This window comes from Megalobrama amblycephala, linkage group LG24, assembly GCF_018812025.1.
Source record: "Megalobrama amblycephala isolate DHTTF-2021 linkage group LG24, ASM1881202v1, whole genome shotgun sequence".
NCBI classification, from domain to species: Eukaryota; Metazoa; Chordata; class Actinopteri; order Cypriniformes; family Xenocyprididae; genus Megalobrama; species Megalobrama amblycephala.
In genome coordinates, this window is record NC_063067.1 from 13384662 (window position 1) to 13453043 (window position 68382).

General features: G+C 39.2%; 4 protein-coding genes across 19 annotated transcripts; 1 reads left to right on the forward strand and 3 right to left on the reverse strand.

Moving 5' to 3' along the window:
* Positions 1 to 10949: 10949 nt before the first annotated feature.
* zgc:154075 (uncharacterized protein LOC556929 homolog) lies at positions 10950 to 16730 on the reverse strand. Of its 9 annotated transcripts, none has more exons than XM_048178394.1 (15): positions 16483 to 16730; positions 16155 to 16222; positions 15917 to 16021; positions 15738 to 15822; positions 15574 to 15647; positions 15374 to 15433; positions 13798 to 13905; positions 13653 to 13709; positions 13436 to 13566; positions 12928 to 12982; positions 12731 to 12823; positions 11994 to 12128; positions 11786 to 11887; positions 11536 to 11697; positions 10950 to 11448 (listed from the first exon to the last, which is right to left on the reverse strand). In XM_048178394.1, the coding sequence occupies exons 2-15, from the start codon at positions 16155 to 16157 to the stop codon at positions 11311 to 11313; spliced, it is 1308 nt and encodes a 435-aa protein (XP_048034351.1). In that variant the 5' UTR covers positions 16158 to 16222; positions 16483 to 16730; the 3' UTR covers positions 10950 to 11310. The 9 variants fall into 9 exon arrangements, with proteins under 9 accessions (XP_048034351.1, XP_048034349.1, XP_048034354.1 ...); XM_048178392.1 differs by having other exon boundaries at positions 15917 to 16036; XM_048178397.1 differs by lacking the exon at positions 16155 to 16222.
* Positions 16731 to 20741: 4011 nt separating this feature from the next.
* On the reverse strand, positions 20742 to 41840 carry ttc34 (tetratricopeptide repeat domain 34). Of its 2 annotated transcripts, none has more exons than XM_048178993.1 (8): positions 41049 to 41840; positions 38652 to 40357; positions 34839 to 35061; positions 34545 to 34737; positions 34034 to 34200; positions 32237 to 32510; positions 31166 to 31380; positions 20742 to 21840 (listed from the first exon to the last, which is right to left on the reverse strand). In XM_048178993.1, the coding sequence occupies exons 2-8, from the start codon at positions 40295 to 40297 to the stop codon at positions 21304 to 21306; spliced, it is 3255 nt and encodes a 1084-aa protein (XP_048034950.1). In that variant the 5' UTR covers positions 40298 to 40357; positions 41049 to 41840; the 3' UTR covers positions 20742 to 21303. The 2 variants fall into 2 exon arrangements, with proteins under 2 accessions (XP_048034950.1, XP_048034951.1); XM_048178994.1 differs by lacking the exon at positions 41049 to 41840 and having other exon boundaries at positions 38652 to 39982; positions 40063 to 40181.
* Positions 41841 to 45286: 3446 nt separating this feature from the next.
* si:ch211-112c15.8 (tumor necrosis factor receptor superfamily member 1A) lies at positions 45287 to 53272 on the reverse strand. 4 transcript variants are annotated; one of them, XM_048178804.1, is made up of 11 exons: positions 53038 to 53272; positions 52362 to 52446; positions 50436 to 50514; positions 50209 to 50316; positions 49980 to 50105; positions 49746 to 49857; positions 48762 to 48814; positions 48479 to 48637; positions 48222 to 48262; positions 48004 to 48079; positions 45287 to 46276 (listed from the first exon to the last, which is right to left on the reverse strand). In XM_048178804.1, exons 2-11 carry the CDS (start codon positions 52398 to 52400, stop codon positions 45957 to 45959), a joined length of 1113 nt encoding a protein of 370 aa, XP_048034761.1. In that variant the 5' UTR covers positions 52401 to 52446; positions 53038 to 53272; the 3' UTR covers positions 45287 to 45956. The 4 variants fall into 4 exon arrangements, with proteins under 4 accessions (XP_048034761.1, XP_048034758.1, XP_048034757.1 ...); XM_048178801.1 differs by having other exon boundaries at positions 47953 to 48079; positions 48222 to 48259; positions 53038 to 53266; XM_048178800.1 differs by having other exon boundaries at positions 47953 to 48079; positions 53038 to 53264.
* Positions 53273 to 56621: 3349 nt separating this feature from the next.
* Positions 56622 to 66195, forward strand: znf362b (zinc finger protein 362b). 4 transcript variants are annotated; one of them, XM_048178225.1, is made up of 9 exons: positions 56622 to 57070; positions 58868 to 58934; positions 59189 to 59462; positions 60593 to 60697; positions 60797 to 61118; positions 61232 to 61456; positions 61542 to 61620; positions 63406 to 63564; positions 63640 to 66195. In XM_048178225.1, the coding sequence occupies exons 2-9, from the start codon at positions 58872 to 58874 to the stop codon at positions 63754 to 63756; spliced, it is 1344 nt and encodes a 447-aa protein (XP_048034182.1). In that variant the 5' UTR covers positions 56622 to 57070; positions 58868 to 58871; the 3' UTR covers positions 63757 to 66195. The 4 variants fall into 4 exon arrangements, with proteins under 4 accessions (XP_048034182.1, XP_048034181.1, XP_048034184.1 ...); XM_048178224.1 differs by having other exon boundaries at positions 56623 to 57070; positions 58855 to 58934; XM_048178227.1 differs by having other exon boundaries at positions 56642 to 57070; positions 59216 to 59462.
* Positions 66196 to 68382: the final 2187 nt, after the last annotated feature.

A 68382-nucleotide genomic window follows, 5' to 3' on the forward strand; every position in this document is an offset into this window, starting at 1 on the left:
ACTTCCACATCATTGCATTCTGTTTTTATTCACAATTTGTACACAACTTTTATGGAATCAGGTTTGTATGAATATGCTAGCCTTAAGGTTATGAATAAGCTGGTGTGTTCCAAAACAATGACAAAATTCACATTTAGGAGATATAAGCATTCAAAACTTATAGTCTCTCACTTCCGCTAAAATGAGGATTTGGGGATTTTCATGACATCACCGCAGACTTCAGTTTCTCATCAAATCTTCTGTCCAATCAAATGCTCTCTAGAATCTGAAATTCTGCCCCCTCCTACACTATGAACAGATGCTGAAGCTACGGCTGAAATCAGTCATTTGTTCACATGTTTACTAGTTCCTATATGGTAAATGGCACATTTACCATATAGTGCACAAAAGTGCACAATATAGGGGATAGGGTATGATTCCACTGACCCGAATGAAGTCTGTTTTCGCGTTAGTGTCACATGAACCACCACAGCATGAGCACAGTATGCTCCGGTCTAGAGACAAAAGAGCACAGAGCGGACCATACGCGCACAGACCACAAATCATTCGAACACATTTGAATTCGGAGAAACGGTTAGAGATTATTGGGTTTTACGAGCTCAACGGCTCTGGCTGAGCTGTGATCTCTAGGTGATTGGCTATTTTGAAAAAAGGGGAGGAGCTTCTAGATATATCCCACCCTGTCTTCCTGTTTCACTGGAAATTGTCAACACAGTGAATAAAACTGTGCATTCCAAGGCACTTCAGGGGGCTTTAATAATGTGGAACAAGTAGGTTTTCCATTTACCTAAGAAGACCTGGTAAACTACTTAACAAACCTGTCTGAGATTGATATCAGTTATTTAAAAAGATATGAGAAATAAAACAAACACTTTCTTTGAAAAACTAAAATCTGAATGTTTATTATACTAAAATCCTACTGACATAATCATTTGAAACAGTGTATTTAATTACGTTAGTTGGCAAAGTTCTTTTCATCTAATATTTATAATTTATTTCAGTGTTATTTCAGTTACTGAAAATGATTTTTAATAGTTTTAGTTAACAGGAACAACTCTGGCTGTAATAAATCTGCAATTGCACAATATAACCTTACAAGCAATTGTGAGCTGTATCCAACATCACAGTCTTGAGATTTAACCAACTTCCTGTTAAAGCCATGAACAATAGGCACCCCGTGGGCCTTCTAACAACCCCAAAATCAGCCTTGAGAAACAGCTTATCTGGAATATTGGGCCTTTCTGGGAATGAACTGTGGGTGTGTGGTCAAAATGAAGTGCTCCCAGGTAGGCGAACACAGTGCAGAGCAATATCTGAAAACCACAAATCGTTTCTACAGGAAGTCTATATTTGAATGCTATCTCCTGATGCAAATTTCCAAATGTATCCACTATTTTAGCCATGCTTATCTGAAGCATATAGCATACATTTGGCGTACACTGAGGAATCGCGTGCCGTAAACTGCAAGACAAATGTTTTACAAGGATGACTGCTTTAGGTGCATGTTTTGTCGATTCACAGAATGCTTCCCTTGACATACACATCTTTTCACCCTCTGTTCTGGATGTTCCGGCTGAGTTCTCCACAACATGAATGATGGCAGCTTGAGAATCCTTTGCATGTTCTCTATAGAGCAATAGAGAAAGGAACAGCCCGCTGACTGATAGCATTTCCTCTGTCCTGATTACGTGCTCCAGATATACTCTTTATCTCTAAGAGCAATAGAGGAAAACAACTGAATGGAAATTACATTATAGCATGGGAGGAGATCTCTGAGCAAAATAAAAATTTTATTGGTGTTTTTTCTATTAATGTTTTAGCTGTTGTAAAAGACATTGTTTTGTAGTCTGTCAAATATACCATCTTTTTTTTTTTTTTTACCCCTTTTACATGATCGACTTGAGTTAGTTTAGGTGGAGGAACCTGACAGGGCTGTTGAGTGGCTTTCTCTCTTGTTGTTTTAATGGGTCATGGTGGCTCAGATCACCCACTGCATTTTTTCTTATGAGTAAGTCTCTTTGTAACCAAGTGCTGCAGTGAGCTTCACTCGAAAGGCGGGGTCATGCAAACACACTGGCTGCCCCTGTCACTCCATAGCACCACTGTACTGCTACATGTTTGTGTATGGACACACTCACACAATGTACAGAATGAAAGGAAGTAAAATAATTCAAGGATGCCGTAAGATGGATGCACAATTTCCAACTCAGAATATGATAATGACTATAGAGCTTTATTGTTTGACTATAGAGCTTTAACCATTCAAGTCATTTTTTTATTTTATTTTTTTGGGAAAGAAATTACTTTTAATCAGCAAGGATGCATTAAAGTACGGAAGAGGCTTAGGGCCAAGCAATAATAAAAAAATAAAACCATCTCGAGATTAAAGTTGTTAAATTTAGAGAAAAAACTCGTTAAATTTCGAGAAAAAAGTCGAGATAAAATGTTGAGAATAAACTCGTTAAATTATGAGAAAAATGCTGTTAAGTTTCGAGAAAAAAGTCGAGATAAAATGCTGAGAATAAAGTCATTAAATTATGAGAAAAAAGTTGTTAAATTACGAGAACAAATTCGTTAAATTATGAGAAAATTGTCTTTAAATTTCGAGAAAAAAGTCGAGATAAAATGTTGAGAATAAACTCGTTAAATTACGAGAAAAAAGTCGTTAAATTTCGAGAACAAATTCGTTAAATTATGAGAAAAATGTTGTTAAATTTCGAGATAAAATGCTGAGAATAAACTCATTAAATTATGAAAAAAAAGTCGTTAAATTACGAGAAAAAAGTCGTTAAATTACGAGAAAAAAGTTGTTAAATTACGAGAACAAATTCGTTAAATTACGAATTTGTTCTCATAATTTAACTACTTTTTTCTTGTAATTTAATGACTTTATTCTCATAATTTAATGAGTTTATTCTCAACATTTTATCTCGACTTTTTTCTCGTAATTTAACGACTTTTTTCTCGTAATTTAACAAGTAATTTAATCTCGAGATGGTTTTATTTTTTTTATTATTGTTTGGCCCTAATCCTCTTCCGTACTCTTCTGTATTTAAAGGATAGTTCACCCAAAAATGAAATTTCTGTCATTAATTACTCACCATGTCGTTCCAAACCTGTAAGACTTTCGTTCATCTTCAGAACACAAATAAAGATCTTTTTGATGAAATCTGAGAGTTTTCTGTTCCTCCACTGACTGCACAACTACCACTTTCAAGTCCCAGAAAGGTAAAGACATCATTAAAGTAATCCATGTGACTCCAGTTGTTTAACATAAATTTTATGAAGCGACGTGAGTGCTTTGTTTGCACTTTAAAAAAACAATTTACCACTTTATTTACAAAATATCTCTGGCGCACGTTCACGCGACAACGTCTGCTCTCACGTCAACACATCACGCATGAGTCGGCATGCTCTCGTGAATGCAGAGATTTGAGAATTGAGGTTAAACCACTGGAGTGGTAGTTGTGTAAATAAACAGAAAGCTCTCAGATTTAATTAAAAAGATCTTCATTTTTGTTCAGAATATGAAAAAAAGTCTCACAGGTTTGGAACGACATGTGGGTGACAGAATTTTCATTTTTGCTGTGAACTAACCCTTTAAGTTGATCAAAAGTGACAGTAAAAACATTTGCAATGTCACAAAAGATTTCTATTTCAAATAAATGCTGTTATTTTGAACTTTCTATTCATCAAAGAATCCAGAAAAATTGCATCCCGGTTTTCACAAAATATTAAGCAGCACAATTGTTTTCAACATTGATAATAATAAATATTTCTTGAGCAGTAAATCAGCATATTAGAATGATTTCTGAAGGATCATGTGACACGGAACACTGGAGAAATGGAAATTCAGCTTTGCATCAAGGAATAAATTACATTATAAAATGGTGAAATTAAAAACTATTTTAAATTATAATAATATTTAACAATATTACACTTTTTACTGTATTCGTTAAAATAAATGCAACCTTGGTGAGCAATTACAAAATTGACTTTTTTTTAACAAAATGTTACCAACCCCAAACTTTTGCACATAGTAAATACATACGTAACATATTAATATATATATAGTTGGTTGTTTAAATAACTTAAAATGCATACATAGTATATGTAGACAATACAATTACTCAGGATCAATGCTGTGAAAGTATTACTCATTGTCATTTCATGCTTGCTGAAAACAGCCCCCTTTCCGGATATGTTGTAAGACAAATGGTACCAAAGTTGGACTATTTAAATAGTCCCAAAGGTTGATTTAGAAATATTTGCATTTCATCATATTCTGGGTATTGAACAAAGGTTGTTGGGATGTGTCAGGCTGCCATATGCAAACACACAAAACTCCAACGACTACAAAAAACGTCTTTCTAACACAGAAAAACATAAAATTAGGCTTTTAAAATGTAATGAAAAGGAAGTTTATATCCACACAGGAGTTTTTTCAATGAATGAACAGGTTTACTTGAGAGGAGGATCAATTTCCTGTCACTGAGTCACTTGAATGTGACCTTGAGCAGCGAGAGCAGCTGCGGGGACAGTAAGTGTGGCACTATCAACCACGACTAGCAGGACCAAAGAGCAAACGGAAGTATAGATGTGTATTTTTATACCAAAGCAGCTGCTCATACAAAAAGTGGTTGTATTATATAGATAACAAAAACATGAGGCAAAATGCTTATCTATTGCCCCTTTCATTAAAGTACTTTAGCTTACAAAAATCACAACGGCCACTCTCAAGAGGAGTCTGGGACAAACACACACACACAAACACTGAGCTCCAGTCACAGGAATACAAGGGCATCCATTCTCAAGTCACGCACACTTTCCCAGGATGCTAAGGGAACTGAGACAAAGGGAGTCATTTAATTGAATAAGTGTGCTAGGAAGTAGCAAATGATTTGAGGACAAAAAACAAATGATTTCATGGTAACAGAAACTATGAAAGGCCATTTAGGCTGGATCGTAGAAAAGAAAGAGGTAATTACTGCTGTTTGCCTGGGATACGGCAATAGAAGGACGGGTCACTCAATTACCCATGGTTCCAGGCAACAGAGAGGCCATGAGGTTTGTTCACTCAGAGGGGAGGCTTCCGCAGTATGTGAAGAAAAGACCAGCACATTAATCTCCTCGAAAAGTGCCTTTTTTCTTTAGGCTGAGCTCCAAAGACTCAGACTCAGAGAGGAATACAAAAGAGGCAGATCTTGAGGAATAAGAAGAGAGAACAAACTTCCTTGGATCATTTATAAGGAATTTGGTTACTTGGGGCATGTGTTTTGACTGCTAAAAAGCACTCGTTTTATATGTAAAACATTGAGATTAATGTTGTGTTTTTAAGGACATTTACATTAGTACCAAGGCAGCAGGTCACCATTTAAAAAATGTGCAAATAAAAGTAAAGTAAATTAAAGTAAAATAAGAGCAACCACACACACAAAAAAAAAAACATAAAAATGACCTGATATATTGTCACCCTTCATGACCAGCAAAACTCAGCTAAGTTCTATCTGACGCTGAAAAAGCAGAAATAATAAGAAACACATACTGTTTGTGTTTATTTTAAGCATTTACAATGCTATTTGAAAATTTGGTGTCTGTAATAATACTTTTAATCAGCAAGGATGAATTAAATTGATCAAGTATAACATGGTACAAAAGATTTTGGTAACACTTGAACTATCACTATTAAAGGGTTAGTTCACCCAAAAATTAACATTCTGTCACCCTCATTTACTCCCCCTCAAGTTGTTCCAAACCTGTATAAAATTCTTTGTTCTGCTGTACACAAAGGAAGATATTTGAAAGAATGTTTGTAACAGATCTCGCCCCCCATTGACTGCCATAGTAGGAAAAAAAATACTATTGTTGTCAATGGGGGGTGAGATCTGTTACAAACATTCTTCCAAATATCTTCCTTTACGCTCAGCAGAACAAAGAATTTTATACAGGTTTGGAACAATTTTTATTTTTGGGTGACCTATCCCTTTAACTAGTTTCTTTTTAAAGGGTTAGTTTGCCCAAAAATGAAAATAATGTCATTAATTACTCACCCTCATGTCGTTCTACACCCATAAGACCTTCGTTCATCTTCGGTACACAAATTAATTTTTTTTGATGAAATCCAATGGCTCAGTGAGGCCTGCACTGCCAGCAATGACACTTCCTCTCTCAAGATCTATAAAGGTACTAAAAACGTATTTAAATCAGTTCATGTGAGTACAGTGGTTCAATATTAATATTATAAAGCGATGAGAATATTTTTTGTGTGAGAAAAAGAAAAAAAAACGACTTTTTAACAATATCTAGTGATGGCTGATTTCAAAACACTGCTTCGGAGCATTCCGAATCTTTTGAGTCGAATCAGTGATTCGGATCACATGCCAAACTGTCAAACTACTGAAATCACGTGACTTTGGCGCTCTGAACCACTGATTCGATTTGTAAAGCTCCGAAGCTTCATGAAGCAGTGTTTTGAAATCGGCCATCACCAGATATGTTAGTCGTTATTTTGTTTTTTTGATGCACACAAAATATTCTCGTTGCTTTATAATATTAACTGATTTAAATATGTTTTTAGTACCTTTATGGATATTGAGAGAGGAAGTACCATTGCTGGCAATGCAGGTTAACTAAGTTAGTTTACCCAAAAATGAAAATAATGTAATTTATTACTCACCCTCATGTCGTTCCACACCCGTAAATCCTTTGTTCATCTTCGGAACAAAAATTAAGATAGTTTTGATGAAATCCAATGGTTCATTGGGGCCTGCATCGCCAGCAATGGTACTTCCTTTAGTCTAACCCTTTAACATGCATATTACTAGGAAACTGGCTATTTATTAGTACTTAAAACACATGTTAACGCATTATTCTGCATGACCATATTCTACATCCCTTAATCCAACCCAATACCTAAACATAATAACTACAGTACCTTCCTAACTGTTAATAAGCAGTAAATTAGGAGTTTATTGATGCAAAAGTCGTCAAAACTTTCAAATTAATTACCCCAAGTTTTACTCACCCTCAAGCCATCCTAGGTGTAGCCTATATGACTTTCTTTTTTCTGATAAACACAATCGGAAAAATATTAATAAATATCCGACGCATCCGAGCTTTATAATGGCAGTAAGCATTACCAAACGAGTATGAGCTGAAGAAAGTGTCTCCATTCACATCAATCCATCATACACATACTCCACACGGCTCCGGGGGGTTAATAAAGGACTTCTGAAGCGAAGCGATGCGTTTGTGTAAAAAAAACATCGAAGAATTGCGAAGAATGTGTAAAACTCTAGCAGTTCAAAAAGCTTACGCTACGACCTACACCTTCCCTATTCAACTTACAGAACAAGTGTAACTGACGCGATGCCAGTTTACACTTTCTTTGTAACTTGAATACGGAAGGCGGTGTATTTTACTTCACAACTTGTTATATGGATTTTTTTCTTTCTTTTTTTTTACACAAATGCATCGTTCCGCTTCAGAAAGCCTTATTAACCCCCCAGAGCCGTATGGAATATGTTTATGATGGATGGATGGCTTGAGGCTGAGTAAAGCTTGGGGTAATTTTCATTTTGATAATGATACAGACAATTCAGCTTTGTCATCACAGGAATAAATGACATTTTAAAATATATTCGAATAGAATACGTCTTTTAAAATGTAATAATACTTCACAATATTACTGTTTCTACTGTATTTTTAATCAAATAAATGTATCCTTGGTGAGCATAAGAGACATTAATTTTATTTATTTATTTTTAATATAACAACAATACTGTGTAGCATATATGTTTTTACCCTTACTGAAGGCCAGAAGAGATTAAAAAGTGAGAGGGAGTGACTAGTCATGTGTGGAAAGGAGTATCCGGTTGTAAATACGGAAGCGGTCTGTCTATTTAGTCCTACAGATTTCCTCTGAGGTCCCAGCCAGGAACTTGTTTTGGAATCCAGGAGGCTGCTGCTGCCTCCACGTTTTTCAGCCAACACTCACCTCACAAGCTACATCCTGTGACTCACCATATCAGAGTCATGTTGAACAGTAACAGTTCCTGGCCTGATTTTTTTCCTGATTCCATCAGCGTGACCTACATACATCAAAAGAATAGATTTTGAGTGTCATTCAGAGACTTTCAGGATGCGACTCAAAGATTTAGGCCATGTTCAATTATGGAGTTCTTTTTTACTTAGACTTCCTGTGGCTTACAGTTTGCCATACTGAACCGTTTTAACTCCCACTAACCAATTATTTAGAAAACACACATTGATTCCCGGAACTGACCATAAGAAAAACAATAATTCTGGATGGATAGTTTGCCGTTTCCACTCTGTTATAAGAGCCATTTGAGTGGATTATTGAGCAACCCAAGTTTTGAATGACTTTTGTGCTCGCTAGAAACCATGAATATGTCCGAACCTGACTGGAGATTTTAATCAACATAAAAATCCAGATGAAAAAAAATAGGTGTGCAACTTTGAATGTGCAATATGCACCTCAATACATCCTAGTGACATCACTAAACCTAGATAACTAACTAAGCATATCACACAGCTCAGTAAGAATGCAATTGTACTTCCAAAGGATAAAAAGCCTGCTTTTGTCTGAGTCAACAGCTGTATTTTATGAGTCACAAGGTTCTCAAGCTGAGCTCATGATGATGCATGCTGGTTTCGGATGGAAATCATTTGTTCTTCGCTTTGGCCTCACTGATGAGATGTCATAGCAAAAAAAAAAAAAAAAAAAAATTCTGAAAAAAAAGAAGAAGAAAAAAAAGATTTTCTGTTGGCTATAATAATCAAATCCATCTGTGCAATGCTCATGTTAGAGGTGGGAGCTAGTCGTCATCTAAATCATTACACAACCAGTGAGCTCACTGTTCACCCTCCCTCACAGTCATAACGAAACTATGCTTGTTGAAAAGTGGCCACTGAGCAAAGTGACGCAATGTGGTATATCCTGTATTTTAGACATTGTGGCAAGGAGAGAGTATTTATTTGACATTTTGTGAGTCAGTCAGGGCAGAGATTTTTAAAATGCACCAAGATTCATCCCCTGGCTCTATATACAAGAGAAAGAAATAATGACTTCAACAGGGCCTTAACCACAAAGCTTAGGACAGAGATTTAATAAGGTTTCATGAGCTCTACTGTATGGACTTCAGTTCTGCCTCAACCATTAATTTCTGTGTAAATCATTCATATATCCATTGAATTGAAATTTACATAAGTCATGTACAACTATTTACATAAGAATGGTTTTACACACACACACCATACTATTCAAAAGTAGTGGGGTCAGTAAGATTATTTAAAGTGTTCACCAAAGGCTGCATTTATTGTAATATTGTGAAATATTATTACAATTTAAAATATTTTAAAATGTAATTTATTCTTGTAATGGCAAAGCTGACTTTTGAGCATCATTACTCCAGTCTTCAGTGTCACATGATCATTCAGAAATCATTCTAATATGCTGATTTGCTGCTCAAGAAACTCAAGAAAATTATTAATTTTAAACACAGTTGTGCTGCTTGAACTTTTTTTGTGGAATCCATGATACATTTTTTTTTATTTCATGATTCTTCAATGAATAGAAAGTTTAAAAGAACAGTATTTATTTGAAAAAGACATTAAATAAACATTATGGTAACATTATAGGTCATCTTTTGATCAATTTAGTACATCATTGGTGAATGTTGACTATGATTAACAAAGTTAAAGTTCTGCTCATGTTTCAAGGCAAATGATTTTTGTAAGAAAACAAAATGTTTTGTAAAACAGTCACTATACAGAGCATATTTAAAGGTGGTATGCGGTGTTCATAAAGACATTCATAAAGGTTTTTTTTTACCTTCATGAATGTCAAATGCATTGCTCTTGTAATCTGTTCAAGTAAGATAACCAACCCACAAAGTCACCAAACTAATAAGGTTGAGAACTGTGTGGACAGACTGCAAGGTTATGACACCCTACAACTCACTGTGACACTCCACCTCTCCTCAGTCTGAAATGCCATTTACATATAGTGACTAATGTAAAAAATGGCTGTTACATAACTATAGACAATTTCACTATCACGTCACCAGCGTTTACATTTCAATGTATTTTAGTGATCATTTGTCATTGTCATTGCTTTAAATATGGCATTTAAATTAAAGGGTTAGTTCACACAAAAATGAAAAATCTGTCATTAATTACATGTCGTTCCACACCCATAAGACTTTCGTTCATCTTCGGAACACAAATTAAGATATTTTTGATCAAATCTGAGAGCTCTCCGACTCCTCCATAATATAATCAACACTTTCAAGGTCCAGAAAGGTACTAAAGACATCGTTAAAACAGTCGATGTGACTGCGCTGGTTCAAATTTAATTTTATGAAGCGATGAGAATGCTTTTTGTGTGCAAAATCAAAACAAAAATAACGACTGTATTGAACAATTTCTTCTCTTCTGTGTCATTCACCTACACTGTTTACGTTCAGCGCTTCCAGGTTCTGTTTCAGAACGCCGACTCCTTATTGGTCGACGCTGTTCACATGACCAGCACGACGCATGCATGTGAAGCTGATGCAGGAGCCGGACAAAAATGAGTCAGCGTTCTGACGAACGAAGGTCTTACGGGTTTGGAGAGACATGAGGGTGAGTAATTAATGACAGAAATTTCATTTTTGGGTGAACTAACCCTTTTAAGAAATATTCTGATTTCATTACATAAAAAATACAGATTTTTAAAAAACTTTATATAAATTCAAAGCATATGCAGACAATCACTTAATTTGACTGTGAGCCTTTTTCATAGTCCACTGCATGACCGCAAATGATTATGCATCTTTTGTACAAACACAAAAGACCATTATCGGAGTAAACCACTGAAAGATAAACAGAATATAAAGATGAAAAATAATAAAACAAAATAAAAATCCATTCAAACTGAACAAAATGGCCAAAATATGATTATTTTTATTGAGGTAATTTATAATTACACGATTAATTTGAATACATGGTCACATAACTTGATCTAGATAAATATTAATATAAAACATTAGGTGTTACACGAATAAATTCAAGTATCTTTAAGTTACATTAAATGCAAGAAACATGATTCAAGATGTACCGTTTTATAAATCTTCTAAATAAAACAGACACGATTACATAAAAAAAAAAATCTACATTTATCACATTTGGACAATTTCTAAAATCACTGAATAAATCACAATGTAAGAATGTAAGTGACATCTAGAATAACAAAGAGAATGTGAACACGTAGTGGAATATAAAACAAGTCCACAATGTGCTCGTATACATTTATCTGCTCTCGCCATCACATGGATTCCCACAGAACATAACTCTGTTTTCCAAACGGGCACGTTCAGCCGCAAACACTAGTTTATGACTTGCCAATGTCTCCTTAGGACCTGACCTAATCAGAGTTGGGTCCTTATTCTATATTAAGAAAGAGAGAAGCATTGTAAGTAATCAAATTACTCAGATTCTACAACAAATACAGAGAAAAATGATCTATCGTCTCACCATCACAGCCGCAATGAAGGAGTCGATAAGGTGATAATCTGCAGACCCATGACCACCTTTACCAAAGTTGCCTGGAACTCTCATGTCTGCGGTGTGCTTTGTGGTCCTATTAGTGAGGAAGTCAAACACTTTGATCTCATGTCCATCATAGGACAGTTCCCCCTTGTGAGAGAATAAACAAATAGGTGTTATGCCCCCTTACAGTCTTCAAAGTGCTGGAATGTTGACATAAATGAGCATGAAGTCATACCTTACTACCATGGATAGATGTTCTGCGTTTACATATTTCCTCTGTAAATGCTACCATGGTGAATGCGGCAGTCAAGCCTCCTTCAAATTCCATGGTTACTACCTGCAATAAATGAATTAAATAATAAAACAATATACTTTGTTAATGACAGGAAACATCGTTACTGATTATCTGACAAGGAAGAATATACTGTATGAGATTCTCCAACCTGATTTGAGCACACATCATTGTCACATTCGTAGACACAGCGGCCATAAGGTCCTGTTGTGAGGGCTTCGGTCACAGATTCAATATCAGGAACTGAGTTTTTGCAAATCACTGAAACTGGCCAGCCAACATCCCCCTGATTTAATAATATGTAATAGATAAAGTATACATTCTTTTTGTATTAAATACATCACATGATTATAATAAACATCAAAAAGTGGAGTAAAGAAAGTTTTGGGGTCTGTATGATATTTTAATATTTTTAAAGTAAGTATTAGATGTTCACCAATTCTGCGTTTATTTCTTCATAAATACAGTTAAAATAATAATATTGTGAAATATTATTAAAATTTAAAAGGTTTTCTATTTTTATATATTTTAAAATGTACTTTATTCCTGTGAGGACAAAGCTGAATTTTCAGCATCATTACTCCAGTCTTCAGTGTCACATGATTGTGTCTTGCTGCTCAAGAAACATTTCTTATTATTATCACAGTTGGAAACAATTAATATTTTTGAAAAATACTGTAATAGATGTTTTTCAGGATTCTTTGATAAATAGAAAGTTCAAAAGAACAACATTTATTTGAAATAGAAATCATTTTTAATGTTATAAAAGTCCTTAAAGTCATTTTTGAGCAATTTAATGTGTCTATGCTGAATAAAAGTTTTAATTTCTTTTAAAAAAAATCTTACTGACCCCAAACTTTGGAATGGTAGTGTACAGAAATACGTTACTCTTTTCACTCGATCCAGGTAGATTTTCTTTGCAGAGTACGCACAATCCCCCTCTACAGGACAGTCTAAACAGCGATTTGCAGCGTTTGCTGGCTAGGAAAATTGCAAAATAATTACACTTTTAAGAAATCTCACAATGGCAATGTTTTTCATTTAACAGATAAAAAATAATATTACATAATAATAAAAAACCCAACCTTGTTCTCTTTTGTGAAGTGGCTAAGCGACCCAAATGATGAAACTTTTACACACCTGTAAAATAAAATCCCAAAAACTATTATTTCACCATCTAAACCAGGGGTGGGGAACGTTGATCCTGGAGGGGCCATTGTCCTGCAGAGTTTAGATCCACCTGAAGCTAATCAAGGTCTTCAGGATTACTAAAGTTACAGGCAGGCGAGTGTTTTTTTCAGGGTTGGAGCTAAACGTTAGTAAGATTAATACACAAAGAAGCTGGAAAAGTTATATTTGCGAAAAGGAGTGTTAAAAAAGGCAAAGACAGAGCTAAAACTTGAGAGCCTTTTCCATATTAGTGACCCAATAACATGAGGTTAAAAAAGACCATCCCATGCAATCAGCCTGAACATATAGAGAAACACTGATAAAAGAAGATAAGACATTCCATTCATTCTTTCTATCCATTCACTTTTTTTTTTTCAGCTCAGCTCTATCACATGTGTGCAAGTCATGTTAGATTAAGTGTACCTTCGTCCACCAGCCCAATGATGAATCAGATCCAAATCATGGCAGGATTTGGCTAACAGAGCAAAAGAGCTTTCTGCCTCGTTTCTCCAGTTTCCTCTGACAAAGGAGTGAGCAAAATGATAGAACCCCACCTATCAGAGAGGACAGGGCTGACACAACACAAAGAGACACTGCACGCAGCACACGCACACTCCAAGTTTATTTAAACACATCCTACCGGTTCGAAATGTTGAATGTGGATGACATCTCCAATTACTCCGCTGTCAATCAGCACCTGATTTGTAGAAAAAAATATTGTACGTTTACTTTTGCCTGAGAACTAATATAATTCTTTATTAGGATTTAAAGGAAAGTGTAACTACTTTTATTTTGTGGATGACTGGGTCGTATCGGAGAACGTGGCACACCGTGAGCATGACGCCACTCTGAATGCAAGTCTCTACAATCTCTGTGCAGTCCTCCTCTGTAACCTTAGAAATATTATTAAATTATTTAATTTAATATTAAATTAAAATCATACAAAAATCACAAACAATACCACAGATGTTTGTGTATCAATGAAATATAGTATGAGAGTGAAAAATCGTGTTTATGTAAAAAGAAAGAATATTCCATAGTATTCTTTTTTATACAATGGAAGTCAATGGGGACCAGTTACTGTTTCATTACCAGCATTCTTCAAAAAAATCTTATTTTATATTCCACACAAGAGAGAAACTCATACAGGTTTGGGACAACATGAAGGTGAGTAAATGATGACAGAATGCATTTTTGGATGTGTTTAGTTCAACCAAAAATGAAAATGATGTCATTTATTACTCACCCTCGTGACATTCCACATTCATCGTCTGAACACAAATTAAGATATTTTTGATGAAATCTGATGGCTCAGTGAGGCCTCTATTGCCAGCAATGTCACCGAACCTCTCAGGATCCAGAAAGGTACTCAAAGCATATTTAAAACAGTTCATGTGACTACAGTGGTTCAACCTTAATATTATAAAGCGACGAGAATACTTTTTGTGTGCCAAAAAAACAAAATAACAATTTTTCAACAATATCTAGTGATGGCCGATTTCAAAACACTGCTTCGAAGCTTTACAAATCTTTTGTTTCGAATCAGTTGTCAGGAGCACCAAAGTCACGTGATATCGGCAGTTTGATAGGCGATCCGAATCACTGATTCAAAACAAAAGATCCGTATAGCTTCGAAGCAGTGTTTTGAATTCGGGTGAGTAATAAATGAGAAAATTTTCATTTTTGGGTGAACTAACCCTTTAAACTGATGTCTGGAATGTGAAGTACAGAAGTTTATACAGAAATCTGTTCAATTAAATCTGTGACTTATCCAGAAGCAGAACACTGAAATATCAGAGTCCCTGAGGCTTTAACTTCCGGAACCCAGGCTGCATGCACACCCATAAACCCATGATTGGATCATTTTCACCCTCACGATAATGGCATATGCTGGGTCGAAATTAACAGTGGCTTGGGCCAAAAAACGCCACCAAAATGGATAAAAAGTCCCCGAAATTCAAGATAATGCCCCTGAATGAGTTTTCTTGTTTTTTATATTTATAGTTTACACAAGCAAGAATGCTGTTTTCCCGAATATCAGCACAATTGCAAATGTGATATTTATTTTATACAACAGTTCAAAAACCAAGAAGATAATATGAAATTTCTTTCATTTTAGACACAATATTGTATGTTTTTGCCAACGAAAATAGTTCTAACCAAAGCCACAGCAGAACAGTTGTGCATCTCCGAGCAACACACAGTGGTGTTTCGTTCCTGAATGAATTCACGTTTGGAAAGAATCAGTTGAGTGAATGATTCAATGACCCATTCATAAAGTCAGTCACTTGCTTTGTTCCTGAATGAATAAGCCATTTTGAATGAATCGGTCATGGAGCCTTTTGGCAAAAAGTCACTTACAGCCATTGGTTTCTCCAGCAATACATGGTAGCCTTTCTTAGCTAAAGCCACAGCAGGGTCCTGAAGAGCAAAACAATGGTTGGACACTGCAGACAACTTGAAGTGCAAGTTATGTCATTCATTAACAAGTAAAAATTTGCTAAGCACACCATGCTGATCTAAAAAAAACTGTATCATGTGAACACTGACCAAACACAAACCTTGTGAAGACGATCGGGTGTGCAGATCAATACAGCATCTGCAAATTTCTCTCTCTCTGCTATACAATGCCAATCTATGCAAAAAGCAAACAAATGTACTTCAAAAAGAAACACAAGCAACACTTTTATTGTAACAAAAAGCTGGGAAATGAAGCTGGACATACCATTGAAAGTGTTTTGATCAGCTACTTTGTGACGTGCCTGAAGCTTCTTTCGAGCAAAATCTCTAGGGTCAGCAATTCCTACTACCTATGAGGAAACAGTTATAGTCATGGTTATTTTGGTGGTGTTGAAATAACAGAGTTGCTGACTGTCGATGTGAAGATTAAAACACAATTCATACCCGCATGCGATCAGGATAAATCACAGCATAGTCAGAATAATTTTCTCCTCTGTTGCCAGCTCCAACCACGATAACATCCACAGGCGAAGGCATTATAGCAGACCCCTGCAGATTTAACAACTCATAGACATAATATTTTTTAAGTTTCATTCTTCCTTCAAGCAAATAATCAGTAAATACTGGCCAAACATACATAATTTGATCTAAATATTAAATAGTCTAGCATTTGACATCTTACCATGCAAAACTCCTAAGACTGAATATCTGTGGTTGGGACTTTGCTTTATAGGTTTGTCTTTCCTTTAACTTCACAGGATTATAAAGGTCAGTGTGGCTTTATGGTGGGTTAGATACTAGTTACCAGACTGCAGTAAATCATTAAGTCAAAAAAGTGACATTTTAGCATGGTATTTATGCTAAATCAAATCTTTGCAGTGACAAACAATAGACTGTGAATCTGAATGGCAGAGACATTAAAGCGAACTTGTCTTTTTGTAAACACATCAAACGTTTTGTGATATTATCTGAAATAATAAAGGGGCGGGTTTTGTTTTTTCAAGCGTTACCTTATATCGAGCTCCCAGCGCGCTTTAACAACGCAATAACGCCTCACATCGGACTTCTTGATCCTGAATCAGGTTATGTGCGTGATTACGTGTATAAATACAAACGTCACCCGTGATTACATATATAAACATATGTAAAACAAAACAGAGAGACAATTTAGGCTGACAGCTTCTGTTTCAGATGACTGGAGCTCTCGGCTCATTCACTATGGATTTGTTACTTCCGTGTTTACGTTTGAGCGATGACGTTCAAATGACGCAAGAGCAACACTTGAAAGAACATGCCATCGTTCCACGGAACACATACAATTTTTGAAGAACATCCTGGCCTAAAATTACAAAGAAACGCCATAAAAGCACTTGACGTCCAAACACCACCATGGGCTTTTTACCCCACTAGTGATGTAAACATAATACTGAGTAACATATCAGTTAAAACTTGTTCAAAATAACCACTTCTGCAAAGGTTGTACCATTTTGTGTTTATTTTTACCTTACTTTAATAAATATTTAAAACATCTTACTTTAATGAATAAAAAGCAATAAATACAACAGATATGCAAATATTTTTGTAGTATTTAGCAACATTTAGCAAAAAAAATATATTTAAATCATTGGTTTTATGTTAATATATGTAGGCTTTTGCATCAAGATCACCTGAGGCAGCACTCCCTCTTGTGGACGCAGTGATAAATACAGCTGTCAGAATTGAATCGGTAATGCATTTATTTAGTTTTTACCAAAATCTACATTCACACATTTAAAAGGTGCAACAATTTGTCATATACTGGATTTCTTTTAGCTTTTAACTGTTCAAAACTCACCCACGCAATAATTTCGGTGTCACCTAAGAGCCACTTCATAAAATTTGCTGACGACACAGTGGTCGTGGGACTCATAACTCGAGACAGTGTACAAAGAGGTGAGAGACAGTTGTGGTGTACTGAGTGGTGGAATTTCATCAGAGTAAGACGATATATGTCTGAACTTGAATAGACATTGTCTGGGGGACAAACATCCTAACAAGAACTACAAGACTGAAGCTTTTTCAACAGTCCATCAGTCAGCTGAACAACGCCGTGTCCCCTCCACAAATCAGAAAACTGCTGAAGTTACTGACCTACTAAGCCCAATTAGTTTCCAATACAGACATAATTTCTATATGCATTATCTCACAGAAGTGAGTACACCCTCACATTTTTGTAAATATTTATCTTTTCATGTGACAACACTGAAGAAATGACACTTGTATAACAGTGTAAATTTGCTGTCCCCTCAAAATAACTCAACACACAGCCATTAATGTCTAAACCGCTGGCCACAAAAGTGAGTACACCCCTAAGTGAAAATGTCCAAATTGGGCCCAAAGTCAATATTTTGTGTGGTCCTCTTCCACTCCTCCATGACGACATCACGGAGCTGGTGGATGTTAGAGACCTTGCGCTCCTCCACCTTCAGTTTGAGGATGCCCCATAGATGCTCAATAGGGTTTAGGTCTGGAGACATGCCTGGCCAGTTGTTCACCTTTACCCTCAGCTTCTTTAGCAAGGCAGTAGTCATCTTGAAGGTGTGTTTGGGGTCGTTATCATGTTGGAATACTGCCCGGTGGCTCAGTCTCCGAAGGGAGGGGATAATGCTCTGCTTCAGCATGTCACAGTACATGTTGGCATTCATGGTTCCCTCAATGAACTGTAGCCCCCCAGTGCCGGCAGCACTCATGCAGCCCCAGACCATGACACTCTCACCACCATGCTTGACTGTAGGCAAGACACACTTAGGTACTCCTCACCTGGTTGCTGCCACACATGCTTGACACCATCTGAACCAAATAAGTATCTTGGTCTCATCAGACCACAGGACATGGTTCCAGTAATCCATGTCCTTAGTCTGCTTGTCTTCAGCAAACTGTTTGCGGGCTTTCTTGTGCAACATCTTTAGAAGAGGCTTCCTTCTGGGACGACAGGTCTGAGCACTGACAGGCTGACAGGCTGACTCCCCACCCCTTCAACCTCTGCAGCAATGCTGGCAGCACTCATACGTCTATTTCCCAAACACAACCTCTGGGTATGACACTAAACACGTCAAAAAGTTGACGTCAATTTGATGGGGGTTTTTCTCGACATCAATTGAACATCAGTGTGTGGACGTCAAATGGATGCCAAGTTTTTGACATCAATTTGGCATTTTTTTTTCTACATCAATTGGACATCAGTGTTTGGACATCAAATTGGCCTAAAAAATTTACGTCAATTTGATGGGGGGGGGGGTTTTCAACATCAATTGGACATCAGGGTGTGGACGTCAAATGGATGCCAAGTTTTTGACATCAATTTGGCTTTTTTTTTTCTACATCAATTGGACATCAGTGTTTGGACGTCAAATTGGCCTAAAACATTTACGTCAATTTGATGGGGGGGTTTTTCGACATCAATTGGACATCAGTGTGTGGACGTTTTTTTTTCTACATCAATTGGACATCAGTGTGTGGACGTCAAATTGGCCTAAAAAATTTACGTCAATTTGATGGGGTTTTTTTTTCGACATCAATTGGACATCAGTGTTTGGACGTCAAATTGGCCTAAAAAATTTACGTCAATTTGATGGGGGGGGGTTTCGACATCAATTGGACATCAGTGTTTGGACGTCAAATTGGCCTAAAAAATTTACGTCAATTTGATGGGGGTTTTTTTTCGACATCAATTGGACATCAGTGTTTGGACGTCAAATTGGCCTAAAAAATTTACGTCAATTTGATGGGGGGGGGGTTTTCGACATCAATTGGACATCAGTGTTTGGACGTCAAATTGGCCTAAAAAATTTATGTCAATTTGAATGAGGGGGGGGTTCGACATCAATTGGACATCAGTGTGTGGACGTCAAATGGATGCCAAGTTTTTGACATCAATTTGGCATTTTTTTTTCTATATCAATTGGACATCAGTGTTTGGACGTCAAATTGGCCTAAAAAATTTACGTCAATTTGATGGGGGGGGGTTTTCGACATCAATTAGACATCAGTGTGTGGATGTCAAATTGACGTCAAAAAATTTACATCAATTTGATGGGGGGTTTTTTCTACATCAATTGGTCATCAGTTTGTGGACGTCAAATTGATGTCAAAAAATTGACGTCAGTTTGATGGGGTTTTTTTCCACATCAATTGGACATCAGTGTGTGGACGTCAATTTTATGTTTTTTTTCCCACATCAATTGGACATTAGTGTGTGGACGTACAATTGACAAATTTTATGGGGGGTTTTGCCACATCAATTGGACATCAGTGTGTTGACGTCAAAAAATTGACGTCAATTTGATGGGGGTTTTTTCAACATCAATTGGACATCAGTGTGTTGACGTCAAATTGACGTCTTAAAATTGACGTCAATTTTTTTTTTTTTTCGACGTCAGTTGGACATCAGTTTGTGGACGTCAAATTGATGTAAAAAAAATTGAGGTCAATTTGATGGGGGTTTTTCCCACATCAATTGGACATCAGCGCGTGGACGTAAAATTGACGTGTTAAAATTGACGTCAGTAGAACATTTGCATAAATTAGACGTCAGGGCTGTTTTGACGGCTATTAGACGTCTTTTAGACATAAAATTGCTTGCTGGGTGGAGTGGCAGTCTTTTTAGCTAAACATTCACAGCATTCAAAAATCAAATTAGAACGAGTTGAAATGTTTTGAAATCACTTATACCTTACCTGACTGAGATGAAGATTAGATTTTCTTATCCCAGACATTGTTAAAGATTTAATCCCTGCTGCCGCCAATATGCTCCTCTCCTCCTCTGTCGGTCACGGACCATATGAAGTGAAACTTAAATCTGTCATCAGGGGTGGTTGGATTTATTCACATTAAAATATTTATTAAAAGCTTCTTTCTTTTCACATTTTTATTTACAGCATTATCACAATAGGCTGTATATTAACAGGTCTATTATGTGTATGTAAAATCGGTAATTGGTAGTCGAATTAGGCTCCTCCTATCGAAGCATTGAATTGTCTACTAGGGTCACCCCTGATTATGACAACTGCTTTATAGTTGTAAAGCAGCATAACTGTTTAAATTCGAAGAGAAACATTTACAAACAAAACACAAATAGCTGAATGAACATTAAAATTCAAAAGTTTGTAATCTGTAAGTTTTTTTATGCTTTTGAAAGAAGTGTCTTATTCACACCAATACATGAAAAAAACAAAACAAAACAGTAAAACAGTCATTTAAAATAACTTTTCTAAAATGTAATTTACTCCTGTGATGGCAAAGCTGAATTTTCATCAAACATTACTCCAGTCGTCAGTGTCACATGATTCTTCAGAAATCATTAATGTGCTGATTTGCTGCTCAAGAATCACTTCTTATCAATGATGAAACTATTGTGCTGCTTAATATTTTTGTGGAAACCTTGATACTTTTTTCAGCATTCTTTGATGAATAGAAAGTTTAAAGGAACATTATAAATTCTTTACTGTCACTTTGGATTACTGTCACTCCATGCTAAATAAAATAATCAATTTAATAAAAATCATACTGACCTCAAACAAAACAGTATGTCAGACATGGCTACACCAAATGTTCAATTTTGACAAAACTTACATTAGATAATAAAAATTCCAACACAAAAAAAAAAACTGTATAAAATGTTTTTTTACACAAAGGTAAATTGTAAGAGACTGTAAGTTACAATACTGCATTCTTATGATTAGACATTCTTGCCCTTATGTTTGCCTGATTAACCATAAATTACGGTAATATAAAGACATAAACCATTCTATCACTATCGGTTCACATTTAAACATCTTATTTATGTTTCATCTCTAATGGACAGTACATGGACCAGAGACTTCTCGTTTTATTCTAGCCCTCAGTCTGCGCAGTTCTACATGGCCACTGTCCACTTTAAGCCCGGTCTCTGTCAGAAGCCAAGCTTTGTCAAGTTTCTGCTCTCCATAGTTCTGCAGGGCAAAGCGCAGGAACTTTTCGGCAAGGCGTTGTGTTCCCAGACCAGCCTCCACACACAGCAGAGCCTGTCCCTCGTGTAGATCCAGGGCTTGAGAAATGTCCTGTAAGCCAGACTCTTCATGGGAACACAACAGCAGGCTACGGCCTCGGCGGCAAAGGTCCTCTGCCCAAACCCTTGGCTCCCCACTCGCATCTGCACTGTGGCCCTGGATGACCTTACTCAAATCAGACACGGCCCTGTCATGGAGGCCCAGGTGGGCCAGGCAGGCTGCACGCTGCCTGAGGTACTGAAGCTTCATCTCATTGACCGCTCGCACTGCTAGTGTGAGGAGGGCTAAAGCGTGCTCCCACTGACCACCTTCAGAAACAACGCTGGCCTGCTGAGATGCTGCCTGGAAGCACAGAATCAATTTGTTAGATACTGTTGAGTTGAATTTGCCTTGAGTAACATCATCACATCCATATTAATGTAGAATCAAAAAAGGAAGTATATTTTAAATAATATTTGTTTAAAATCTTTTAACAAAGTACTAAACAAAGCCAGTGCTGCACAATACTAATGACATTAGAATTTCAGTTTTCAAAGATAAAATGTGTAAATTATGTGCAATTTAAAAGTCTGTAAAGTCTGTTTTGGTTGCGTTTCGCATGTGTTTTAGTTCTGTTTCCTGTGTTTGTATAAGTTCCCATGGTTTCTTATTGATTTCATCATGATTTGCACCTGTTCTCTATTTTGTTGATTATACACCCTGGTATTTAAACCCTGTATTTGGTCTGTTCATTGTCCGTTCATGTCGCATTTTACCCAGTTGGCCAGAGTTTAAGAGACTGTTGTCACTGCCTGTGATTAGATCCTTCTCATCTTATCTTTACCTCAACCTGCCTTGAAATTAATAAATGGGCCCTATTTTAACGATCTAAGTACATGGTCTAAAGCGCACGGCGCAAGTGCACTTGGGGTGTGTCCGAATCCACTTTTGCTAGTATAACAATGGGAAAAATGGTCGGTGCGCCCGGCGCATTGTCTAAAAGGGTTGTCCCTATTCTCTTAATGAGTAATGGGTGTGTTTGAGGCTCAATCCCAATTCTACCCCTTACCCCTTCCCCTTCCCCTTTGTTTCGCGCGTTCACGTGAAGGGGTAGGGGTGTCCCAATTCTCATTTGGTTGGAGGGGAAGGGGTAGGGGGCAGGGCCAGGTAGCCCTTCAAACGAAGATTTTTCAGGACCACACTTCAGACGAAGGGGTATGATAAATTTCCAACATGGCCGACCGAGCGAGCAGAGAGACCCATAAATGTAAGTATTTTCTTACGGTAAACAGTATTTTAGTAATAAATAATCACTTGTTTTATGTTGCCTTTAATCTTGTGTTCATGTATACGGTTATGTTCTCCGAAAAAAGATTTGTTAAAATCGCTATGAAAAAAGTTTGCTAATGTTTTTTACTTTATGATAGTTCCACAACATATTTTTTTTATATTTTATTGAAACCCGCGTTGATTTGACAACATAAATTCAAATCCGGTGGCAGCTAACTTGTCTTTTTGCCGCATGCCTGATTAATGTATTGTTTTGTTGTGGTTACGTCCATAAATACGTGTACGTTACATGATATAAATAAAAAGTGCATTCAGTTTGCGTGCTTATTCATCAGTATTGTATGTAGGGACTCCTGAGGAAACACGCAGGCTCATACGTTTTCGTGCAGAAAACGAGCAGCGTTTCTTGAAATCGACATACACAGCAAAACAACTTTGGGAGTGAGTCATCTGTTAAACGTTTATGTTGCTTGTGCCTGATTACTGTGAGATATGTGCACTAATAGTAAAAATAGCTGTCGCCCAAGCAACAGAGATCACTACAGCTATCGATGGCATCTTAGAAGTGTGTGATAAACATCGGCGCATCTATGACGTAGGAGCTAGCGACGACTTATGACGTGTAACGGTCTAGTAGTGGTGTCCCATTTCATAGGGGAATATTTTCAGCCCTACCCCTTGACACTCTGTTTCAAGGGGCAAGGGGAAGGGGGAAGGGGAAGGTTATCTATATATAAAATAGAATTGGGATTGGGCCTGAGTCTCATCTCCCATTCCCTTTAAAAGCCAGTTTCGCTCGCTCCATGGCAGATTCGATATTTACATGGCGGAATGTGCAAGTGGAAAAACTGAATGCTTCTCTAACAAGGAAACGGATTTGCTCATGCGAGAGGTTATAGCACGCAAGCAGATCTACAGGACAAGCCGGATTCCACCAAAGCCTTTTTATCTTTATGTACACAATAATAATCTTTTACATTGTAATCCTTTAATAATTAATTTTTAGATATTTGGCATGTTTGTGTGCTGCTGCACATCTGTGTGTGTTACGGGTGCTGGTTATAGAGACGAGAAGTATACGGATATCCACAAATCAAAGGGTATTTAATGAACACAGGAGCAGAACAAACAACCAACACAATCTATATAAGATTTAGGACAGACAAGGAGTGAAGGGAGTGAGTCCATTATATAGGGAGTGAAGACAATCAGGAACAGGTGCAGGCAATCCGTGATGAGGAGGAGAAGACGAGGGAAGTGAGTGCAGGTGAGGAGACACGAGGATCATGGGATTTGGAGTCCGGGAGACAAGGGATCCGTGACAGTGTGAGTAATAAGCAGAGCGTACGCATGCTGTGCACCCGCCTATAGGTGCATAATACTAACGCTCTCTTTAAATAACAAAAAAAAAATGGCATAGTCTATTTCAGTTGCCTCAAAATAGCAACACACCTCGTTTTCAGATCAGCACGCCCATGGGCGCACAAATGGGCGTAAATAAATTTGCCAATTAAACAACGTGGGTAAATATATATTATATATTACTAAATATATATATTTCATGCTAAATATACAATAAAATCATTAATTAAAACATTTTTCTATATTTTTATGTGAGCAATTAGCCTCTGAAAATGGAGAAAAACAAAGTGTAGCTTAGGCAAAGGGAACAAAATATGGACGGTGCATTAATTGTGCATTAATTATTTTTTAATGCACTGAACAGTCTATCTTAATCATATTAACACTTAACAAATTTTTTTTCCAGTCCTAATTTGTCAAGCTATTGTACTGTATTTTTTTCTGACAGTGCAGTCTAACAGTACTGAACATATCAATATGCACACACACACACACACATTGGTTCCCTTTCAGTCGGTCACGTTCGACGTACGTCAGTAGTGACCGACGAATTGGGATATCGCTTAGAGAGCCCTATCAGCTTCGTGTGAACTAAAACAAGCCAATGGAATTGGCGTGCGATATTTGCATAATGCGCACCGCCCCCGACAGGTGTATATAAATAGGAAGCGGATGCAATCGCACTCTGTCTTTCGCTTCGGAGCCATACACTGGTGTCCTGCTTCAGACTTTGTTTAAACTGAAACTAAAACTGCCTCAGAAGAGGATTAACAGCGCGCTGTTCGTGTTGGTAGTGAAGGCACTCCAGCGAGGTCGCGAGCTTCCGAGGAGCCGAGCTATAAGCTCTCAACTGCTGTTGTAACAGCAACACTCTAAAAGTGTGTGTGCGTGTTGCGATTTGGGCCGGTTCCTCGGTGTGTTCAGGGAGTGGTGTACCTGAGCGCATCGCGTCACTCCCTGTGTGCTTCAGCACAAGTGAGCTGATCTTTCCCCTTCTAAAAGAGCTTTACAGACGAACCCTGACAGTATGTCATTTCGTCTGTGCGTTACTGGGTGCGGTCGTTCCCTGGTCCCTGCTGATGGGCACAATCGCTGCATCTCGTGTTTGGGCGTTCAGCACGCTGAAGCAGCTTTTGTGGATGGTTCATGTTCCCATTGCGGGAATATGACTATTGCGGTGCTGAGGTCTAGACTCTCCTTCCTGAGGTCTCAGGAAGCGGGGGTCCCCTCTCCTATGCCCCGTTCGACCGTTTTTTCCGGCCCGGGCCGGAAGGACGGTTCGGCGGTGTATGGGAAGGGTGACCTGAGGATTATGGTCAGGGCTTCCCCGCCGAGCGGAAACGCTCCGCGGGCCCCTGCCGCCTCATCAGCACCGCAACCCGTCGTGCCACCGTTGGTTTCCGCTGGGCCCTCTACGGACTGTCCAGCCGTTACCTTTGGTGCGCCTGCGGCGGACCGGATGTCGATCTCTGCATCGGAAGGTGAGCCAGGGTCCTCGGGGGAGGAAGATCCGGACGCGCTGCCGCCCTCCGGGACGGTAGCGGTGGCCGAGTCGGATCCCGAGTTGACGGCTGTGCTTTCCCGGGCCGCCTTGTGTGTCGGGCTCGAGTGGAACCCTCCACCCTGTCCCGGCCCATCTCGGCTGGATGATTGGTACTTGGGGGGGGGTCGCGCTGGTCATGTCCAGCGTCCCGCCCCAATGCCATTCTTCCCGGAAGTGCACGATGAGGTGACCAGGTCTTGGCAAACACCTTATAGTGTTCGTGCGAGGCCCGGTCCCTCGTCCGCCTTCTCCTCCCTGGATGGCGGAGAAGCCAGGGGGTACGCGAGGATCCCGCCAGTCGAGCGGTCCGTTGCGATGCAGCTGTGTCCAACGGCCACTGGCTGGCGTGGTGAGCCGCGCCTCCCGTCCTGGGCCTGTAAGTTCTCAGCCGGTCTGACTGAGAAGGCTTACAGCTCCTGTGGGCAGGCTGCCTCCGCCCTGCACGCGATGGCCCTTTTGCAGGTGTACCAGGCAAAAGCGCTGTCGGAGATGCCCCAGGAAGGGCCTGACCAACAACTGCTTGGGGAGCTGCGCGCTGCTACCGACCTTGCCCTCCGGGCGACGAAGGTGACAGCACGCGCTGTTGGTCATGCGATGTCTACCCTGGTAGTCCAGCAACGCCATCTCTGGCTGACCTTGGCGGACATGCGGGAAACCGACAAGCAGCGGTTCCTGAATTCCCCCGTGTCCCCGGTCGGCCTCTTCGGCGACGCGGTGGAGAGCTTCGCCCAACAGTTCTCCGCCGCACAGAAGCAGGCTGAGGCTATCAAACACGTCATGCCACGGCGGTCCGCTGCTGCCTCCACCCACCCGCCCGTGGCTCAGCCTCAGCCCGCTCGTCGCCGAGGGCGCCCGCCTGCGTCGTCCTCCGCCCCTGCTGGTTCGGCAAAGCAGCAGCCTACACCAGCCAAGCAGCAGGGTGCCGGTCGCGGACGTGGTGCCCAGCCCGTCTCAGCCAAGCCAGGTGGCAAACGCAAAAGGAAGTCACGGCCCTGAGACGGGCAACCTGGAGGGGAAGGATCTTGCTCTTCGGGAGAGTTTTCCACCTTCTCTCCCACCCCCGGAGGAGGGCCGGGGGGAATTTGTGATGTCTGTCTATCTTCCGCCGCTGGCTCCCCGGAGTCCAGCGGTACCCACTTTATCACAAAAAGAGCAGTTTCCTCAAACTCCAGGTCACAACAGGGTGCGCCTGCCAGTGTGCCAGGCCCCGCCTCGCCACTCGCAGCCCCCTCCCATTTCGCCAGCAGGTGGCAGTGTGATGGTGCAGCCCGCGCCCCGTGCGCCGTCTCCCATACGCACTGCTGCCTCCCAGAGTTCGACCACACTCCGGGCCGCTCCCATGCCGTCCGAGTTGGGTCCCACTCTACCTTGCTGCCCCACCCCCGGTGCGTCTGTGGTGCCTTTGGTCCCACTGGCTCGGAGTCTGGAGGCGTGGATCACGCTTCCCAGCCCGTCCCGCTGGCTCATTCGCACTATCAGACTCGGCTATGCGATTCAGTTCGCCCGGCGTCCCCCGGTCTTCAGGGGTGTCCACTTCACTCAGGTGTCGTTGGACAGTGCACCTGTTCTCCGGGCGGAGATTGCTGTCCTCCTGGTGAAGGATGCAATCGAGCCGGTCCCTCCAGCCGATATGAAGTTGGGGTTTTACAGCCCCTACTTCATTGTACCGAAAAAGGGCGGTGGGCTACGGCCAATCCTGGATCTGCGCGTCCTGAACCGGTATCTCCACAAGATGCCGTTCAAGATGCTCACGCAGAAGCGCATTTTCGAATGCGTCCGTCCCCGGGATTGGTTTGCAGCAATCGACCTGAAGGACGCGTACTTTCATGTCTCGATTCTGCCTCGACACAGACCCTTCCTGCGGTTTGCGTTCGAGGGTCGGGCATATCAGTACAAAGTCCTACCCTTCGGGCTGGCCCTGTCCCCCCGCGTCTTTACGAAGGTTGCGGAGGCGGCCATTGTTCCCCTCAAGGAACACGGCGTTCGTATCCTCAACTATCTCGACGTCTGGCTGATCCTGGCCAGCTCGCGAGAGCAGTTGTGCGAACACAGGGACATGGTTTTAGCTCACCTCAGCCGGTTGGGTCTTCGGGTCAACTGGGACAAGAGCAAACTCGCCCCCGGGCAGAGGATCTCTTATCTCGGTCTCAAGCTAGACTCGGTCGCACGGACTGCGCGTCTCACCGAGGCGCGCATCCAGTCGGTGTTGAACTGCCTGAGCTCGCTCAAGTGCAGGACAGCGGCTCCACTGAAAGATTTTCAGAGGCTCCTGGGGCATATGGCATCTGTAGCCACGGTCACGCCGCTCGGATTGCTCCATATGAGACCGCTTCAACACTGGCTCCGCGGCCGGGTCCCGAGATGGGCGTGGCAGCGCGGCACGCTCCGTGTCCCCGTGACACCGAGCTGCCGCCGCACCCTTGTCCGGTGGTCGGACCCTTCGTTCCTGCGGGCCGGAGTACCCCTGGAACAAGTGTCCAGGCATGCTGTGGTCTCCACAGATGCCTCTGCCACGGGATGGGGGGCCACGTACAACGGGCATGCAGTGTCGGGTCTTTGGACGGGGCCTCAGCTGCATTGGCATATCAATTGCCTCGAGTTGCTAGCAGTACGTCTTGCTCTGGCCCGCTTCAAGGAGCTGTTGTCAGACAAGCATGTACTGGTCCGTTCGGACAGCACTGCGGCCGTTGCGTACATCAACCATCAAGGTGGTCTACGCTCCCGTCGCATGTCGCAACTCGCCCGCCATCTCTTGTTGTGGAGTCAGAAGCATCTGAGGTCCCTTCGGGCCACTCATGTCCCAGGTGTGCTCAACCGTGCGGCCGACGAGCTGTCACGGCAGCCTCCACTTGCGGGCGAGTGGCGGCTCCACCCCCAGGCGGTTCAGCTGATTTGGCAGCGTTTCGGCGAGGCCCAGGTAGACCTGTTTGCCTCCCCGGAAACTGCCCACTGCCAGTGGTTCTATTCCCTGACCGGCGGCACGCTCGGCTCGGATGCCCTGGCACACAGCTGGCCCCCGGGTCTACGCAAATATGCGTTTCCCCCAGTGAGCCTTCTCGCACAACTCCTGTGCAAGGTCAGGGAGGACGGGGAGCAGGTTCTGTTAGTGGCTCCGTACTGGCCCACTCGGACCTGGTTCTCAGACCTCATTCTCCTCACGACAGCCCCTCCCTGGCCGATTCCTCTGAGGAAGGACCTCCTGACTCAGAGACGGGGCACCCTGTGGCACCCGCGCCCCGATCTGTGGAACCTCCACGTGTGGTCCCTGGACGGGATGCGGAGGTTCTGAGTGATCTCCCGCAAGCGGTCGTAGACACCATCACTTCCGCTAGAGCTCCTTCCACTAGGAGTCTCTACGCGCTGAAGTGGAACCTGTTCGTCGAATGGTGCGCCTCTCGCCGAGAGGACCCCCGATCATGCTCGGTCAGATCTGTGCTTTCCTTCCTGCAAGAAGGGTTGGAGCGAAGGCTGTCTCCCTCCACCCTGAAGGTGTATGTTGCCGCTATCGCTGCACATCACCATGCAGTTGAGGGTAAGTCCCTGGGGAAACACGATCTGATCGTCAGGTTCCTGAGGGGGGCAAGGAGACTGAATCCTCCTCGCCCTTCCTCCGTACCCTCTTGGGATCTGACCCTGGTTCTCACAGCTCTCCGGGGTCATCCCTTTGAGCCTTTGCGATCAGTCGACCTGAAGGTTATGTCCCTAAAAACTGTCCTTCTGGTTGCATTGGCTTCCCTGAAGAGGGTAGGGGACCTGCATGCGTTTTCGGTCGACGAAGCGTGCCTAGAATTCGGGCCCGGTGATTCTCACGTCATCCTGAGACCCCGGCCTGGATACGTGCCCAAGGTTCCTACCACTCCCTTCAGAGATCAGGTAGTGAACCTGCAAGCGCTGCCCCCGGAGGAGGCAGACCCAGCCCTAGCTTTGCTCTGTCCCGTCCGCGCTCTGCGTGTGTACATGGACAGAACGCGAAGCTTCAGGACCTCAGATCAGCTCTTTGTCTGTTACGGAGGCCAGCAGAAGGGAAAGGCTGTCTCCAAGCAGAGGATGGCCCACTGGATAGTGGATGCCATCGCCTTGGCGTATGAATCCCAGGGCGTGCCTTGCCCGCTCGGGTTGAGAGCCCACTCCACCAGAGGGGTGGCCTCTTCCTGGGCGCTGGCTCATGGCGCCTCGCTGACAGATATCTGTAGAGCTGCGGGCTAGGGCGACACCTAACACGTTCGCTAGGTTTTATAGCCTACGTGTAGAGCCGGTATCTTCACGTGTACTCGCATCTACTAGTCGGTAGACGTGTTGTACCCGCTCTAAGTGTCGGCTTGCAATGCCATTCCCGCCCCCTGGCCGGATACGTGCATACTTTTACTCCAGTCGTGTTCCCCGCTTGGCGAACCCTGTCGAGTTCCTCCGCCTCCCCCTTCGGCTCGGACATTGCGGAGTGTCTGATGCCAGGCCTACATCCGTCGCTGACGCTGTCTGTTGGCTGGGGCCCATATGTCGTGACCCCTCTACGTGAGCGGTCCCATATGTGTAATTGTCCACGGGTCTAAACTCCCTACGGCGAGCCCGTGTCTTTCCCTTAGCAGAGCCAGCTCTGCTGTCACCTGTCAGATGAGTCTCCCCCTACCAGGTGGAGCCATCCCAGGGACCCCATATGTGTACTGCCCCCCGGGCCAGTCCATATGTGTATTCTCCACGTAAACTCCTCCCCCATTGGGTAGGTAGTGGCCTCCGCAGCGTCCCTTACGGGTTCGCTTCCCCAGTGTAGTCTAGTTTACTTAATGGGTATTCGGAAAGACAGCAGTAAACTCTCTCGGCGTAAGCTCGCCCCTTCACCGTTCCAGCTGGTGCTATGGGTAGCCGAGCTTGCGCTGGGCACTGGAAGGGGTTTCGTAACTGTGGCGCTTTAGTTGGGATCCCAATTCGTCGGTCACTACTGACGTACGTCGAACGTGACCGACTGAAAGGGAACGTCTCGGTTACGTATGTAACCCTCGTTCCCTGAAGGAGGGAACGGAGACGTACGTCCCGTCGCCACAGTTCCTGTACCCTCGCTGTAGTGCGGACACCAGTTGTCTCCTCAGCGAAAAACAGAGTGCGATTGCATCCGCTTCCTATTTATATACACCTGTCGGGGGCGGTGCACATTATGCAAATATCGCACGCCAATTCCATTGGCTTGTTTTAGTTCACACGAAGCTGATAGGGCTCTCTAAGCGATATCCCAATTCGTCGGTCACTACTGACGTACGTCTCCGTTCCCTCCTTCAGGGAACGAGGGTTACATACGTAACCGAGACGTTTCCATGTTTTATGGCGACTTCCCATAAAAATAATGATTCTTAATCAGTACAAACTGTATATTCTTTCCCCCTACACCAAACCTACCCATCACAAAAAACTTTCTGCATTTTTAGATTTTCAAAACACTTAATTTAGTATGAAAAAAAACAAAAACACACACACACACACACACACACAACTAGTGATTACCTGTGCCAAGCGTTTTCTTTGAGCTGACTGAAGAAGATTGATTAGAAAGTCTAGAGTTGCTGGATCTTTCTCAGCCACCACACTCAGATAGTTGGCTGCCACTTTGTAACTCTGCTGCCAGGCCTTTACGACACCCCATCTGGCCTTAGCTGCGACATCTCGAGGCTCTTGACCAAACACCTGCTTCAGGTGTGCTCCTGCAGCATTCACCTCCCCTTTACAAATATCATTTAAAACACCAACTTTATAAAAAAACATTTAAAGGATTAGTTCACTTTCAAATTAAAATTGCAGCTTCAAATTGTTCTACACGATCCCAGATGAGGAATAAAGGTCTTATCTAGAGAAACCATTGCTCATTTTCCAAAAAAACCAAAACAAAATTATATACATTTTAACCATAAATGCTCATATTGAACTAGCTCTCTTCTTCTTCTCTATTAGAATTCCAGCAGTGTAGACACTGCTAAGTGTATTACTGCCCTCCACAGGTCAAAGTTTGAACTAATTGTTATATATTTGCACTAGCATATTGTATATAACAATTTAGTTCAAACTTTGACCTGTGGAGGGCAGTAATACACTTAGCAGTGTCTACACTGCCGGGAAATCTAATAGAGAAGAAGAAGAGAGGTAGTTCAAGATGAGCATTTATGGTTAAAACGTATATAATTTTTTATTTTTTTTTTAGAAAATGAGCAATGGTTTCTCTAGATAAGACACTTATTCCTTGTCTGGGATCATGTAGAACGCTTTGAAGCTGCAATGAAACTGTCATTTTGACCTTCAACCATTTGGAGGCCATTGAAGTCCACTATATGGAGAAAAATCCTGGAAGGTTTTCATCAAAAACCTTAATTTCTTTTCGACTGAAGAGAAAAAGACATGAACATCTTGGATGACATGGGGATGAGTAAATTATCAGGAAATTTTAATTTGAAAGTGAACTAATCCTTTAACAGACATAATGTGCAACATACATATTTTTAATTTGTCTAACACATTTAATGTGCAATAAACAACCTACTGGCCCTCATACTTGACTCCTATATGCTGTATACTGCTCCCTACCTTTGGCAAGTAGTGTATCTATGTACAGGAGGTGCCACCTGGGTTCCCTGCAGTCAGTGTTCATTAGTGCGCCACCAATCAAAAAGGCCTCTCGCAGGTGCTCCTCCCGGCAGGGTACAGGGTTGGCTAGCAGAGTGTCTGACAGGCTGCTGCGACAGTGCTGACCCAACCATTCACTGACGAGTCTCTTCGCTTTGTCTTTAAGTGACAGCATGCTCTGAGTGACCTCCTCAGCACCACACTGAAGGGCAACTAGTATGTCTAGTGTGCATTCCTGGTGAATTATTGATATTACAGTGTCAGTTTACAAGCATGCAGGAAATATTACTTTAACGTGTGGTTTCACAGACAAGGCTTAAGCCTAGTCCCAGACTAAATCTTATCTTAAAATATGCCAGTGCCATTGTTTTGTCTCAAGATTCACACGTAATGTTTTTTCTAAGGCACATTTAAAAAAGTTACTTAAATGTCCTAATTTAACTAAGGCGTAATCCTGGCTTTATTTAAAGGTGCCATCGAACGTTTTTTTACAAGATGTAATATAAGTCTAAGGTGTCCCCTGAATGTGTTTGTGAAGTTTCAGCTCAAAGTACCCCATAGATTTTTTAAATAATTTTTTTTAACTGCCTATTTTAGGGCATAATTAGAAATGCACCGATTCAGGCTGCGGCCCCTTTAATTCCTCACGCTCCCCGCCCCCGGAGCTCGCGCTTGCCTTAAACAGCATAAACAAAGTTCACACAACTAATATAACCCTCAAAATGGATCTTTACACAGTGTTCGTCATGCATGCTGCATGCATACATCAGATCATGTGAGTATAGTATTTATTTGGATGTTTACATTTGATTCTGAATGAGTTTGAGGCTGTGGTGCGTGGCTAACGGGCTAAAGCTAACATTACACACTGTTGGAGAGATTTATAAAGAATTAAGTTGTGTTTATGAACTATACAGACTGCAAGTGTTTAAAAATGAAAATAGTGACAGCTCTTGTCTCCGTGAATACAGTAAGAAACGATGGTAACTTTAACCACATTTAACAGTACATTAGCAACATGCTAACGAAACATTTAGAAAGACAATTCACAAATATCACCAAAAATATCATGTTATCATGGATCATGTCAGTTATTATTGCTCCATCTGCCATTTTTCGCTATTGTTCTTGCTTGCTTACCTAGTCTGATGATTCAGCTGTGCACATCCAGACGTTAATACTGCCTGCCCTTGTCTAATGCCTTGAACATGGGCTGGCATTTGCAAATATTGGGGGCGTACATATTAATGATCCCGACTGTTACGTAACAGTCGGTGTTATGTTGAGATTCGCCTGTTCTTCGGAGGTCTTTTAAACAAATGAGATTTATATAAGAAGGAGGAAACAATGGTGTTTTAGACTCACTGTATGTCATTTCCATGTACTGAACTCTTGTTATTCAACTATGCCGAGGTAAATTCAATTTTCCATTTGATGGCACCTTTAAGCCCTGTCTGGGAAACTAGGCCTAGGTGTCTATTATTTCATCCATTTCATAAATAATTTTAAGTAAATCTATAAATATAAATTAAAATTTAAAAATGTTTGAAAATGTATTAGTATATGTAGAAGTTGACATTAACCAAGATTATTACAATTTTGTTTATTGTCATTTTGTGATATCTAATGCATTAACTATGCGTTAACCTTATTGCAATGTATTACTGAATCATGACCATCACCATCTCTAAAACCACATTTTTACAAATAGGTGGAGGTATTTCCTTTAGGTGGAGGTCTTTGTTTTTGCTACCACACCTTTTGCTGGTTCAGCATAAGGTAAGTAAATCCTCTTCCACACAAAGCCTGCACATGGTCTGGGTGCTCTTTAAGGATCGCAGTGAAGTCATAGATAGCCGTCTTCCATTGGCCCAACAGAGCATAACATCTTGCTCTCTCCAGCAGGGAATCTATTGCTCCACCACCTAAAGAATAATCGGTTAACTCAGTTAAGAAAATAGCAGTGTTACTAGTTACCTTCATCTGTTTCTTTATAATATAATTTCTGTTAAGTAATTATGAGAGTTATATGAAATATAAAAACCAAGATTATATAATGGAAATCAATTACAGACAGAAGTAAATGAAAATTGAAGAGCTGAAGAGGAAACTATTTTTTTCCCCCAAATAGGGGGAGTAAAGCATCAGTCAGATAAAATCAGTGGTGTGAAATAAATTCCTGTTTGCATTTGCACTTTTTCCTCTATATTTGATAACCAGAAATATTTTGTAATGTAAATTAATATATTACTGAATGCGTCCTTGTTACCTGAAGCCATAATGGCAATGGACAAATAGGCCACAGCTTCCCTTATTGCACTTTCTGCTTGTTGGCCACACAGTATACGCTTGGAAGCAGAGTGACAATGTTTTTCTAGAAGTGCACGGTCTTGTAAAGACGTTACAGAGAGAAGGGGACGTAGACAGCTGGTGTCGCCTGAATTAATCAGCTTCTTCAGTAGCTGTAAGACACCAAAATGAATAAATTATTATCATAGAAATACCTTAATAATTGAAATGTGATTTAACTACGATGAGCTGCAGGAGGAATATAATCTGGCACCTGATAGGCATCATAGAGGAAGCCACGATGCAGCTGCAGAATTGCAAGGCGTGCGAGAATCGGTGGTCGTGGGGCTGTGTGCTCAATGTTGAGAAGAAGACGGTAAGCCTCCTCAACACGACCCAACTGGTACAGAGCATCTGCTGTGAGAATCTGGGGTCCATCGGCACCGGGCTGTAACTCCATTAGTAGAAGAGCAAGAGCGTGCACGCCAGCCGAAGACCTGGAGGAAGCACAGGAGACTGAATAAGACAGTGGCGTCCAATCCTTCTTCAAGATGCCCAAGGACCTGCAGATGTTAGTTACAACCAGGTCTTGACATCCATCCGCCAAATGCGGGTGGATTTCAGCAGTGGCGTGTAACGCAGTCACTCCTACTCTTACGACAGGTTTAATTTAATTTATAATATATACATTTTTCAATTGTAGTCTTTTTAAAAAAAACATCTGAAATAATAAACTAAGTGCAATGTAGTGTTGTCAAAAATATAAATTTTTTCAACACATATCGATACTGAAATATCTGAAACGCTTCCATAACTCATTTTCTACAGAATAGATACATGATACCAGTTGCACTTTCTCACTCTCTCATCTCTCCGACAGCAAGTTGACACACAAACCTGCCTCCCCTCACTCAGCCATTTCATTTGCTGATGATGAATATCATTGGTGTTAAAGGGCTTTAATTTGAGCGTGAGATTGCGTGTATTGCGCATAATTTTACTCATTCCCGCAGATTTTGTGCTCACACCCAAAGTGCGTGCACATAAAGCCACCTTTCAGTACTAAATTGAGTAGTTTTTCACTGCTTATGTAACCCCTCTAACCCAGGTCCTTCTCACCCCGCTCTGCGCGGGTCTCGAACCTGGGTCTCCGGCGTGGGAGTCGGATGCTCTAACAAGGAGGCTAAAGGCTGCAACCTCTAGTGTCAGTCGCTAGAGCATCTCTTGAGATCAGAGCAGTGAGGTTGACTCGCACAGCAACTACTAGCTGGCCTCCGTTACACTTATCACAATTTAACAGTCAAATACACAAAATAATGTCAAAATGTCGGTCTAGGAGAGTATTTACATAAACACAGTCAGTTATGTTTTAAGTGAAAGTAAACAGTTGAGAAAGAAAACGCATGTGTAAACAGTATAATAAATCCATCTGTCAGGTTTTAAAGTGACAGCAGCCTAATATGCCAGCTGCCAAATTATGAGATAATATTAAAGAGCACCTATTATGCCCCTTTTTACAAGATGTAATTTAAGTCTCAGGTGTCCCTAGAATGTGTCTGAAGATTCAGCTTAAAATACCTCACAAATCATTTATAAATCCATGTTGTATATACCCATTTCTGACTACAGCCAAAAACAGGCTATTTTCGTGCATGTGCCTTTAAATGCAAATGAGCTGCTGTGCCCCGCACCCTCTCCACGATCACAGTTCCTGCCTCAATCGGATTCTCTGCCAAATAAATACTAACAAGACATCTGCTTGGTTTTGATTATCATCTAAATCGCGATCACTCTCATGGATAGCATAGTTCTTCTTTCATCAATAAAGTTTATTATAGTTAATTTATAGACTGTACCCTAGGGAGGTTGCATACGTTGGCTGCATACTTCATTAAGGCTTTCTCATTTCAGAAAAATAACCATTCTAAAATTTCTTGTGAGAAAAATATAAATTAATGTCATTTATTGCTTACTTTGGAATCTAATGGTTACTTTTCTGAAATGAGGCAGCCTGAATGATGTATGCACCCAATAAATGTGAGCTCTGGAGGGTGCAGCTTTCAAAATGAGACAGAGCAACTAAAAACTTCTAGTCTTGTGTGCATTTCCCAAAAGCATTGTTAGCCAACTAACGTCGCAACTTCCATCGTTACTAACATAGTTCAAACGAACATTCACAAACTGCAGCGCAAACTTGTGTGGTTGGAATGACAGCTCTCGAGCTGTAGTTAGAAGCATACAGTAGTTACTTGTCATTTACATATTTTAATTTATCAAGAGATTTTAAGCACCGTTTTTGAAGAGTGTGCATGTGCGTACGTGCTCTAGTACGTAAGAACGAGCCTATGATAGAATCTGGAAATAAAGCAAAATAGCTGAGAAAAATGAGAATTAGTCCTCAGATGCCATGTCTGTAATTTATAGCAAAAAATCTAGCATTAATTCGATCTCAAACAGATTCACTTAAAGAAGTTATTATTCCACCACTGGTTGAATGACAGGTTTACGGCAATACGGTTTCGGGAAACAGTCGTGACTAGCTAGTTGATTTGCTCAAAGATGCATTGTAGCTACTATGGTAGTTAAAGGGTTAGTTCACCCCAAAATTAAAATTCCGTAATTTATTACTTACCCTCATGCCGTTCCACACCGCTAAGACCTTCATTAATCTTCGGAACACAAATTAAGATATTTTAGTTGAAATCTGATGGCTCCGTGAGGCCTCCATAGGGAGCAATGACATTTCCTCTCTCAAGATCCATAAAGGTACTAAAAACATATTTAAAGGTGCTCTAAGTGATGTCACGCGTTTTTAGGCCAAAACATTTTTTGTCACATACAGCAAACATCTCCTCACTATCTGCTAGCTGCCTGTCCCCTGAACACACTGTAAAAAAAACGCGGTCTCTGTTGTCGCCACAAGCTCCAAAAATGGCAACAAAAACTACCTGGTGCAGCCTGGACCACGAAACATAATAAACATGCTCCAGCCAATAACCGACAAGAATGATTTTAAATGCGCGTTCATGACTGTTTCAGGAAGCACGGAGGGGAGGGGGAGGAGGAGGGGGAGGGAGGGTCTAGCTAGCTTCTGTTTTGTTTGACAACACTTCGAACGTCAACAGGAAGTTACTCCACCCAGGATCACTTAGAGCACCTTTAAATCAGTTCATGTGAGTACAGTGGTTCAATATTAATATTATAAAGCGACGAAAATATTTTTGGTGCGCCAAAAAAATAAAATAAATAACGACTTATAAAGTGATGGCCGATTTCAAAACACTGCTTCAGGAAGATTCGGAGCATAAATGAATTAGTGTGTCGAATCATGATTCAGATTGCGTGTCAAACTGCCAACGGCTGAAATCACGTGACTTTGGCGCTCCGAACAGCAGATTCGATACACTGATTCATTTGTGCTCCGAATCTTCCTGAAGCATTGTTTTGTAATCGGCCATCACTAAATAAGTCGTTATTTTTTTTATTTATTTTTTTGGCGCACCAAAAATGTTCTCGTCGCTTTATAATATTAATATTGAACCACTGTACTCACATGAACTGATTTAAATATGTTTTTAGTACCTTTATGGATCTTGAGAGAGGAAGAGTCATTGCTCCCTATGGAGGCCTCACGGAGCCATCGAATTTCAACTAAAATATCTTAATTTGTGTTCCAAAGATTAACGAAGGTCTTACGGATGAGGAAGGGCATGAGGGTAAGTAATAAATGACAGAATTTTCATTTTTGGATGAACTAACCCTTTAAGCAGCGAGCTACGTCGTTGTATGGGAAACACACCACAGGTAGGTTGTAGCTTAACCCTACAGGAAGGTGGCCCTCCAGGAGTGCTTATTGACACTGATAAGCCGATAATTATTTTCATGTCATGGCTGATTCTATACTACAGTATTTTGTTTAAATAAATTAAAAATTCAAAACCAAAAACTAAAATCTAAATTAAATACTACAAAGTGAATTTAGGCATGACAAAATTACAATTTACAGTATGAAAAATGCATATTCACTTTAAGACAAAAGAAAACATATTGCAAGACTTCATTCAAAATTTGAAAAATACAAATGTACCTCTGTTTGTTGTTGGTGTGACCTTCCTCATGCTCTTGTTGTGCTGTAGGATTTGAGTCAGCTTTTTGTTCTTCAGTCCCCTCAAGCATAACCCTTCCCTGTTCCAGCAGCACAGTGCACAGCAACCCACGGCAGTTCCATGGCACCAGGCACCTAACAGTTACAGCGGTGTCCTGCAGCTGTAATCGGCTCGCCGTAACGTAATCTAGAGCAGTAAGGTAGTGTGAGCCAGCCATCATACGCAGGACACCCCTACCACAGAGCGCACGGACACAGCTGGGCGGGTGAGGAGTGCTATGTTCAATAACCGCTTGGAAATCTTCCAGAGCACCTTTATGGTCCTCAGTGAAGAGTCGAGAAAACCCTCTGAGCACTTGCACTGTGTTCTGGTAGCTCTGCTGGGCTGGAGCTGCAGCAGCTAGCTGGCTACTTATGGAAAGGGCTTCTTTATGTTCCCCACGCAAGAGGAGGCAGTCTGCCAGACGCACCCGCAGTTCCCTACCTCCACCGTCTGACTCCAAGTGGCAGAGAGCTCGCAGCTGAGCAATAACGGGCTCCAACAACTCCACTCCTTTCAAAGACCGAAGGTCAGGCCTCAGAAGAACTGCCTCCCTGAACTCCAAGACACCTTTCTCGGCCTGTTGGCGCAGCTGGATGCGAGCAGCCAACCCTATACCATTGTCCGAGAACAGGCTCTGGAATTGCTGTCTTGCTGTTGCCGGATGAAGTGCAAAGCCGTCACCCAGATCTTTGCAGACTTCTCTTGCTCGTCCTCCTGCTGAAAAATGAGCAGCTGCTCTGCCCACCAGTAAACAAGCTGTTTTCTCTGGTGCCATTACATGTTCTGTCTGTGATTCACCTAGTTTAAGAGCCAGCGACAAAGCTTCTGCACTTTCTGTGAACTTTCCTGATGAAAACAAGACTGCAGCTTGAAGCTCTCTCACCTGGATATCATTAGGTGAAATGGCAAGTAAAAACTCAACAGTTTTAGTAGGATCAATGTCGTCACTTGCTTGTGTAGAACTCGATGCTTTCTTCATCTGAAGAATGGAATATCTCGGAGACATTTGTTTATAAAAGGCTTTAATTAATAGCTCCACATGTTGAGTTTGCCTTTCTTTAACAAGTCTAATAGTTTCTGATTTATTTCCATGAAAGGCTTGCAGATAAAGCTGAGGACCTTTGGGACTTTGAGGGTCTGAGAGCAAGCAGGCCAGAGCTCTAGTTAACTCCAGAACTAACCGTGTGTGGCCCGCAGGTTGGGGCATTTGTTTTCTCTCTAGAAGAGCAGAACATCGTGCGAAAATCTCGTCCGAGGCATGACCTGTCCCCTGCAGGACAGACTCCATTTTATAAAGAGAAGCAGAAATATTATTGGGGCATAATGTAGACAGAAATACAGCAACAAGACCTTTGCTCAGACCCTCAACTGAATTGTTCGAAACGTCATCAAGCCAGGCCTCCAGAGTTGAGATCACCTCCTCCAAACAACCTGTGTCGAGGCCACGCATGTGTCCTACAGTGGATCCTGCATGATTTCCAAAAGCATGGGTGTACAGAACCGCAGCTCTGCCAGGGTCCCCAGAGAGTAATATTTTGTCGCCCTCTCTGCACAGTTCAGCTGCACCTTTATGTATGCCATTCATCTCTCTTCTCTGTAAAGCTATTTACATTTGGATATTTCCTCTACGAGAGTCCTCAAAGACCTTTAAAAAATTATTAAAAGACATCTTTATCTTGCTCTTATTAATATCACGCATTGAAGGAGTTACTACAAATATGAATTGCATAAATAAATGACACTATATTGCTGTTTTATTGCTGGTATAACTAGTATCTTTTTACGTTGTGATGAGTATATTTTTCTGTTTTACTAGTAACTATTCATAGACACTAGTAATTATTCCAATGTTTACTAGGCACCCGAGTCCATTTGTACCAGTAACTAATCATTAGGTGATTATTTCCTAGTAGTAATTAGCTAGGTAACAAGTATCTATTCCAGTGTTACTAGTGCTTATTTATTAGATAGTAGTAACTCGTAACTAGGTATATTTTTCATTTAACAGTTCTTAAACTTGTTTCCTTATAGTATAATGTCTAGTCAGGCTACTTTAAAGTTCAAGTACTAATCTTATTAAAAATATTACTGGTTAGTTGTCACTTTTCAGATAGTACCAGTGATTAACTCGCTGTTGGAATAAGTAGGCTATGAATAGTTGTTAAAAATAACAATGAAACAGATAGCCTACTGATGGATTATCAGTTCTAAGCTATAAATGTTAACATGACTTCCAATAGATATCAATGTAAAACAGATTACAATATTTATGAAAAGAACAGGGCATTTTATCGTCTCATATGAGATCGTACACACTCTTAATGATGTTTACTCACCTTTCTGTGTCTGTGAGAGTCTGAGAGAGAGGCTACAGTCCACGCACTTTTGGTCGACTTCCCCTGTCTTATGTTAAACGAGTTAAACATTATTTTCTGAGATGTGCCGCATATTAAACACTATTTAGATGGACCACATATGAATCTTCGTAGACTTTATTCAAGATAACTGTCAAAAGACGCGACTGTCTGGTTAAAGAAAAGCTTGGTCCCGAAAAAAAGGTCTTGCTGAAACTCAATATGCCGACCCCATAAGTGAAAGACGATAGGAAGACGAAACATTAAAATAAATAAATAAATAACATTTTAACATAGATTAGACACAAAATCTAAGACGTTAAGGAATGTATTGGTTTTGGGCAGGTGCTCGTCTGTTCTCTATAAGAATACTAATAATTAGGCTACTTACGACTATGTGACACAACGCGTCAGTCTTCATTAAATACTTATCTTGTTATAACTTAGCAACGTATAGGGCAAAAATGTAATGAAGTCTTAAGGGTCTTTATTCAGTAACCTGTTGCGCGACTTTGTTACATCCAAATTCCAAAAACTTTGGCTCCAGGCAAACACGCGCTTCGAGCTGCATGTGTTCACTGGTTGCTATGGAAACGATCAACTAACAATGTTGTGTTCTAAGAACACTTTTCTAAAGTTTAAGTTTCCTAACCATTACATCATAGAACCGTTATTACCGAAAACTCAGGGAATGTTTAAAACGTTCTGGTTATACAAACGTTCTAGAAAACGTTATTAAAACATTCTATCTTGTTATTATGTACATCCTGTTGGCATTTTGCTTATATTCATGTTGTTTATGCACCGAAATATCCACATGATTATGACTGAATTTGCGACAGTTAAAGAGGATTAGACAAAAGTAGCCTACAATCAAACACTTATAAAATAGAACATAAAGTAATGAAAATAGTAGAGATAAATAGCCTAAAGCACCTTATATATATATCAAAAGAAAAAGTAAAATATAAAAATAAAAACTAATTAAAAGTATTAACAAAAACTAAAATAGTATCTCAATACTATAATAACAATGCTCTGTGGTAGGTCAGATTCAGGGAATGGGTCTGCAGGCTGCAGAGAGAGAGGTGCTGATGAAATACAGACAAACAGGATGAAAAAAAAAAAAAACGTAACACTGGGCATGAGGATCAGTGAGACCTGATTTTCTATAAAGCTGTCTTTATAATACTTATGGACAAAACAAAACTCTGAAACACCATGGACAAAATGTAACAATGTCTCTTTTTTTCTTCATAAGTGACAAATGATTTGCTGTACAGCGACACCTGCAAAAAGTTGAGGAAATAGTGGCCAGGGCGGGCATGTAAGTTAAAGGGTTAGTTCACCCCAAAATTCTGTCATTAATTACTCATCCAAACACATAAGACTTTCGTTCATCTTCAGAAACAAATGAAGATCTTTTTGATGAAATCTGAGATCTTTCTGTCCCTCCATAGACAGCTGCGCAACTACCACTTTAACGCTTCAAAAGGTTCATAACGAGATCGTAAAACGAATCCATATGAATTAAGCGGTTTAGTCCAAATTTTCTGAAGAGACTCAATCACTTTATATGATGAACAGATTGAATTTAGGCTTTTATTCACATATAAACATTCATCAACACATCAGGTGCGGTAAACGTAAGCTCAAGCATGTTTGCTTGATGCGTGCGAGAAGAACCAATGAGGTTCTTTCTTGTGTTACGCAGCACGTTTCAGCTTCTGGAAGAGGTTTGTTCTTGCTCATCATGCAGTTTCCATTGAGCTTCTGTTTATGTTCACTGATCAATGTTTATATGATTTTCAGAAGATGAATGAAAGTCTTTTGGGTTTGGAATGAAACACCGGTGAGTAATTAAAGGTGCCCTAGAATTCAATATTGAATTTATATTGGCATAGTTGAATAACAAGAGTTCAGTACATGGAAAAGACATACACTGAGTTTCAAACTCCATTGTTTCCTCCTTCTTATATAAATCTCATTTGTTTAAAAGACCTCCGAAGAACAGGCGAATCTCAACATAACACCGACTGTTACGTAACAGTCGGGGTGTACGCCCCCAATATTTGCATATGCCAGTCTATGATCAAGCCATTAGACAAGGGCAGGACGTCTGGATGTGCACAGCTGAATCATCAGACTAGGTAAGCAAGCAAGAACAATAGCGAAAAATGGCAGATGGAGCGATAATAACTGACATGATCCATGACATCATGATATTTTTAGTGATATTTGTAAATTGTCTTTCTAAATGTTTCGTTAGCATGTTGCTAATGTACTGTTAAATGTGGTTAAAGTTACCATCGTTTATTACTGTATTCACGGAGACAAGAGAGCCGTCGCTATTTTGATTTTTAAACACTTGCCGTCTAAAAGGTCAAGAAACCCCAAGCTGTCAGGTTAAATCTCCTGTTGATTGCTTTTGATGTTTGAGTTGGTACACTATGTAACTTTTTTTTGATCAAGATGAATGAGTCAATACATCATCAACCCTCAACCCTGATTCACCAAGATAAGCCTGTTATTAAATGTTTGTATTTTAGGCCGTAGTCGTCACTCGCCCGTGCACGTCTCATCATATCCGTAAATAGAGCAAATGCTCTGGCTACTTTCAAGCGTGTATGTTGTGAGAGTAAACACAACTTCATTCTTTATAAATCTCTCCAACAGTGTGTAATGTTAGCTTTAGCCACGCAGCATAGCCTCAAACTCATTCAGAATCAAATGTAATACATCCAAATAAATACTATACTTACATGATCCAATGTATGCAAGCAGCATGCATGACGAACATCTTGTAAAGATCCATTTTGAGGGTTATATTAGCTGTGTAAACTGTGTTTATGCTGTTTAAGGCAAGCGCGAGCTCCGGGGGAGGGGGAGCGGGAGATTTAAAGGGGCCGCAACCTATATATCGCTGCATAGTTAATGATGCCCCAAAATAGGCAGTTAAAAAAATGAATTAAAAAAAATCTATGGGGTATTTTGAGCTGAAACTTCACAAACACATTCAGGGGACACCTTAAACTTATATTACATCTTTTAAAAAGAAGTTCTAGGGCACCTTTAATGACAGAATAAACTTTTAAGCTACTATTGATAGCTAGCTAAGTAATAGGCCTACTTTTGTCTAAAGAATTTTAACTCTAACAATGTAAACTAAGTAAACATTATCTATGTCATCACTAATCAAAGTAGCCTATAATATTTTGATCATCCACTCATCAAAACTCAACTATCTAGCTAAGTAAACAACTTACCTGACAGGCGCTGTCTGGTTATGTCAGTATGCAGATAATGACACGCATCCATGCCCTTCAAAGTGACTTAATTACTATAGAAAAATGACTTTCATAGGCCTATAAAAGGCTAACAGGGCCGTGTAAAGCAAAATAATGGACAATAACATGTATTACAATAGGTCTAATGTTTTCCTGATGGCCTACAGTGCATGGAAAAACAAACAAAGCAAACGTAGTCTGACGGTCAAAATGACCGTCATTCTTTTATCGAATTTCTCAAAAACATGAGCTACTTACTGGTTCGGATAAGTTTGACTGCATTCACTCTGTGACGTTACTGCTGGAATGTTTGCTCAGAACCTTTTGAACACTAAAATGTTTTTAATTTTAACAGAACATTAAAGACAATACATTTAATTTACATTAAAATACTTATGTAAAACTTTTTTTGTTTTTTGTTTTTTGTAAAAAGTATTTATTACTGTTTGGTTTACTCTTTGGAAAAAAATATTACATTTAACAAGGCAATTCATACAATACACTTATGAGCAAGTAAAAAAAAAAAAATTCACCAAGTTTCATATTTATTTAATAATCACAATAATTAATAAATATAATGTCATTTGAAATAACTAAAGTTATGGGTTTGAGGAGTAACGTTTCACATTTCCCAGAGAACATACGTTTCTTCGAACTGACAACAACTAGGTTATGGTAGTATACAAGCCTGGAAAAACAAAATTTAAAAAAAGTAAAAATCCTTTTGATCTTCACTTGTGGTTTAAACAGTATAGATGAACCTCCAAATGAGGGGAATTTCCTAGATCAGAGGCCACAGCAATTGTTTGCTGACATTAACTAAACTTAATGTCAGTACTTTTCTTTTTCTGCACAGCAAGGACAATTTCACTGTCAGTTTTTGTCTATAACTACACATTGCTGTCTGTATCTGAGCCATACATATTCCACACATTCATCAGTTATGTTTTATTAAGAAAAGTAACAAATATACAGTGGTGTGACAAAGTGAGTCAAGTAATACTAGCCCAAGTATTATATGAGTACTAGCCTAAGTACAATATGACTTATAATAACCTTTAACATTTAAGCACCTACCTATTTATCCTGAAAACCAGTACAGTATAGTGGATGATAAAGGATTGCTTTCACAGCCAGGACTAGGCCTTAGTTAAATTAGGACATTTAAGTAGCTTTTACAAACGAGCCTTAAAAAAATTAAGGGGCGTGGTCGTGTGGATCTTGAGACAAAACTATGGCTCTGACATATTTTAAGATATGTCAGTGCAAATTGCTTTCAGTTAAGACATCTCAAACATACATCAAAAATTATTTTTAAGTTCAAACTTAGAATTGGTCAATTACTCTTTAAATATTCACATTTGTACAGTATAGTGACACAAGGCAGATTCATGCGACCAAAGATTATAATCACTTATTACAAAGCCACTATGTGCTTAATAATTATTTGACATTATGCTTAAATAAAACAATTCATGAAGATGAATATTTTTATCCATGACTGAGCGTTTCCTGTTAAAAGTACAGAAGACAATTTTGCTGTGCAGAGTTCCCTGTAAATGATTGCAAAATTCAACTGCAGCCCTCACACGAGGAGATGGTGTCAAGATGAGGCTGATTGCATGCTTGTCTGCAGTTGCTCTAGCTTCTCTTGCAGTTCTTGGGCGCAACCTGACAGGTTCATGTAGTGTAATGTTGAGTAGATATTCTCAAGCTTCGCGCCACTGCTCTGGCTCCAAAGACGTAGCATCAGGTACTGTTTTTCTAGATAGGATGGGCCTGCCTCCAGTTCGATTCGTTCCATCTGATCATCTGACACAGAAAGCAGTCGCAGAAATTCCTTCCAGCGTGTCACGGGAATCTCTCTTATGATGGTGTAGAGCACTGGTGCTGGCCAGGACTCCTTCTGCAACACCTGCATTACTGGAAAAAAAATATAGATATGGCCTTTAGATACAGATTAAACAAAGTAAAATGGTTGAGTCTAAAAGGTCAAGAAACCCCAAGCTGTCAGGTTAAATCTCCTGTTGATTGCTTTTGATGTTTGAGTTGGTACACTATGTAACTTTTTTTTTGTTCAAGATGAATGAGTCAGTACATCATCAACCCTCATCCTTGATTCATTATGGTAAGCCTATTATTAAATGTTTATATTTTAGACCATAGTCGTCACTCGCCCGTGCGTGTCTCATCGTATCCGTAAATAGAGTAAGCTTGCTCTGGCTACTTTGAAGCGTGTATGTTGTGAGAGTTGCATAGGTTAGTTGTCACAATGAGCAAGAAGGTTGACTAATCTCTAACCTTAGGGGAGTTATCCATTTTTTTTTTTTTTTAAATGCAGAATAGAGGAAATTCTGCTGGCAAAAAGTGAACGCGACAGTAATAAAACAAGAATTAATACTGGCTTGGGTTTTCAGAGATGGCAAGAACTGAGGGAATGTTGTAATGTTGTAATTGCGTTTTTATTACTCAACAGGTGAATAAGGTATTTTATTGAACAGATACATTTTCATATGTGGCTCTCTGACTGAGTTCATTGTGAAGCATAATCTATTGTGACGGATCATTTCATTATGGGTTGTTGTAGTGTTGTGCTGGAATTTATTTTGGTTAATGGGTGTAGCTACAGTAATGTTGTCAGCTAGTCAGTCTGAGATCCTTTCCATTGGTTATATCTTGTAAGCCTAGTAGTGAATGCTTAAAGAGAGTAGTAGGATAATCTCCGTCTCTTTTCTTAGTTATAAGAAAGAACCATATTCATCCGCACAATCACACAGAGCCAAAACACAACCAAAACAATGTTCTTCTGCTAAATGTTTCTGCTAAGAAACAAATAGTTCACTATTACAATGTAACAATCAGTCTAGCAACAAGACGAACATTTCAACAATATTACGGTATTATGCAGGTCACTGTCACTACAATCCAAAAAAGTCCATAAAAATAGAGTCCAATGTACTGTGTTGATATGAAAGAATTTTCCATATTGATTTTTCACAGGTGTTTCCCCTGGGATATACAGTGTTTTAGCAAATATCAGACTGCTGAATGCCCCGATATACCAATCAGAATCAAGTTTTTCTGAGAGCCATGTAATAAGAACTTTTAACTGCAATTTTAATATGCAGTTGTATCATTCAGGGTTTTTTTTTTTTTGTATGTGCCTAGTAAATAAAAGGTAAAAAATATTAAGGCTATTTAGTGAGAACTAAAACAAAAATCCCTCCTTTCTTTTTATTCGCACCTACTCTGAAAATTATCTGCTGTATTTGATCAGCAATTTGTATTGCCCTTTTCAACATGAAGTTCATGAGGCTTCTACCACACTGACAAAGAAGTATGTGAAAGCGTGTGAGTTATTAGAAATTACTATCTGATTAGGCAGTTCTCAGAAGTTATTTGACTTTGATTGTGATCACCTAGCTTTCAGGCGTAGCCTACAATTTTTCATACGCCTACATGATTGACAAATGGATAAGACTGAAAGACTTGAAATGGTCAGAAAAGCAATCATAAGATTCAAACTGTTTTCAAAAAGAGAGTACACCTAAGCTACAATTGACTAAGTTTTGCAATATCTTAATTTTTTATATAATTACATTTTGGGTTTCCATTTGCTATCAGGGGAGCCATGATGCTCTGTAAGTCACCTCTGAAGACACTGTGTGGGTAGCTGGTCACTGGTATTTTGATATTGGTTTCATTGCAGGCTGAGGCATTTCTTTCCTTTAAAGACAAACAAATGATTATCAGTGTGACGCTTGTCACTTAACATGTCAGATATCATGGAAAAAATAATCCTAAACAACATTTCTACCTTGTAATTTCATTGTGCATAACAGTAAAATGTTAAATAAAAAATACAAACCGATGCTATGGGAATGCTGATTACGTCATTAGGTTGATCTGCTAAAAAAGACACTGTATATATTATTTGGAATATGACAACATACAATTCTTTTAAATCAGTGTGCATTTCCTGTTTTAAGAATGAACTCTCTGTCAAACCACAAAATGAACAGAAACAAAACCAACATTAAACTGTTTCTCTCTGAGTGAAGGCAACATTAAAGGCATAACAAGCTTCATTTAATCCAAATCGAGTACATGTGAGTGTATATGAACCTGGTTGAATGTGAATGTTTGGATGTTCGCCAACATGCACATTTTTGGATTGGCAGCAAAGCCATCTCTGTCTACACAACCAGATGAGAAATAGGCAGAGAAGAACACCCAATAAGGCCACAATGATGAGATACAGCGTCGACAGCGGGTGAGGAATGTCTAAGATAAAGGACAGTTTATATAAACGCACACACACACAGAGAGATTAGTATTTCTTACTTATATGGTTCGCATATATAAATATTTCTAAGTATGCATGTTAGGATGTTGTGATATAGGCTACCTGGTTCAACTGTGGTACAAAAAGATTTACAGGAGTCACTCTTGCAGCTAAACCTGAAACAAATTACATGAAACAATTATAGCCTAGTTAACATTTACTGTGCCTTAAAATAATTTTATGACAAATGTCTGCAAAATGTATCTATAATAAAGTACTGCCTTCCGTATTCAACTTACAAAGAAAGTGTAAAACGTAGCTTATGCTACGTCCTACGCCTATCCTATTCAATTTACGGAAAAAGCTTAGCTGACAAGTTTACACTTTCTTTGAAACTTGAATATGGAAGGCGGTTTGGTGGAAGCTAGATATTTTACTTCATAACTTGTTAAATATGGATTTTTTTTTTTTTACACAAACACATCGCTTCACTTCAGAAGGCCTTTATTAACCTTCTGGAGCCGTGTGGAGTATGTTTATGATGGACGGAGGTGGATGGAAGCACTTACTTCAGCTTCATACTCTTTGATCCCAACCCGATCTTACGGTAATTTGTATGTATTTTACAAGGTGGCAAATTAGTACGACCTCACTCGTACGAATTCTTATGTTCTTTGCTAAATAGTATGTATTTTACGAGTTGCCAAATTTGTATGAATTTGTACGAATGACCTACCCGTCACTGGGGTTCAGACAAATCGTATGAATTGTACGAGTGAGGTCGAACGAATTTGTAACTTCCGGTTAAAGCCCCGCCCATGTCCAGGATTAAACGAATAGAGATAAAGATAGCCTAAAAATAATTTTGAGACTGTTACAGAAACAGATGGATCCGCTCCACACCTCTAGTAAACGATCACAAATGCAGGAAATTATGATGCTGATGCTAAACCTTATGCACAGGAAAACCACAACCCATTAACCTACATGCTAAAGCCTAGAATAATCAAACCAAAACTTTCAAAAAATCCTTATTCTCCACAAATAAGTAGTAATTTACCAAATATTAATCAAGATTCAAAGGAAGATTCAAAATCTACCACACACTTTACACAGCTTTGGCATTTTCCACCATCCTGAAAAAAGCCAATCCCACAAACTGCTGCTGTGGTTGTTGTAGTAGTCGTTTGTCGGTTACATTTCTCTTTACAGTTCGAACCTGAGAGATAAAAGGAAAAACAGTATTCAGTCACAGTTTCCTGGCCACAAGATGTTCAGCAATTTTTAAAGCATCTGTGTCCCTTGGTCAAAAGTTTGTTAACTTCCTTTAATGGTACTTACATTCTGCGCAGTGTGAGCATTCATGACAGGGTGCACAGAAACCATCATGTCTTTTGTAAAACCCAGGTTTACAAACGCAGACTCGGTTCTGTGTTGATGTGCAGGTGGTATTCTCTACTTCATGAGCTGTAAAACCATGACTGTCAGAGTCTTACATTAAGATTTAAAGGTCATCCTGGTACAATTATATAAATGACAAATACCTAGTGTATTCTGATATTTTACTCACCAATTTCATCACAGTTTCTACATGGAATACAATCTGGCCTTTTATTTAAAGGGTTCAAGTAATAACCACTATTACACGTCACACACTCATGTCCTTTTTTGTAATATCCTGCAAAATAATAAGATTAAATACTTATTCCACAGAGGTAGAGGTCCATCTTTTGTGTGTATTTCACTGTGGTTTTACGATTACTTTTATTTCAAACAGTGGGAGGTATTTCTGCTTACCTGCTGAACAATTTCCATCTGTTGTGGGTGCTCTTTTGATTTGGCATTGGCATTGGGAGGCTATAAATAGTATAAATACCTGAAATAAAAAAATTAACTGTAATAAAGTTAAAAAACACACATGAGGTTTAACAATCTGTCAATGTCTTCTGAACATATGAAATACCACCAATAATAAGGGACTCCCTTCGCAAAATATAAATTATCATGGCTAAGTAGCGGTAGATATTTGCTATCTGTTACACTTTGTGGAATGTGAGAAAAATATATATTATATAATAATATATTTAATAAATCACACAAATTATATTTGGTAAAGGTCTATTATTTGAAGACTTCAGATGCAAAAGCCTCTAAATGCCATCTGAAATTTTCTTCTAAAATGAGCATTTTTATCAAGCTCGTATATTTATGTTCAGTTATTTCACATTAATGGCAATGAAAATGACCTATTAATTGCAATTAAAGTGAAATTACTGAACCTAAACATACAAGCTTGATAAAAATGCTCATTTTAGAAGAAGATTTCAGACAACACTTAGAGGCTTTTGCATCTTAAGTCTTCATTTAATAATATAAGATAATGACGAGCATTTTCTTTTCTTATATGTGGGTCTGTAAGCCTGAGGATTTAAGGCCTCAGTGCAAAACAGCATGAATTCAAAAGGGTGGGGTAGAAGGAAAAAGAAATACAATGTATTAGATCATTAGAATTAAGATAAAAAAATAAAGATTAAAAGGATTTTAAAGCGGAACTCAGTAAGATTTGCGAAGCTCCCCCTACAGGTTCCTTCAGTGAATCACACTGTCGTAAATACTCCAAGCGCAGCTCTGGACTGCAACGACTACAATGCTCACCAGCGCAGTAGTTTTGCAAATACAGTACAAGAAATCTCAATGGAGGTGGGTAATTTTCGAAATTGTCTTATAAAGTCATAATATATACATTGTTTTTGAATTACCGTAAAGCATTTTGTCACTCTCGCGTGAACGTGAACATGAGGCGAGATTGTGTCGGGTCGGCGCAGCTCAACTTGCAAGTGCTGTTTTTTAGCATAGACGTGCCAGATGGGGTTAGTGCTCGCCTCAAACACACCACTACAAGTCAATTAACCATCGTAAGGACTATTTATGAAGGTAAAAAAAGTTACTTAGTTCTGCTTTAAAGTCTACTTTTGGCTAACTTCAAAGGGTTCTTTCTGTTTTCTTCCTGCTAGCTTGACATTTTTGAGGATTTGTTTATGTCCAAAGCTGAATGAAATTAATGTAATTACCGAAAATGACATGCAATCTCAACAATGTCTCAAACTGTTCTCAAATTTGCCAAAATACCGAAGCAAGTCATATATTACAGTATAAACTCAAATATTTCTCATCAAATTCTTTGAATAATCTGAGTGTGCCACTCACATTAATGTGACAGCTCTGTACTCTGTGTAAATCAACAGCTGTCTTTTATTTCAGGAGAAACAATGTTGATACTTCAATGTACATGTGAAGTGTTGTCTTTATCACACTTAAATTATTTATTACAAAGTATATGAAAATGTACATATAAATCTGCATTGTTAAATTACACATATCTGTTATTTTCATTGAGGTTAACCAAACGAGTCAAAATATTATGTAACCAAAGGACTGGTTATTGTAACAGGATGGGGGTTACTGAGAAGTTATTTCTCAACAACCTGTAATCAGAATTGAAAAAAATAACAGTTGAAACTGAGAGCATGATTTACAAACACTTATAATATGGAAATGTAGCAATTATACATGTCTGAGGAAAAGCAATAACAGATTTGCTGGTAAGAATTGAGGACTTACCAAATCAAAACACAGTGTTGACACAGTCATGATGAGATGTTCAGTTTTAGCTAAAGAGTCATGAATGACGACTAACAGTACGATTTGAATTCATAGACTTACAAATTGATGAAAACATGAAATATTCCAATTCTGCTTCATGTCAGCATTTGTGGCATCCACCTTCTGCCTCACTCTGACAGAGTATCTATGCAGACAGGAAAGTGAGTAACCAACACAGAAAGCTTTATGTACAAGATGTAAGAGAGTGTGACAGATGAGAAACAGGAAAACACGTCAGACCAATAACCTCAGCGTGGTACGGCTGAAGATCGTTTGGTTTGTCATTTCTTTAATAAACGTATCCTTATGCATTCATTAATTTTTTCGTTTATAAAAAATAAAAATGAATGACATTATGAGTAACCAAATCAAACATTTTGAAACTGTGACGTCCAGTGGAGGAAATTTTTAATTTTTCCTCTGTAAACTTTTTATAGTTTGAATGGTGGGGTCTCAACTTTGAATAAAAGCAGTAAAAAAGCAGTAAAGGTAAAACTATGCTAGTTTGGTTAGGTGGTACTCTCAACAGGGTTAAATGCTCTACTGTAGCCAAGCAAATAAGACAGATTAGTACTCACTGTAGTTTAGTATCTGCTTTAGGCCTAAAATGTGATAACATTTAAACATATACATTTATATATTTATATATATATATATATATATATATATATATATATATATATATATATATAAATGTTTGATACAAATCTGTTGACTGTATGATTCAATGACTCACCCACAAAGAGTTCACTTGTCGCCACCTGCTGGGTGTAAAATTAGAAACTTGCAGAAAATCCTGCCACCTCTCTAAGGGTAAACACTACAATGATATACTACTAATTACGGAAAGGTTTTTTCTGTGTACATATAACAACATTATCAAAACTATCCCCATTCACACGGATCAGCGAAAATGACTGGTGCTTTCACACCTGCCTCATTTAGTTCGGTTGAATCGTAGCCTACCAGAGTTCGTTTTCCCCTTTGGTGCGGTTCGTTTGGGCAGGTGTGAAAGCAGCAGTCGCACTCGGGTGCGCACCAAAAGCGGACCAAACAAGCGTACCGAGACCTGCTTGAAGAGGTGGTCTCGGTACGCTTTCAAACGAACTCTGGAGCGGTTCGCTTGAGATGTGAAAGCAATCCGACACAGTTAACGGACCAACGAACCAAATGATGTCATAATTCATAACGGGAAATGTGATATATAAAGCGGTAGTGTCTTATTCTGTGAGTGAGCACATTATTTACTATAGCTGAAAACCAACGAGCGCCTCTGTTGTGTAATTGCACTTCTCCGTGCGAGAATGCTGTCCCGACGAAGCCTTTTCCCCGCTCTGCTTCATTATAAAATGTATATGGTCTCTCTCGACACACTGACAACAGTTCGCCTACTAGACAGCGCTGGGAAACCAGAGACGGGCCGAGAGAGAAAGAGAGAGAGCGCGTCTGAATTTGCCGCAGCATTAATATGATGTAGTATAATTTAACAGCGGGAAAGAAGGCTAACGTTACATTTATAAGGTGTTTGCGTGTGTCTCGACAGTTAAAAATAAAGCCACAATAAACTCATGGAGCGAACTTGTCAATCATTATTTTGATGGATGACGCAGAGAAAATTCTGACCAATAAGAGGACAGTTTTACTCGCATGTGACTTGCCTTAACGCATTTTGGTACGCTTTGAAATGTTGCTATGTGAAAGCGAACCGAACCAAGAAAAAAAGGAACATTGTAACAAATTTAGTCCGTTTCGGAACAAAACAAGCGATCCATAGGTGTGAAAACACCCTAAAAGCACTGTATTACGCATACCACACAAGTAGTTGGCAATGTCACTTTGTAAAGAAAGATTACACGCCTACGCATTCTTATACAGAGCACTCGCGCCAAATGCGCATGCCTGCGTTATCAACCTTTTTTTATAATTTACTGCACTTCGATATTCTTCTCATTATTTCCCTATAGTAGCTAATCTGAAGTCTCACACATTCACAAAAATACCTTAATTCCACATTGACAAATAAGGTGGATATTAGACTAAACATGTAAAGCCTTGTTTACACTGCAAGCGTCTGCAGAGCGTTACAACTGTGATGCGGCTACCAGAGCTGATCCGCGGCCACTCTAGTCGATACTTGTGTTTACACCAGCTGAGCTGCAGCACGTTTCAGAAGTGTGCCAGAAGCGGCTTGCCGCGCTGCTTCATAGGCGCCTTGCCTATTTTTGATGCTTTTTGACGGACGCCGCATCGAAGCAGTAAATACAAAATAAAAGATAAAAAAACTGTCAATTTCAAAATAAACACCCAGTGCAGTAGTATGAATATGTTAGCCTTAATATTATGAATAAGCTGGTGTGTCCCAAAACAAAATTTGCATATAAGCATTCAAAACTTACAGTCTCTCACTTCCGCTAAAATGGATCACGGATTTTCATGACATCACATCGCACTTCAGCTTCTCACCAAATCTTCTGTCCAATCAAATGCTCTCTAGAATCTGAAGTCCTGCCCCCTCCAACACTATCAACAGACACTGAAGCTGTGGTTGAAATCAGTCATTTGTTCACACATTTACTAGTTTCTACATGGTGAATGGCACATAGTGCACTATATAGACAATAGGGAACGATTCAGGCAGTGTAAATATGCTTTCTATAGATGTGAATGAAGTCCGTTTTCGCGTTAGTATAACATGAACCGCCACAGCACGCGCACAGTTTGTGGATCATATCCGCGAGTCGGCTCAGACCAAAAGGTATCGGACCCATTTGAATTCTGCACAGAATGCTATATTTTAAAGTGATAAAGAGAAGATTATGAGGATAATATTAAAATGAAACAGAGGTTTTACTGAGTTTAACGGTTCTGGCCGAGCTGCGATATAAACAAAACACTATTGGATATTTTAAAAAGGGGCGGGGCTGTTCGATATATCACCCTGTCTTCCTGTTTCAGTCAAAATTACGTCAACACATTGAATAATGCTGCTTGTTCCAAGACACTTCAGCGGGCCTTTAATATGCATGCCGTCACCATTTTCAGAATCAAGTTTTTGCAGTTTACACGGAGATTACAACACTGTATTGTTTTCAAAAACTTGCACTTTGAAACCTGTTTTCAAAAGTTTCGATTTCAGGCCACTTAAACGCCGTTGTCGTGTAAATGAACAGCCAAAACGCAAAAAAAGTTTTCCATTTTTAGTTGAAAACGGTGTCGTGTAAACAGCCCCTAACATGACAAGTGGAGTGATACAAACAGCGAATAGTCTGAGTGCTGTGGAAACACCACTCAGCCAATCAGATTCGAGAACTGGAACTAACTGTTGTAAACTGTTTATTCAAATCTAAATATTATTTAACATCACTGAATCAACCTAAATACATTAGTTTGCACTAATAAAACTACATTTAAGGTACAAATAGTTCTTTAAGGTAAACTGCAGATTACCCGTGTGATCAAGGGAAATACTGTAACTTTGAAGTTTATGAATCACCGGTTGTGGTTTGAAGTTATGATGTGCAGATTACTACCACCAACACACCAAGCCTGTAGGCACGACTTAATGTCAATGAGAGTGCATTTCATTTGATGGTCTGTGTCTTTTTGTAGGACTTGTAAAATCTTTAAACTTCAAGCTTTTAAAGTCACCATGAAATCAAAATTGACTATATATATATATATATACCACAACACACTTGTAGACAATCTACAACTGTTTGAAGCTGCTGTGCTGCTGGCGACTAACAACTAACTCTTGCTTGTATATGAAGAGTTTGGTTCCAAAACGCGATAAACGCCATTTTTTTTTAAGAAAAATTGAGTTTCTGCCAAAATCAGTCTTGTATCTGGTCGGTACTGAAAAGTCATTTATTTATGTGTTATTCCGTCATGTTTTCTCCCTTTCTTTCCAAAACGCGACAAACGCCAGTCTCCCTTCTCTGCAGAATGCGATATATCCACTGAACCAATCACAGCGCACCATTCCACCCACTGTAAACAGCGAAGGGAAACTGGCTGTTGTCACGTTTTAGAAAGAAGGAGAGAAAACATGCTGGAATAACACGACGGATATCGCATTTTGCGCAAAACTAATAAATCATTTTTTGTTCTTCCTTGTCGTTTGTTCGTCATCTATTTTTCACAAAGCATTATTTTGCTTCGCTTGAGCTATGATAAAGAGACATCCACTCATGCACTGCATTCATGCATTTTGGAGGCGGAGCAATGAAAGGATGTGTTTTGGGTTGATTTCAAATATCAAGTGTTCAACAAGGTTTCTCTGAAATTGCTTACTGCACCTTTAAATTTACCAAAACAACCAAACTAGTCCACAAAACTAGCTACTACAACTTTAATCAAATTAATCTGGCTTAACTTGCTAACTTAAATACCTTTAATTTAAAAAATATTATTTTATAGTTGAAACTAGGCTATAGTAAATATATATAGTGAATTTTGAATGGGAAAGTCTCAGTTCTGTGTTCTCTTAAATGCCTCCCTTCTAAATAGGAGCACAGTGCACACAGCTAAAACAGACGGATATGACTGACCACCTACTTTAGCCTAAAAGCAATGATCTGTGCGAAACAAAAAAAGCCTCAGATGAAGGCTACCAGCTAAAATTAGAGATTTTGGAGTACAGCACCCAGAAGTGAACAGGCTGACCCGGAAGCTGTGCTGTCTGGAGGCGCATAGAGAACATCCAGCCTCTTCACTGCTTTATTAAAGCCTCTCCTGCGAGAAAAAACACTCTGACATCGATATAAAAGGTTTGTGCGCTCATATCGTCTTTTTCCTTTTGCCCACACTGAGCTAGCGTGCACATTATTGCATTGTACGACAGATAACTGTTCGACGGGAGCGATTTATCGCCTTTGATCTACCACAGGTTGCACAAAGCGAAGTATAACATTATAAATGGCATTATCTGAATGCATTGTACATGCATGTACTAATGGTTGAAATGTGCATTCGCTATAGCGCTGTTATAAAGCGATCGGGACGGCAGATGTTGTAAAAATTACACAGCCGTGCGCAGCGTTTCGCCAATTGTAAGACATTTTTGCACGGCATGATTGTCGGAAGTGTCAGTTTTTTTCAAGGGGGGCCGGGCAATTCAAAGGTGCTATTCTTCATAAACAAACACACACACTTATAACCACAAACACCTCGTTGATCGATCGATTCCTCCCTGAAAAAAACGGACCTACTCGAATGTGAATTTTTGGGCTCTGCAGAATATGGCGTCCTTATGAAAATATAACAGGCTGCCATTTTTGTTTTTTTCTTTTGTCTGAAATGTTTTTGGTGAAATTGTGCAGGAATTAGTCAGAGGCTCTGGGTAATCAGTAGATACCGAGATAACAGTGTTGTGCAGCTGCTGTATGGGGAAAACAAATGGCAAAAGTTTCGTGACTGTTGTTTTCCTGTAAAGAGGGGTCAGGATTTTTCTACTTTAGATCTTACGGGTCTGTTGAATTCTGTCACTTTCTTTCCAAACAGTTTTGAAAACCCTCGATTACAATTCTGAAATTCAGATGTTTGCCGTGTTTTACTCATAAGAGTCGAACTGGAGTCAGATATGAGTCACATGGCAAATATTACAATTCTTGACACTTTACTTGAGCTGACGATGATTCAAGTAATTTGTTAACAAACAAAATAATCACTATGGTAACAATAAGGTTAAAATTGGTCAACAATAACCAAAAAAAATAAATGTTGTTTTATTTTACTTTAAATATAATAGTTTAGATTTAAATTTTGATTCTTGAGGGCATTGCCCCTTAAGAAAAAAAGTTAATTTCTGACACTGTTAACAAAAGTTTCTGCCAAAAAAGTCTGTTATTTTTAACTAGGTGTTAACAGCCACAGTCATAAAAACAAAAACAAAAAAATGCTAACAACTCAAGTAATTACAACATTTTGATAGAAAATATGGGTTGCATGGTGAATTTATGTACAGGAAACAAGTTGCTCTTGTCTAAAGCAGTGCACAGCATTTTGGAAAAGCATTAATTAAAGGAACCGTTCGCACCAAAATAGAACTTATGTCATCATTTACTCACTCTCATTCCATTCCAACCCACTATGACTGACTTCTGCGGAACACAAAAGACAGAATGACAGCCTCAGTCACCATTCTTTTTCATTATATGGAAAAAAATTCCTTTAAAAATTAGAAAAGAAAGACATGGAAGATTGGAATGAGATGACAATAATGACAGAATCGTTTGTAGGAGAGTTGTGAACAATTGTAATAAGCACACAAGCATATTACATACAGTTGAAATAAATTAATATAGATATGTGATTGAAAACAGGTGTACTTTATATTATAGATATTGCACTAGTCTGTATTATGTTTTTATTAAATTACTAAAATGTACAAAAGATGCAAAACTAAAATAAATATGATTTATTTACATGTTATTAGTAAGAAATTCATAACTAGACTCAACTTTTCTTGAGATTTAGTTGAGAAATATGTTTCTAACTACAAGCTTTTAGGCCTGTTTGTGATTTTAAACTGTTATATGTGTTTTGACTCTAGCGCTGTTTTTTAGAAGGATGGCAGAGCCTCGATTCAATAATCCATATTTCTGGCCACCGCCTCCCTCTATGCCTGGTCAAGTGAGTATTGTGTTTTATAAGAGTTGCCTGACATGCACCAGTAGTGGTACTAGTCAAGTGGTTATTTGGACATACTGTACATTACAGAGCGAAACTGTGTGGCATTTAGCGATTGTCTGAACATAAGAAAGCATGACAATAAGCATGTTTGCAAATCTGTAAAAACCAATGTGGTCTGCCAAGATGTGCACTGAAAGCTTGATGAAAGTTTCCCCATGTTTGTTCAGTTGGTTTACGTAACTTGATGTCCCCAGTCAAGCTTAACCGCTGACTTTTTACAGCTGGATAACCTGGTTCTTATCGACAAAATCAAAGAGCAACTGATGGCTGAAAAGATTAGACCTCCGCATTTGCCGCCCACCACTGTTCCCTCTCAGCAGACCCTGCTGGTGGCCTCTCCACCTTCAGATGGTGGGCAACACGTGATGTCTCTCCCCAAGCTGCAGCAGGTGCCGGGTCTTCAGGCCCACAATTCCTCTCAGCCTGACATCGCCCTGCACGCCCGCCCAGCATCAAGCACCATTGCAGGTACTGATAGCCCTTCCGTGCATTATCATGACAAAGTTCACATGTAATGCTTCATCATTATGTATTTTACATGTTAATACATGTAGTAATCTTTTATGTGGGTCAACAATTGGTTCATTTTTTTGTCCTATCTGTTAGAACTGCACAATTAATCATAGGCCCTGTTTACACTAGTGTGTTTTTGTTTTAAAATGGCGTTTTAAAATGAAAACGATCCTCGTCTACACTGGCGTTTCCAAAGCGTTTCAGAAACGATCTCCATCTACACTTCACGACTGAAAATGCATGTCACATGACTGTTCAAGCACACTGAACATGTGCGTACAAGTGAACTGCATAATGGCAACTAAAAATGACAACAAAGCCAGCAAAGATTGCAGTTCAGTCTCCATGTTATTGTTTACACGGTCGTCAAGGATACGCAGAACGAACGTAGGCAGCCATTACACGGTCATCAAGGATACGCGGAGCCATCGTTTTCAAAAGTCTCCATTTTGGTACTAACTAAAACTGGGTCTGTTTTCGAAAGTCTCGAAATGGCAGTGTAGCATAAACGACAGGCGTAACCGTATCAAAAATTATGCGTTTTAAAATGAAAACGCACTAGTAGACAGGGGCCATGAAAAGATCATGTTCTCTATTCAAACACCTATGCTTCAAATAAAAATTTATCAATTACATTGTTATGCCAGTAGGTGGCGACAAGTGACTCTTAAAATGTATGTCATTGAATCATTCATTCAAAAGAATCTTAAAAACGCTGATTCATCCAGTAATGAAACAAATGATGTCTTTTATGAGAGATCATAATTAAAAAAAAAAAAAAAAAAAAGTAGTGTGGTGTAAAATTATATAATAATATATAATACAATATAATAGAAGAATATACAATAATTACATTATTGTTATAATTATTATTATTAAAGAAAGGAATTAAAGAATTAACCAACCTGCTTCATTAATATTTCATTAATAACTGCTTATTAATATTTAATAAGGTCATGTAGTCCAACCAATATGCAGAACAAATACATCATAGTCATTTAGTGCATCTTTTTCTTTATCATGGACACTCTTGTATGTCATTGACCCTGTAGTGACATCCATGCTATTTTCTTACATCATTTCAGAGCTGACTATTGATGACAAGTCTGCGGTGAAGGCAAAGGGGTTATGGGAAGACTGGCATATGCGACAAGCAGTGGACCAAGCCTCCAGAGCAAATCATCGCTCAGGTGGAAGACATGCATAAAAATATAAACACAGAAGTCATATTAAGTTTCCATTCGCCATAGACGAGTTTTAAAAACCTTCTTTTTGATGTTCAAAAACAGGTCTCACGCTGTCATCGCGCACTGAAAGCCACAACACCTCTGAGGCTATAACTCCCACCACCCCGACATCTAGCAGTCAGAACCGCTTAGGCGGAGCACCTTCCTTAAACACCATTTCCGGCCTGGCCAGCGGTCCTGGCATGGAGCACATGAAAAGTGGAGGTCTGATGGGGATGCTGGGACCACAGCCCAAAGCTCCACGGGGCCGCAAGAAGATTAAAGCAGAGAACAACACGGGCCCCTTGCTGGTGGTGCCCTACCCGCTTCTGGCCTCAGGCCCTGACCAGGCGGTTACCATCGCCAAAGAGGGAAAAACATACAGGTTTGACTCACTGTCAATAATGAATCATATCATTTACGACCTGTATTAAATCTCGTATTACACATAAACTTTACTTTCAGTAATCAGCTGTTACATTTTTGCATTTCATACAGGTGCAAAGTGTGTCCGCTCACTTTCTTCAACAAGTCAGAGATGCAGATTCATTCCAAGTCCCACACGGAGGCCAAACCCCACAAGTGCCCTCACTGTTCGAAGTCCTTCGCCAACGCCTCATACCTAGCACAGCACTTACGTATTCACTTAGGCATTAAGCCCTACCACTGCTCCTATTGCGAGAACTCCTTCCGCCAGTTATCACACCTCCAACAGCACACCAGGTCAGCACTGTAGTGCATGTGCCACTGAAAACTATAAAACCAGTTTAGAGTTCTTTAGATTAATATATCTGTGTTTGCTTTCAAGGATTCATACTGGTGACAGACCATATAAATGTGCCCAGCCTGGATGCGAAAAGGCATTCACACAACTCTCAAACCTACAGGTGAGGACAGCTTAAAAATAAAGGCAGGCTTATAGTTACATTGTACAAATGTAAAGAGTATATAATATATAATTAGTAGGCAACATTTGAACTGGATCAAAACCGTTCATCAAAGTTGTCCGAAAACCTTCTTCTTAGGACAACTTTGATAAAATTTTTGATCCCCTTCAAATGTTGACTACTGTATATATAACATAGGGTTGTAACGGTACATGTGTTCGTTCCGAACCGTATGGTACAGACATCAGGGTTCGGTTCTTGCAGTTAGATTATGAATACAATCAGTCACGGACAATTCACACTCCAATCCACAAGGGGCGCTTGGTAATGCAACGCTGTTTGCTAACTGCTACAACAGGAAAAAAAACGCAGAAGAACAGACGATCTAGATATGCATTTCAACCACGGAAAGACATCAATAAAACAGCTTGAGAATAATATTTCAAGGACACGTAGCATTACATTTACCTCAGGCAAGTCATTTATTGTCCACAGCATATTAGTTCACTGGAGAGATTAACTATAGAGAGGAGCATTTCACTAAATATATTAGGGCTGACCGATATATCGCATGCGATTGTCACGCGCATTTCGTCAGTAAAGCCGGTTCCCTGATTACCGCGAAATCGCCATCACCTGCTTTCAAATGGAGCGGCATTTAATAGACAGAGCCGTAGATCACTGACAAGCTACGCAATATCGCGTTCATATCGCAGATGAATCACCTTCGATAATGAACGCGATATTGCGTAGCTTATCAGTGATCTACGGCTCTGTCTATTAAATGCTGCTCCATTTGAAAGCAGGTGATGGCGATTTTGCGGTAAACAGGGAACCGGCTTTACTGACGAAATGCGCGTGACAATCGCATGCGATATATCGCCCAGCCCTAAAATATATGCACTATATTAGCTTATATATTCATTATATATATATATATATATATATATATATATATATATATATATATTAGTAAATATATTCATTATATTTACTGTACCTGTTAGTAATATCTTAATTATTTAACATATGTTTAAATACATTTGTCACGAAAACAAGTTATGACAGTAACTGTGTAAATGATTATATTTCAAAATTGAATAGGAATAATAATTTTATAATTAGATTTAGAAGTTATTGCAAAACCTGCCTTACGTGCAATTTACATTTTTTTATTTTTTTATTTGAGTGTTGATGGATCTAAAAATAAATAGCAATTGAATTTGATATATACAGTCAAAACTGAAATTATTCAGACATTTTTGACATATTTTTACTACTAGGTGCAGGACACTATAGTTCATTTATGTAAGTGAGGATAGCAAAATAAATTAAACTGTGACAAAAATTCTTCATACAGTGGACTACTAGTAAAATTAATAAAAATTTGGAACCAAAAATTATTCAGGCACTTTGACCTGACCATGTTTTGCTGAAGTGTTATCTGACATAATTAAGATAATTTTTCAACTTTGAGATCTTGTCATATTTTATTACAATTTTTTAAACTATTGTGAATAAACTGTAATAATGAATTAAATGTTTAAGGTGTCTGAATAAATTTTGGTTTGACTGTGTATATATATATATATATATATACATATATACATATATACATAAAAAAAAACATACATGCACATATACAGAACTGAAATGTGCAAATGTAATAAATAAATAATATAAACAGAATTTTTTATATACCGCATATTTGTGTATATGTATTGTTTTAATCATTACCGTCTTAATAGGTATTAAACTTTTTTCCTTATTTCTTTTCCTATTCAGTCTCACCAGAGACAGCATAACAAAGACAAGCCATACAAATGTCCAAACTGCTACCGGGCCTACACAGACTCAGCCTCCTTACAGATCCATCTCTCCGCACACGCCATCAAGAACGCTAAATCGTACTGTTGCAGCATGTGTGGCCGCGCATACACCTCAGTGAGTACCGATCCTCCTCAACATATGGGAAAATATCTCTCTTGTCATATTCTAACACCATCTTCTGTTCTTCAGGAGACCTACCTTATGAAGCACATGTCCAAACACACCGTGGTGGAGCATCTCGTCAGCCACCATTCCCCACAGAGAACAGAATCTCCCAGCATCCCCATACGCATTTCACTTATTTGAGCTTCCTCCCTTACGTTTCTCTTCCACGAGAAGGTATTTTGTTCGCCACGATGGTCTTCCGTAGAGAAAAAAGAAGAACGTGATAAGAGATCTCGGAGGACATTTGAGTCTGTCATTGTCTTTGCCCCTTTAGCTCTTAGTGATACAAAGCCTATAGGCCACAGACTCAGCAACTGCTGTCTGAACTGAATTGTTCAATTCAACTGCAGACACCAGTCTAAAAGGATTTGATTGATTATTCCAAAAACAGAATTGTGATCACTTTAACATTTTGTTTCAAAGGTGTGTAAGGGAGACTTCCAAAGATACTCTTTAAGCACTTTTTCAGCCTCGTGGTTTCGCTCAAAGCAAAATGAATCTTTTCAGAATGGGAGCAGCTTCTGGCTTTGGGCAGCTATGAGAGTTCAGACATAGTTTTAGAAAGTCAGACGGATTTTGTTGGTTTCCGTCTCGACTTCTACTCCTTGTTGTTTGTTTTAACAGGATATTGTGATTTATTTTACTGTGGATGTGACACTTCTTCCACTTTAAGCTTGTATTATCCTTTTATAAGGGGTATTAGGTCATGGTCGAGAAATGAAAAGTGATGTTTTGAGTTCTGTATGCCGTGATGTGGCACAGTTGAGGTCCATTTTTTTGTGGATTTTATGAGCATGTTCATTGCCCCAGTATTTTTACACTGGCAAAAGAGACCCCCCTGACGATTCATTTACATAAAAGAGGGTCAAAAAGATATGACGCTCTCTAAAATAATGACTTGTGTAATTTGCATCATAGATGTTTTACTAGTTTTACTTTTTCAGACAAGGCCTTTTTTGTGTGCAATGCAAATGTCATCCCTTCCAATCACAGTATTTTGAGGAAAAAGTGTCCTTTTTTGTCTTTTTTTTTTTTTTATTAAATGGCATAAATGCATCATGACAATGTCCATTAAATGGATTTTTGTTGTGATTTAACAGAAGAAGTGTCACATGGGATCAGTGTTAACTGAATTACACCTTTAGGGTGTAACGTGACCTCTGAACTCCGTTAAGTGTTAATTCCCTTTATTCTCCCTGAGACAAACGATGTAAAAGCACCTTGAGACATGAACTTACACCGATGGATAGCTGAAAGTTTTAGGGGTTTTATAGATTGATATAATCCTATTTTGAAATGTTTTTATTTGTCAAATTGGAAGTTTGTACACCAAAACATCTAGAAGTCAAAAATTGAATTTTGAATGTAGTCGTGTTCATTTCCACCAGTGCGTTTCTGTTACATAAATTCATCCAAAATAAATAACTCTGTAAATCTGTTTAACAATATTTTTTTTATATATATATATATGTTTGCTCTGACAAGCAAAACCAGCATACAAGCTGATAAAACATGTTTTTAACAGTAGTTGGCAGCCGTTTAAAATGTTACTTACTGGGTTAAAGCACACTTGGTCTATTGAATTATTCTAGCCAAATTTGATCATACGTGATCATACTTGCCGTATGTGATTTATGTGATGTCAACAGGCCACAACACTGCAGCTCTACAACATTCATTTACTTTTGTGGTCATTCATACCAGTCATTTGTTAAGCTTCTTGTGTTCAATTCATGTATATTTAGGAAACTTTTTTTTTTTTTGTATTTTCATTTGTCTGTTTGCAAAGGACCAAGTTGTTGCTCACAAAAATGCTCTCAAAATTCCCCCAAATATATGTAATATTGAACATATATACAGTATAGGTGATTTATTACACAGTAATGGTTTACTGGGTCAAATTCTTCTTCTTTAATATTTGGGAATGTGACCAATACCGCCATTTTAGATAACAGCAATTTGATGAGGATCTACTTCTTGGTGCTTTCTACAAAACCTCAGCTCGTTGCCGGGAATAGATTATTACATTACAGTATAATCCTGGCCTTTTCAGCCTCAAATCCACTTTAGATCAGTAAGACGTGTACATTTGCTATAAAATATACCCTGTATTCATTAATAGTGCAAATTGCAAGGTTTAGATACTGTACTTTGTTCATTTTTGTATCTGTTTAGTATATTTCAACTATTAATATTTGTTTTTCTGTAAGTACTGATCATTGTTTTTATAGGTATCCTTGTCATTTTTACATGTACGCCTTAATTTTATCATCGTTGAAAGACCGGTTTCTTTCTCTTTCTTCCTCCATGTCGATGTTTTTCAGTATTCGGTTTTCTTAAGCCTTTTTTCCGCATGGAACACTGTAATCGTTATTAATTAACTGTTAACATGTATTACGTAAGACATTGTTATATATGTTCTGAAATAATTCACGTTTTCCTTTGTCTTGCATTGTGGTTCCATATACAAATTTTGTTTAATATGCACAGACATGACTGATAGGTGAATTAAGAAAATATCAATGTCAAGAACACTTTGTATCTCTATCTTGTTTATTAAATTCAGACTGTTATACCTGAGCCTTTGTATTTTTTTTTTTTTTTTTTTTTTTTTTTTTTTTTAAGATGCATTGGCGTCAAAAGATCAGTTGCGATCCTGTTAACACATTTTGATATGGACACAATATTTATAAAATTTGCTTCATATTAGCTTCCTTAGATTGAACCTTGACTCCTTTTTGTCTGTAGATCTAAGACTTTACTTTGATGGCAATACCATATTTTTTTCAGGGATTTTCTGGATTTTTGCTTTTGAAGGATGACATGACTCATTTACCGGAGTTTCCTGATAAACATTAATGAAGATTAGTAAATACAGTAACAAATGTATTGCTCATGGTTAGTTCATGTTAGTTAATACGTTAACAAATGTTTAACTAATGAACCTTATTGTAAAGTGGTACCGATCATCAAAGGTCAGCAGCAAAGACATTGGTTAAAGGTGCCCTAGAACTTTTTTTTAAAGATGTAATATAAGTCTAAGGCGTCCCCTGAATGTGTCTGTGAAGTTTCAGCTCAAAATACCCCATAGATTTTTTTTAATTCATTTTTTTAACTGCCTATTTTGGGGCATAATTAGAAATGAGCCGATTCAGGGTGTGTGGCCCTTTAAATCTCATGCTCCACGCCCCAAGAGCTCGGGCTTGCCTTAAACAACATAAAAAAGTTAAAACAGCTAATATAACCCTCAAAATGGATCTTTACAAAGTGTTTGTCATGCAGCATGTCTAATCGCGCAAGTACAGTGTTTATTTTGATGTTTACATTGATTCTGAATGAGTTTGAGACTATGCTCCGTGGCTAACGGCTAATGCTACACTGTTGGAGAGATTTATAAAGAATTAAGTTGTGTTTATGAATTATACAGACTGCAAGTGTTTAAAAATGAAAATAGCGACGGCTCTCTTGTCTCCGTGAATACAGTAAGAAACGATGGTAACTTTAACCACATTTAACAGTACATTAGCAACATGCTAACGAAACATGTAGATAGACAATTTACAAATATCACTAAAAATATCATGTTATCATGAATCATGTCAGTTATTATTGCTCCATCTGCCATTTTTCGCTGTTGTTATTGCTTGCTTACCTAGTCTGATGATTCACCTGTGCACATCCAGACGTTAATACTGGCTGCCCTTGTCTAATGCCTTTCATAATGTTGGGAACATGGGCTGGCATATGCAAATATTGGGGCGTACACCCCGATTGTTACGTAACATCTGATTTCTCTCAACATGGGGACAGTAGAGACATCAGTCAATAAATAGGAAAACAAAGTAACTCAGATATTTTGTTACCTGAACAAAGTAATCTGATTACATAACTTGAATGTGTTCCCCCAACACTGATCATGTTGCCAATAATTTGTTCATGAACAACAGCTGTTGCCGTTGCTTTGAGAACTTTAATTTCAGTACAAGTCTGTGTAGTTTTGAATGTTTTCTGAGTATGAAGTAATAATTTTTATCTCAGATTGATGTAACCAATCAAACAGGCATCATGAAAATAAGTTTATTAAGAAAATACAAGCTTTGTCAGTGTGTACCATGTACACTGATGTCTGTTGCAATTGAAATGACATGAGCCCTATAGGAATATTTTGTGAAAGTTGCATCCTAATATCATATAGCAGCAGGACACAATGTACAATGCTCTCATAATGTACAGGCACAACTGCAGGATCTTGATCCTTTTGCCACAGCTCAAAGTGATACAATTTCTCATCTGTCAGATGATTTTGCTCCCAGATCACAGGTCATTTCAGTCTCCGAGGACTATATACAAAACACAAAGGGAGTGTAAAATAAAATATTTTAAAAAATCCCATTTCACCCCATTCCATAAGTAAACAATACCGTAAGGTTGCTAATGCTACCAGGCCTGCGTTCTTGTCAGTAGCCAAATCCTTTTTTTAGAGGAACATAATACCAGCAGACCAGAAAAAAATATTCATCACAACCACATTGCTTGTATTAGTAATTAAGCATATACTACACATAAGCAGAGGTCTAAATAAATATGCTGTCATTACATGGCTGTAGTTTTTGCCCTCTCACTGAAAAAAAATAGTGGACATGTAAAAGTTGCAATACATAGATCAACTATCCACTGAAAAGATGATATAGATATAGTCTTTACACCGTGAACTAAACACAGATACACTACCATTCAAAAGACTGGGGTTGGTAAGATTTTGTAATG

Coding starts and splice junctions, on each gene's coding strand:
- zgc:154075 (XM_048178389.1), bottom strand. CDS start 16,111: ATGTATGTTTGGCCAGTATTTACTGATTATTTGCTTGAAGGAAGAATG. Junction 13,906..15,373: donor TGCTGGAGAAACCAATGGCT/GTAAGTGACTTT, acceptor AATATTTCTAAG/GTTACAGAGGAGGACTGCAC. Junction 12,129..12,730: donor ACCTGGATCGAGTGAAAAGA/GTAACGTATTTC, acceptor TTATTAAATCAG/GGGGATGTTGGCTGGCCAGT.
- ttc34 (XM_048178993.1), bottom strand. CDS start 40,297: ATGAATGGCATACATAAAGGTGCAGCTGAACTGTGCAGAGAGGGCGAC. Junction 34,738..34,838: donor TCCTCTATGATGCCTATCAG/GTGCCAGATTAT, acceptor GGTGTCTTACAG/CTACTGAAGAAGCTGATTAA. Junction 32,511..34,033: donor TTATGCTGAACCAGCAAAAG/GTGTGGTAGCAA, acceptor ATAATTCACCAG/GAATGCACACTAGACATACT.
- si:ch211-112c15.8 (XM_048178800.1), bottom strand. CDS start 52,400: ATGAAGCAGAATTGGAATATTTCATGTTTTCATCAATTT. Junction 50,515..52,361: donor TTTCATGTTTTCATCAATTT/GTAAGTCTATGA, acceptor TTTTTATTTCAG/GTATTTATACTATTTATAGC. Junction 50,106..50,208: donor TAGAAACTGTGATGAAATTG/GTGAGTAAAATA, acceptor ATGGTTTTACAG/CTCATGAAGTAGAGAATACC.
- znf362b (XM_048178225.1), top strand. CDS start 58,872: ATGGCAGAGCCTCGATTCAATAATCCATATTTCTGGCCACCGCCTCCC. Junction 60,698..60,796: donor CAGAGCAAATCATCGCTCAG/GTGGAAGACATG, acceptor GTTCAAAAACAG/GTCTCACGCTGTCATCGCGC. Junction 63,565..63,639: donor GTGGCCGCGCATACACCTCA/GTGAGTACCGAT, acceptor TCTGTTCTTCAG/GAGACCTACCTTATGAAGCA.